The 66,055-nt window shown below is 39.3% G+C and overlaps 3 protein-coding genes across 5 annotated transcripts; 1 reads left to right on the top strand and 2 right to left on the bottom strand.

The window, feature by feature from the left end:
- Positions 1–6,923: 6,923 nt before the first annotated feature.
- On the bottom strand, positions 6,924–15,319 carry LOC307120286 (SLAM family member 9-like). Its single transcript, XM_079807251.1, has 6 exons — positions 15,220–15,319; positions 14,572–14,892; positions 14,146–14,436; positions 13,923–14,054; positions 9,549–9,616; positions 6,924–7,542 (listed from the first exon to the last, which is right to left on the bottom strand). The coding sequence occupies exons 1-6, from the start codon at positions 15,266–15,268 to the stop codon at positions 7,450–7,452; spliced, it is 954 nt and encodes a 317-aa protein (XP_079663377.1). The 5' UTR covers positions 15,269–15,319; the 3' UTR covers positions 6,924–7,449.
- A 1,002-nt stretch (positions 15,320–16,321) lies between these two features.
- On the top strand, positions 16,322–24,116 carry LOC307120309 (uncharacterized protein). Of its 3 annotated transcripts, none has more exons than XM_079807293.1 (6): positions 16,322–16,608; positions 17,890–18,288; positions 19,143–19,205; positions 20,019–20,124; positions 21,844–21,887; positions 22,439–24,116. In XM_079807293.1, the coding sequence occupies exons 1-5, from the start codon at positions 16,560–16,562 to the stop codon at positions 21,851–21,853; spliced, it is 627 nt and encodes a 208-aa protein (XP_079663419.1). In that variant the 5' UTR covers positions 16,322–16,559; the 3' UTR covers positions 21,854–21,887; positions 22,439–24,116. The 3 variants fall into 3 exon arrangements, with proteins under 3 accessions (XP_079663419.1, XP_079663417.1, XP_079663418.1); XM_079807291.1 differs by having other exon boundaries at positions 16,327–16,608; positions 20,019–20,120; positions 21,841–21,887; XM_079807292.1 differs by having other exon boundaries at positions 16,327–16,608; positions 21,848–21,887.
- An 8,860-nt stretch (positions 24,117–32,976) lies between these two features.
- Positions 32,977–65,064, bottom strand: LOC307120278 (T-lymphocyte surface antigen Ly-9-like). The gene is made up of 7 exons (XM_079807235.1): positions 64,494–65,064; positions 64,033–64,380; positions 62,818–63,099; positions 51,494–51,817; positions 42,116–42,448; positions 37,049–37,125; positions 32,977–34,841 (listed from the first exon to the last, which is right to left on the bottom strand). Exons 1-6 carry the CDS (start codon positions 64,540–64,542, stop codon positions 37,073–37,075), a joined length of 1,389 nt encoding a protein of 462 aa, XP_079663361.1. The 5' UTR covers positions 64,543–65,064; the 3' UTR covers positions 32,977–34,841; positions 37,049–37,072.
- Positions 65,065–66,055: the final 991 nt, after the last annotated feature.

Here is a 66,055-nt window from a genome sequence, read left to right as displayed (position 1 = left end):
TATTCCACAGAAAAAAAGTAATACAGGTTTGGAACAACATGAAGAATTATACCTTTAATGTCTTTATTAAGAAATTATTGATGACTTTTACTTGCAGCATGAATATGCAAGTTTTATTAAAATAAATGCAAACACTTAGAATGTGTCTGACAGTCAAAAATGTACTTACACAGCAAAAGATGCAGTGACCTGTGCCCGAGTGGCCTTTGGGTTTATTTAGCTGTGGTTGACACTCGGGATGTCAATTTACACAACTTTCCATGATCGATCGTCGTTTAAATTAACGATCAATTAATCGATTAATCGTTAGCCTTAAAGGAACTGTATGTAAGAAATGTATTTCAATTAATCATAAAATGGCCCTGATATGTCACTAGACATTAAGAAATCATGTTAATTTCAAATATTTATATCACTGACAACGGTTGTCCGGCCAAGATATTGTCATTTTAAAAGTGAAGTTGCAGCCCTCAACTGATGTTGATGTTGACATGTTGTGTTTTGGCCTGAAGCGCCACCCTCCACATGTCTACCAATCACGAAGTCAGTAGTGTTTCTGCATTCGGGTGGCCAGCTCTGCTCTAGTTACCACAGCTGCAGCTACAAACTTTTTGGATAAACAATGTCTAACTTTACGAAACCTAAACGACCTCGTTATGAATCAGAAAAACGTCGTGACAGTGTCCGAAATAAAACAAGGATTTTAGATGCCTTTGAAAGATAGAGACGGCTGAAAACGGAGAATAATTTGAAGACTGATGCCAACGTTTCTAATTTTCTCCTGGACAGCCAGGTAAGGGTTATCTATGTTTGGCTAACTTGTACTTAATGTAAATGGACATTTCAAATATTCATGACAGTCGAACAAAGATATGCATGTTCGTGCAAAGTAACGTTAGGTTAGCGCAGATGGAGGAGGTGGGTCATTGAATTGAAAAGGTAACGTTAAGGAATTGTTTGGTAAATAAAAACGGCGAGTCGTCATTGCTAACATTAGTAATGCATTATCAGAGCCCGTTTCTCTGTCATTATGCTGGGACGCTGAGGAAAACAACATTAGCACGCTTATTAGCACTGTGTAAACGTATTTGAGACAGTAGCCTAATGTTACCTCAGTAAAAATGATTCCTCATTCGTTCTTCGCTTATATAGTGGACAAAACATGCTGCAAGTTGACCTGTATGACCATTGCTAATGTTATTTAGCTTTGCTGTAATTTTACTATAGTATTTTTTCATGTGGGAATGTACTGTCACATACGAGCGTTCATATTTACGATTATATTTGGCTAATCGCCATTAGTAAATTTTTGCGATTCATAATTACTTCACAAAACATCGCTCTTGAAGCATAAACATAATTAACAGAAAGAAAAAAAACTGTGTACGACTCGTCACTTGCCATTGAAAGCTCCGTGTAGCAGCCTACATTCCTGCTGGATCCTGCAGCCTATCTGGCAACCTCGAGTCAGGGGGAGGGGGAGAGGGGATACACCGCTCTACAGTAATTTGAAAGTGATTGCAGTACCAGTTTTGGCCACAGTCCTACATACAGCTCCTTTAACACTGCAGTATGCATCTACAGCTGTGGCTTATAGCCGACCGCATGACAGGGTGTGCAAACACTGCCAAAACGCCATGTTCCTCACCAAATGAATGAGAAGGGTTTTTAATCTAAATAAAGGGCTATAGGATTGTAAAATGAATTGATGTGATTGATAATTTAATTAAATTACTTATTTAATCAAACACCTGCAGAGATTAGCTCCAGCCTGCCTGTAGTTTCTGCTGATCCTGAAGACCTTGATCAACCGGTTCAGGTCTGCTTAACTGGGGTTGGAGCTCAATTCTGCAGTCAGGACGAGGTGTCAATACATACTGAAAAGAGAGAGGACTAACAACATTTAATGGTATAAATCTAGTTTAAAACTTTTATTCATAAATATGTACAACAACATCGGAGAATGTACGACACCACTGTACTTATAAATACAGTGTTATTAAAGGGTTAGTTCACCCAAAAATTAAAATTCTGTCATTAATTACTCACCCTCATGTCGTTCGACACCCGTAAGACCTCCGTTCATCTTCGGAACACAAATGAAGATATTTTTGTTAAAAGCTGATGGCTGAGAAAGGCTTCAGATAGGCCTCCATTGGCATTCAGGACATTTACACTTCCAAGATCCATGAAAGGCACTTAAAACGTCGTTACAAAGTCCATCTCACCACAGTGGCTCTACAATCATTTTACGATGTGATGACAGTAGTTTTTGTGCGCAAAAAAAAATCAAAATAACACCTTTATCCAACTTGTTCTTGTCTTCCGTGTGTGCCTCCACGACGCATGCGCGAGAATATGACGTAGCGCCAGCGTTCGGGAATCCATGAAATGCACACTTAAGCCTGATTTTGAGAACTACGCCGAGACCTAAAGCACGATCAATGTAGAATCCAACAGCTTAGATACGGCGTGTCTTCCTCTGCTTGTAAACAAATCGCTTCTGGGTCATGTGTCCTAACGCCGGATCTGCGTCATATTCTCGCGCATGCGTCGTCGAGGCACACACGGAAGACAAGAACAAGTTGGATAAAGGTGTTATTTTTATTTTATTTTTGCGCACAAAAACTATTGTCATCACATCGTTATTAATCAGATAACCACTTAAATGAGAGAGTGTAGTTTAATATCAATTAATTTGTTACCATTTTGACCTGTTTCTCTAATTATAATAGGAAACTCACATAGTAATATGGAAACTTAAAACGCTTAACTTACCTGTTTAGAGTTTAGAGCAGAGTTTGGCAGTCCCAGTCGAATCCGGAATGACAGCTGAGCTCATTAGCGGTGCAGTTCCAGCAGTCTCATTGGTTAGAATTGATCACGTGATGACGCCAGCTAGTGTATTACGAATATGTAATTTTTTATTTTTATTTATTTTTTTGCCATTTCAGAAATGTTATATTATATAAAAATATAAAATTAATCAGTGATGTATTCATTATAATAAAAAATATAATCTAAATAATGTATATACAAATATAAATGTAAAAATCTAAAAAATAATGTTATAAATAACCACTGATGAATGCCAACGAATAATGAACAAATCAGTGAATGATCAACCATTTGCATTGTTTTATTGTGACAAATATGTTTGTTTAATTTATTCATTTAATTTAAATATTATTTAATAAATACGGTAAAAAAATGTAATCATGGACTTCATAGAAAGTTTTGCATTACAACATACAATTTATCGTATTATAATAATTTAATGTTATTTATGAATGTATTAATACTGTATATAAGTGCTGTGATTTATTGAAATCTAATGGTCTAATGGAGTTTAAACTACTGTAATATGGTCCCTCTGACTTTATCAGTCTGTCTGGGAACAGCTGCAATGGAGGGTTCCCTCATGGTGGCCCCACAGTGAAAAACTACTGTGGGCCCTGCATGAGGTAACCCACTGGGGGCCTGTGTGGGTTTTCTGTGGGCAAGCCCACAGTGGGTTGGCCACACTAAACCCTCATTGGGGCCCAAATGGGCAAATCCGCTGTGGGCCCCCCATGGGCTAACCCACTGGGGGCCGGTGGGGGTTTTCTGTGGGCACGCCCAACTGTGGACTTGCCCACAGTAATCCAACATGGGCCCCCAAAGGGTTTGCCCTTGCCCACACTGTCCCACAGAAAACCCACACTTACCCACAGTGAGCCCAGACACTGGGCTGGGTAGAGACTCTGCCGTAAGACATCTAGCCTTTCGTACCGGCTTCAAGAGAAACTGCGGGAGGTTGCCGCTTGGCCCATACTTGAATTTTTTTTCCTGAAACTTGAGAGAAACCAGAAGGAGTATTTTGCCACATAAATACTCCATCAAATGTCTGACTTATTTTTTTAAACTTTGGCCAAGTTTAGCATGAGAATCTAATGCTGGGTACACACCAAGAGATTTTTTTACATATAAGATTTTCAAAATGTGATAGACCACACACGAGGACAAATAATCCTAGATTGAACCGTTTTGCTCCTATAATGTGTGGTGTGCCATGATGTGACAAAGACAGCACACCACACACGAACAGATTTTCAACCAGAGTCCCGACTGTAAACACAGGAATTTTCGCAAAATCTCACGAGACTTCAGAATAAGTATGGCGGTGATTGGCACAAATGTCAATTTCGATCTTGATTCAATATCAATTCATATAGCCTACTGTACATATAAGGAAAGTTTGCCTTTTTAGCACTATTTTAAACTTTTCTTGGGTAAATTATATTTGCTTGGAATTATTAATATTCACTTGTGTGTGCTTATATAAGTATCATTAAAAATATTAGGATGTAAATTGTTAACGTTTTAAAATTTCACATTTAAAGAAATCTAGTGTTTGATCATAAATATGTATTTAAATGCAAAACCTAAAAATAAGTAAGCAGTTATGATCAGCAATACTTTGAGCAACCAGACTAGATACATGTATATGTGAGCGCTCCATCCGTGAACCACATACATGAGCGCGCACGCCGCCGGGAGATGAGAGCATGTCGGAACTCTGTTTTTCCACGCCTCTGGCTTTAACTTTTATGCCACATTAGCGCCAAAACGCTATATTTATTGTTTGAATTTCGTATTCAAGTTTAAAAGCTTAGACTTTCAAGTTTCATATCAAAAGCAGGGTTGAGAGAAAGAGAGAGAGACGCATGAGTGACAGAGAGATGGAGAGAGAGAGCACGGAAAGGAAATTAACGAATACGCTGCATGTTTTAAATAGCGTTAAAAAGTTAAAGAACAACGCGCAATATGTGGCGGCCGGTTGATTCTGTGGCGCACCGCCACTAATTAGTCTATGTGTGGGAAACACTGATGTTACAGAGTGAGCTAGAGGTGAGTAATGGTATATAAAAAAAATCACACTGCTGTTTTTTTATAATTGTTGTACTCAGGTGTCTCTTGGAAAATAGCTATATTATTCTCTTTGAAATTGCCTTATTAAATAAACTTTAAATAATAGTTTTTATAGTCTGAGTTATAGTCAGTTCATGACTATTTCATCTCTCAGCGTGCTTTCAGATTGAATATTATTTCGTTTCACATGAGTGTGCGCGCGTTTGTCCTCGGGGTTCCCCCCACACATCAGGATTTCTGATCGTAAATATTCAACATGTTCGCGATCGGGATGGCTCCGACGTTCTTTCGAGCAGGTTCGGACACTCTTAACACACTTCACACCACAGGAAAATCTGATAAGATAATCTTTAGAACCATCAAGATAATCGGGACATAGCTAGGATTGTCGAAAGGGGAGAAATCGGCCCAAAATCAGCCCGATTATCTTTTGGTGTGTACCCAGCATAAGTCTTTAACAGTGTAAAAAAAACAAAACAAAAAAAACAATATGCATGAAAGAGCAACAGATCCCCCCCCCCTAACATGACCAGTTAACCCCTTGTGTTAACTATTGTAACTACATGTGGGCAGAATCATCTCGCCCACCATACTGACAGCCATTCATTTAGCCTATAGAAGATATTGCAGTGACAGATTTTTTCTCCCAGGCTCTAGACTAACAGCTTTTTAATAGTGGGATCAATCAAATGGCATTATGACTCAGTATCATGCTACACACTCAAAGACAAAACTTGACTAAATGTTGAGTTACTACATTTTCCTTTTGGACAGCAGCACTGAAAATTGCCGAACTGCTAAATTTAACAAGTTACTTCAGAGACTGATGGAAACTAGAAATTATTAAATACTCTGACCATCAGTAGGATAACATAAACATTGCAACAGTAAACCATAGATTGCATTTATTCTTAAAATAACTCCCTGACATTGACAGGGGGGGAAAAACACAGGATATGAACTTTATAAAAAAGGTGTGATATCAAGCATAGATCTTCTTAGAAATAACGTCAGCTTCTCATACACTGGAGTTAGAAATAACCACTGAAACTAGCACTTGTTACCCCCTGACAATGTGACGTCATGGAGAGAGGCGTAAGCTCAATTATCGATTAAGTATTGATTGCACTTTAACATTTCACATTCTCACAGTAACACATCACTGTCTAAGAGAATCTTTTATCTGTCAGACTTTATTGATGACTTTTTTTATAGTCAAGCTTTTTTGTGTAGACTGTGAGCTTCATATGGGAATGGAAAAAGCCCATCAACCACAAGCTATTCACCTCAGACATACACTCGTCAGAGATCAACCACGGATACAGACTCAACAAGCTGTTTGCTTATGCACCCATCAGGTCGACCCAGTATTTCTACAGCTGTAAATAAATCAGAACACAGCTGGTCTGAATCTCAAAAGGAGCTGTTAGTGGAGCCAGAGCCTTAAAATGACCAAAGAAAGGTGAACTCCAGGGGTCATCTGACTGCTACTCAATCATTGTTTTAGCCAAATCCACATTACACTCTCATAAAAATAAAGATACAAAAGCTGTCAATGGGATGGTACCCATTAAAAAGGTTCTAATATGTACCATTTAGTTACTAATGTACAATTTTGGTACCAATATGTGCCTTTGAGGTACTAATAGGCACTCTTTAGGTACAAAGGTGTTGAAAGAGTACCGCCCCAGTGACAGCTTTTGTACCTTTTTTTCTGAGAGTGTAGGTGTGTTCGACTTTGGCTGGATTCAACCGGCAGGATTTGCTGCTTTCATTCGGGGAGGAATTGAAAACAGAGACTAGAAGTTTCCTCTAGAGACACTTTCCGCTTCCTCTAGAGGTGTTTTGCGTAGGCCACATTAGATGAAGTTGATTAGGTGCAAAAGCCTGCTTGTCCAATACATTTTCATGACAGTTTTTATTCGGTACTTTGTGTACTGTTTAATATAGCACTTGTATGTACAAGAAGAAAGTTCAACATATACTAATTGAATACCAATAAAGTGTCTTTTACCAGTTTTATTTTGATAAACATGACAAAATATCAACATTAAGATCAGGCTACATTAAAAGAGTTTTTACTGTTATAAAAAAATCAGCTGCGTCCGAAATCGCATACTTCCCTACTACTACTATATAGCAGGCGATACACAGTATGTGACAAAAGAAAGATGTCTGAATTCACAGTACTTATAAAAGAGTAAGCGAAAAGTACCAGTATATGTCACTTCCGTATTGGCTTCAAGAGAAACTGCGGGAGGTTTCCGCTTGGTGAACACAGATGGTCGACATGTGCGCTCTAGATAGTTCCATCTCTGTTCAGTGTCTGACTAACGTACATTCTAGGTGCAAAAGTTATATAGTGAAATATTTCAACGTCCTCAAAACGGATCCGTAAATTCCGCATACAGGTCTGTTTGTTGAGAGCTAGTAGGCGCTTTAGTCACGTGCTGCTGCTGGTGTGAACGAGGCTATAGGTGCTACATGTAGTGATTGTCAACAATCCCAAAACTCTAAAAAGTTTTAAAGAACTTCTTGTCAGCAGGAGTTGTAAAGGTTGTCGCAGGATGTTCCGTGTCTGGTACTCATGGCGATCGGTGCATACTCTACTTGCTCTTCCTCTTTAACATTCTGTAAAAAATACAATAATAATAAATACATTAAAAACTTACTCATGATATACACAATATTGCCAAAAGTTTTGGGGCGACTGCCTTTACATGTACATGAACTTTAATGACATCCCATTCTTAATCCGTAGGGTTTAATATGGAGCTGGCCCACCCTTTGCAGCTATAACAACTTAAACTCTACTGGGAAGGCTTTCCACAAGGTTTAGGAGTGTGTTTATGGGAATTTTTGACCATTGTTCTAGAAGCGCATTTGTGAGGTCAGGCATTGATGTTGGACGAGAAGGCCTGGCTCTCAGTCTCCGCTCTAATTCATCCCAAAGCTGTTCTATCGGGTTGAGGTCAGGACTCTGAGCAGGCCAGTCAAGTTCCTCCACACCAAACTCACTCATCCATGTCTTTATGGACCGACGCTATGTGCACTGGTGCGCAGTTAAGTTGGAACAGGAAGGGGCCGTCCCTAGCCTGGATGCCAGCCGTTTTCGACACTCATTTTCTTATTCTACTTCTTCCAGTGTACGTGCAGTTGAGTTGTGTTGACAACTAACGTTATGCGTCCCTCCGTTGCTTTGATTGGTTGTAGGTCTATCCAATTGAGGTCTTTCCTGGTTCGGTTGAAACACGCCTCATAATCATAGCCCTATGGAGCAGCATCAGACTCATATTCTGACTAGAATCTTGAGTATGACGATGTCAGGCTAGGCCATCCCCAAACTGTCTTGGTATGCTGAAGCATTAAGAGTTCCTTTCACTGGCACTAAGGGGCCAAGCCCAACCCCTGAAAAACAACCCCCACACCATAATCCCCCTCCACCAAACTTTACACTTGGCACAATGCAGTCAGGCAAGTGCCGTTCTCCTGGCAACCGTCAAACCCAGACTCGTCCATCGGATTGCCAGACAGAGAAGCGTGATTGGTCACTCCAGAGAACACGTCTCCACTGCTCTAGAGTCCAGTGGCGGCGTGCTTTACCCCACTGCATCCCACACTTTGCATTCCTCTTGGTGATGTAAGGCTTGGATGAGCTGCTCGGCCATGGAAACCCATCCCATGAAGCTCTACACACTGTTCTTGAGCTCATCTGAAGGCTACATGAAATTTGGAGGTCTGTAGCTATTGACTCTAAAGAAAGTTGACGACTTCTGTGCACTGTGACCCTCAGCATGTGCTGACCCCGCTCTGTGTTTTACGTGGCTTACCACTTAGTGGCTGAGTTACTGTTGTTCTCAATTGTTCCACTTTGTTATAATACCACAAACAGTTGAGCAACATTTCACGAACGGACTTATTGCAAAGGTGTCAACCTATCACGGTACCACGCTTGAGTTCACTGAGCCTCTGAGAGCGACCCATTCTTTCACAAATGTTTAAGTTTGTAGAAGTGTCTGCATGCCAAGTGCTTGATTTTATGGCCATGGAAGTGATTGAAACACCTGAATTTCAATTATTTGGAGGGGTGTCCCAATACTTTCGGCAATATAATGTATATGTGATTCAGTGTTCAGTTCAGATATGCTTTTTTTCTTGTAACAGTGATCAGGTTCAGCACTGGCCAATTGTAAATGGTCTCTACAATCTCGCTAATAATGCTTTTGGGAAATGCAGCCCAGGACAGTACGTACCACTGTCAGAAAAAAGTACTAACATTTAGAGATGTAACATCTTGTGTCTGGGGCATTAAAGGCTTAAAATGACAACTTTGTACCTTATCTACTCCTAAAAGGTACATACTATGAATATTCTCTTTTCTGAGAATGAAATCATTAAGATCAGCTGACACAGGAAATCAGCGGCTCATGCTGAACATGAAGGAAATCTGTAGTTGCTATAGTGTCTTGCGTATCATGGGATATCATATGTGTCAGTGATTATTGCATTGAATGATGATCTTATGGCTTTTATATATTTGATATGGTGCTATTGTTTTTTCTTTGTAGCATACATACATTTGACTGACTGCTAAATTGATACAGAGATGAACATAACTTATGAATAAATGATCTTACCATTATATGTGCGTTTCTTCTGGTGAATGTTGGCTCAGCGTAAGTGATCTCTTTTTCAAGAGTCTGATCTGTTTCAACAATAATAAAAGATGCATTAAAAAACAACAGCAATTTAATCTTAACTAGATCTGTTTTTTCACAACATATGTGTTATTATTAGGGCTTTCAAAGTTAAAGCATTAAAGGGGCTATATGTAAGGATTTTCATGTAGGCCTATTAAAGGGGTCATGAACTGGATTTTTTTTTAAAAATTATACGGTTGTCTGAGGTCAACGTATGACGTTCGCGTGGTTTTTACATTCAAAAACATCATAATGAATTAGTAATAGGCTATTTTCTGCCTTTGATTTGAGGCTCTCTGAAAAACGCTCGGTTTTGATGGGCGTGCCGCACTGAAGACTTGGAAGTAAACACCCACAGCTAGGATTGGATAAGATTTGCATATTTAATGAGCTTCAGCTCCCCTCAGTACATGTGGAAATTGTTTTGAAAGCGTCTGGAGAAACGTTCACAGGGCTAAAAAAAAATATCTTTATCAAGCAAACACAATGATTTATCTCTCATCCACCCACGATTGATTGGAATGCTATTTTTGTATTACTTGGTCGGCCCGATCAGTGAATATAACCGCGAACCGTACACACACACGCGCGCGCACACAAGAAAGGAATGTTATTTCACTATTTAAAGGGTCACTTCAGTGTAGGGCTGTGCAATTAATTGAATTTCGATTTCGATTTTGGCTCCCAACGATCACCAAAATAGTACAATCGAGAAAAAAAGATTATTTTGCCATGTTCAGTTTTGCAAGAACACTCTTAGTTTGTCTTGCGTTCTGAATGAAACGTGCATGCGCACGCGCACATCCGCCCCTCCCGAAGCCACAAACTCTCTCAGGTCGTGAGTCTCTTGAGTCTCGTGTGCATATCATCCGCTGGAATTTAAAAACTCGGCGCGAGTAAAGACGGCAGAAGGAGGGCAGTTACAGCAGCGTTTGGTGAGCAAAAAAGGCAAAACCAACTCCGTTGTCTGGGAACAGTTTGGCTTCGAGGAATCAGATGACGAGCAGAAACATGCTACGTGCAAGATTTGCTACATGGTAGTGGCTGCAACGCAAGGGAACACCACGAATTTGTTTAACCACTAGAGAATTAAACACAGAGAGACCTATGACAATCTAATAAAGAAACAAAAACTGACGAGAGCAGGGGTGCTGTGTAAACGTCCTTTTTTTCCTTCATATTTTTCAAATAATTCTCTCTCTGTAAACTTTGTTCAATGCATGCGCGTGCTGCCATATTTTCGAATGTGACCAGTCATTTTCGCCGTCATCACCCGGGTGTAGTGCCAGAAGACGCGAATGAGAAGTAGCGCGCGCTGTGAGAAAATGTGTCTCTGTGCACTCATCCGAGAGCGCGCACACGTCTCACAGCGCGCAAATATTGAGTTCTCTTTCAAGTCTTGCTCTTGAACGGACAAACTCACACAAAACGTATGTCAACGTCCATCTTGATGAGTATCCTAGCAGACATAGTCTGTATATGCCTTAAGTAAACTTTATACAGTCGAGAAAGACGACGCATATCCATGCATTAGGTCTTAAAGGGGCAGTAGCCTTTACTGCTGTCTGTTTAATGTCAAACAACAAAAGACAAGGACATCACTCACTGCACTTGATTGAATAGCTTTTGTAAGTTTAATAGGATTAATCTTTAATTTATGCACACAAATATGCAATGTTATTTTACATTTGATACATTCTGTACCTGAAAACTAATGTTAGACGTACCTGAAAAACCTGAAATGCATATCTAGCCGAACCATATTGTTGATCTTATTTATTTGTGGTTATCATTTTTACTTTTATACTTTGATTTGAATATATGTTATATTATTTATTTTAATAGTTCAAAAAGTACAACAAATGTTACAAATTTCAATTGAATTGTTGAAAGGTGTCTTTTTAATAAATGCAACACATTCCCGAAGTCATGTGAAATAATCGTGTTACATAATCGTGATTTCAATATTGACCAAAATAATCGTGATTATGATTTTTTCCATAATCGAGCAGCCCTACTTCAGTGATTTAGCATTAGGCTTTGTATCAGTAGAAACCTGGTAGTATATTCAAATTATGGTACTTTCCCCCCTCATATCCCCCTGAGACGAAAGAATTATGCATTTTATTTCTGGAAAAATTCCTCCGATGACGCAAAATGACGATATTTGCGTCATCGGAGGAATTTTTCCAGAAATAAAATGCATAATTCTCTCAAGATTTTTTGGCCAAAGGCTAAAGACTACAGCCACTAGATGGCGCTGTTCCGCATGTTATCAACCTACCCATTGGGGAGAGATCTCACGCACAGAATGTAAGACACAGACGGCTGCACAGACAATCATAATAACGGAGCGTGGTGCAGAGTAAAGTGAGTGTTTCAACTTTTCAATGAATTCCTGTGATAGTTTAGCTTCCTTATGCGATCAGAAAACGTGCCAGACTGGCGCTTAACGTTACCTCAGCTCTTCTCTCGTGATGAATGAAATCTGACACTGCTGCCTGTGCCGTGACTTTCGTTTGGCTCACTCACACTTTATTGAAAAGACACGTTCAGTTTTTATTGTAGTGTTTATTCTCAAACTGAACGAAATGATTGTATTACTATGAAGATCAAAACGACGGTGTACGGAGTGGTCTCGTAGGGCAGCGAAGCAAGTGCATTCTGGGAGTTGTTGTCTTTCATCCACATGAGACACAAATACATTTTCTGTATTTTCTCAGTCTAGAAGGCACCAAATTCAAAAATTATTTCATATTTCTACTGCATAAATGACCCAGTTTAAATACAAAGCTTAATGCTAAATCACTGAAGTTACCCTTTAAAGGTCCCGTTTTTCGTGTTTTTTTGAAGCTTTGATTGTGTTTACAGTGTGCAATATAACGTGTTCATGTTTCGCGTGTAAAAAAACACAGTATTTTTCACACAATTTACTTATCTGTATACTGCTGTTTTCACTGTCCTCAAAACGGCCTGAGAATTTCCTCGTTCTATGAAGTCCCTCCTTCAGAAACACGTAACGAGTTCTGATTGTGCCAGCGGTTCCCGTGTTGTGATTCGACAGCAGCTTAGCACACGTTGCCCGAGAAGGTCACGCCTCTTACCATAACGGGGCGATGAACGCGCTCAAACTACAGCCCCTGAAGGCCAAACAAAGGTGATTTGACTCCGGGATGAAAATAACAGCGTCTGATGGCGACAAACGCAACCGAACCGAACCGAACGCAACACTTCCTCTTCTCCACGAGGGAGCAACAAGACCACGCCCCCTTTTTGGCGTATTCTTGTGGGCGGAGGTTAGTCAACAAACTGTTCTACTGACGTAATTAAAGCAGGAAATACCAGGATGTTGTCCAAACTGGCCGTTCGCTGTAGGCTTTGAAAGGGAACTTCTGTTAAATAAAATATCTCGCTTGGCATTGAACTTTGAGCTTTATAATTTTACAGGTATTATTTATGCTCTAACAGCAACATTACACACTAACTATAGTTTGAAAAATGGGATCACGAAGAACAAGACCTTTAAGATTGCCCGTCACCAGGCCGGTGATACGTTTTGATAGCCCGTCTGAAAAGCACATAGCCCCGGGACGTTGGGCTTTGCGAGCACTGGCGTTACAAGTCCGAGTCTGATCACGAATGAACCAATAACACCTTCTCCAGCCTGTGACTGCGTGCTAAGGTGTGTAATCAATAGATATCAAACGATCTGTAACAATGAAATACTAACACATAAAAAACATGTTTTACTTACAAGTGTGTTGCACCGTTCCTGTCAGATCCAATATAGAAGGCACAGCATTGTGTTTTAATCTCAATATGTCTGCAAATCCAGTCTCGACCTGTATCTTGTTTACAATCGATTCTGCGGTGAAATGAAGCGAACAAACGCACAATGTCTTACGCACGTGAGCTGGAACCGGCATGTTTATGGCTCGACCCGTTTAGCTCCATGAGTCGGTGGGCGGGCTTGAGGCGGTGCTTCTGCATTCTACTACGTCAATGGTCGACATATTCTGAGATCTCTCGTTTTCTGGGCCTGGTGTCAATAAAAGCTTTTCTTTGACTAACAAGGAAGTTTTCAGCTCCGAAATGTACAGGATACTCTTATATCACGATTAACTTTTATATATCAAAGTCTCAAAGGGAAGTTTTTATTTTTTATTGTCAATGTGTGAACAGCTTGTAATGAAACTTAAACAGCGAGACCTTCCCTGACTTCCTGTCTGTCTTTGAAAGCTGTGTAAAGGCCTGGGGACTTTTTGACGACGCTGCCCAGTCTCATTTTATAGATAATTGCCAACCACTTACCTTCTTGATACGTTTTTCTACATTTCCGGCACATACAAAATATCCCGATTGCAGCAACAATCAGCAGAGATCCAGCAGCGGCAGCAGAGATCAGCTCTATCAGAGAGACTGGAGGATGAGGAGAAGACTGTGCTGTAATGATAAAGAAAGAAGTGAATGCATCAGTCTGATCTACAACAAAATACAATCAGGTAAATAAACACATATATTGTCGCTACCGTACCTGCACATGTGTGGCAGAGTTGAGTGATGTTGGGATGTCTGGTCTGGTTGCTGATGGGATTGTTGAGCACACAGCTGTAGGTGTTTTTATCCTGATATTCCACCTCCAGAGGTAGAGAGAGACTGATGCTGAGATCAGACACACTGATGCTGGACAATAAACTGCTTCCTTTGTACCAGGAGAGAGTCACATGACTCACATTCAACACTGAACACACCAGTGAACAATTTGATGATGATGATGAAGAACATTGTGAAGAGTTACTGCTGATGACAGGAATGGGCAGACGAGCTGAGAAAATTAGAATAAATCATATTAAATAAAAAAGGAAAGCATTCAATGATCTGAAAATGAAAGTATAAAATAATAAATGTGTATCTCAAGATTTATAGGATTTAGGATATACATATAGCCTATATACCTCACCATAGACAGTGAGATTGAAACTCTTTCTCACACTGTTGGCCTTTAGTTCATAATGTCCCTCATGTTCAGTTGTGATGTTTGTGATGGTCAGAGATCCAGTTTGATCGTCCAGCTTCAGTCTGTCTCTGAATCTCCCATCAGGAACATCATCATATACAGTCATGCTGTCGGACAGTACATCGATTTGAGCTATTAAAGTGTTTTCAGTTCCAAACTTCCACATAATCAGATCATCATCCATCATTTCAGTAACATTAGAGTTTAGAGTGACTGAATCTCCCTCCATCACTGACTTCAGTCCGTCTGTATCAGCAAACACACCTGAAGAACAGAGTTTGTCACAGATTAACGGTCCAAAATAACTTTATGTTGGTTTACTTTACTAGGATCAGTACAATGTAAAATAGAAATGAAGAACACACAAGACAGCAGCACAGACAGGAAAGAAGCTACATAAGAACAAATGAATGAACATAAAAGGGGAAAAAATCTTGAGGGAATCTGAATCTGTCCCTAAAGTTATTTTGTGATGATAGTCCTGAATCCAAGCCATAATTGATCAGTATTAGCAAATGTATCTCCATCGTATTACTCTGTATAAAAACTAAAAATCAGTATACAAACATATAAAACACATGTATTACTTACCAGCCAGTTTGCACAAACACAAGCAGATCAAAATTACAACATGAACCATTTTCTTTGAGCACTATAAGATGAGAACGCTTGATGTGTCTGAAAACAGACTGCATCGACACACAGAAGTGAGATCTAATCTAGTGTGTGTGTGTGTGTGTGTGTGTGTGTGTGTGTGTGTGTGTGTGTGTGTGTGTGTGTGTGTGTGTGTGTGCATCCTCCCCCAATAGAATCTGACCACTCTTCACTGAAAGTGCACTAAAGGTCTAACCACATATATTTCACAGTACATTCTCTGTGGCTTTTAATACTTACCCTTCTTACAGGTGGAAAACAATCTTCAGCATATGGAAATGTGCTGTACAATATGTATGTTATAAACATTTTTACTCTATAAAAATAGGGCAGAATATACTGTGTTAATGTGAAGTCATTTTCCTTATTGATTGGTTTTACCTGTATTTTGAATTATATACATTGCATTGTGTTGTGTTTAATGTTCAAAAAGAAAGGTCCATAAACGTAAGAGTTTATGAATGCATGAAGGGTAATCCTGCCTGCGACTTATTTGATTGTTTTGATTTTGTGTGGACTGTGGAGTGAGTCGGAATGCAAGGGTAGTATTGTATTCAGATTAGTACAGTTTTATAATAAATACCTAAAGCTACAGCAGTTTCACTATGAAAGTCTCATGCAAGCATTCAGTATTAATGTTCTGGAAAAACAATAGGCCTAGCCTTTTGTGAGTCTGAATAAATGTGTAGATTTTTTTTTTTTTTTTTTTTCAGAGAGACTTCGTTATTATGTCTTAAGATATATTTCAGAGAGACTTCGTTTTTATGTCTTAAGATATATTGTACAGAAAATTATGTTTCACAATGTTGCCATATTCGTGGTTTTCCCGCTGAATTGGGCTACTAACTGGGGTTGTTTTTGCCGCGAGTTGTTTTTCATATCCGTGGCATGAAGCGACCCCAATAATGTGATATTATCCACGGGAATGCGAATTGTAGCAGGGGACCCTACCCCCGCCCCGAGACGAGATTGGGCTAGTTTTGAGTAGCAATTGAGCGGGGTATTTTTTTGAAAACCCTGGCAACCTGCCCATAAATCCGGTTCAGACCGGAATTTGCTTTCACTTTCACTGACGGCATCTGCAAACAATATGCAGTAGGCCTATATTTGAATTTGATCTAAGATATAACAATTATTGTCATTTTATTTGGATATTTATTTATATTTATTATCATAAATTTATATTTACACTGAATATCCGGAAGAATTAGGCTACATAATTACAGCCACTGCAACGGAACAACACACGACCTACTCTTACAGACACCGCAGATGAAATGATGGGACGCTGTTTTGAACTCACTTTGTTTGTTTTACTCGTTGATGGTAAGATATTTAGACTATTTGATTTTGTATATGTCACGGTTTTAAATAATTTGGTAGCTAGCTATTTCCTTGTTTTTTGGGCGGCATTTATTTTATAGTTCTTCCTGTTCTGCACTATAGGAAATGGCGAACGGTGGCGCTGTGAAAACAAAAAATGTTTGTTACACTAAATCTCTCATTTAATTGTTAATCATCATTGGTTATGGCAGGGCGGCTGGCCAATAGGCGAAAAGGGCAATTTCCGTTCATGTTAGTGGAGACCCCAGTTCGAATCCCGCCCGGAGAAGGCGCAGTATGACCGGTTCAGGAGCTTTTAGCATGTCTGGGGAGTGTTTTATTTAGGAGTTTGCGAGGGACAGTGGTGTTTATGTACATATGGGCAGCATCAGACAGTCCAAGCACAGGCACAAACACTCTGATGATCTCGAGCCGCCTTCAGGTCGCCATATTCAGCACATTTAGAATGTTTCATATTGCATTTGTATTTTACTGAGTTTTTATATAAGTGCAATGTGACAACATGCCCTATAGGTGGGGTAAGTTAGCCTACATTCTAACATGAGCATGTGACAGATTAAAATGTTCTCTGATATAATCCAAAAATATTCAAGAGAAGCTAAAATATTTTGTCAATACAATACAATTATTCACTTTTTAAAATACAATAATAGCATTTTTTTACAACAAACACATCACTAAATAATTACTATACAGCATAATTAAAAACAATAATAATTAATCATTTCTCAACATTGACTCTCAGTCATTATTCACCTTTTTCTCATGGCTTCTCAATAGAATTCATAAAAGTATAGAATATAATATCATATTTCTAATAGGGGTTCATTCTAACGCAGTGTGACAACATGCCCCACCTGTTCAACTGGGATTTAAACCACGACTCGTGTCTTCTGCTGTTAGATCAGCATTAAAGAACATCTCAACTGTTAAATAACAGATATAAGACTACAATCATATCAGATTTGTCTTATTTTAAATTAACACAAAAACAGATGAAAATTTAAGTAAGAAATGTACTTTACAAGCTGTTTTGATATGTTCTATCCCATAATCCGAACCCTATGCCAATTCTAACCTTTTGCAGTTTTATATAGGCCTATTAATTAAATATTATTTATGTTTATTGATCTGTTTTCCTCATGGGGATGGTTAGCTGGTCTACACATTGTAGCTGATTTAGGTTTTATATTCGTATGTAGTGTACACACACACACACACACACACACACACACACACGTAACTGTTTATTTGTGTCTTCAGGCGTGTTTGGTGATGTGGTGACAGTGCCAGTGATGGAGGGAGATTCAGTCACTCTAAACACTGGTGTTACCAAACAACAACATGACAAGATACTGTGGTATTTTAACAACACTCGAATAGCTCTGATCAACGGACATCCCAATACGAGCTGTTTATATGATGGAGAAGGCGGGAGATTCAGAGACAGACTGAAGGTGGACTATGAGAGCGGATCTCTGACCATCACAGACATCAGATCTGAACACGCTGGACGTTATGAAGCAGAGCTCATCAGAAGCGAAAGTTCAGGCAAAAGGCAAAGCTTGAACAGAAACCGCAAGTGTGACAGCACAAAAATTACCCAAAAAATCAGCAGCACTCATGATGACACCATAAAAATATTCAGTGTGATCATCACTGGTGAGTCACTGTTCAATTTCAGTTTCAAGTTTATCTGTCATGTATACAAATGTCAGTGACAATTTTGTACATTTTAAAGGAACACGCCGACTTTTTGGGACTTTATCTTATTCACTGTATCCCCCAGAGTTAGAGAAGTCCACACACACCATTCTCATCTCTGTGTGTGCCATAACTCTGTCTGAGGCACCCACCGCTAGCCTAGCTTAGCACAAACACTGGAGGTAAATGGCTCCAGCTAGCGTACTGCTCAATAAGTCACAAAATAACAGCAACATTTTCCCATTTACATGTTGTGATGTGTATAGTCACATCGTGTACTAAGACCGACGGAAAATGAAAAGTTGCGATTTTCTAGATCGATATGGCTAGGAACTATTCTCTCATTCCTGCGTAGTAATAAAGGAACTTTGTGCCGTACCATGAGTGCAGCGGCGCATTGATATTACACAGCGCATGAAAATAGTCCCAAGCACACACTCTGTGCAAGCAGGTTGTCACGATGGTTATGTTGACGGAAGTTAGCCTATTTTCAGGCGCTGAGAGCAGTAGCTATCTGGAGCCGTTTACCTCCAGTCTTTGTGCTAAGCTATCTTTGCATGTTTGCTTTGTATATCAAAAAATAAAATGTGTTATTTACCATGAAAATTAGAAAATGAATAAATATTTTTTCTATACTAATAGGAATATAGTAGGGCTGTCAAACGATTAATTGTGATTAATCACATCCAAAAGTTTGTGTTTACAAAATCCTGTGATCATACATTCATGTGTCTTTGTAATCTTTAATCAAAAGAACATCCATTCTTGTGTTCTTTCGTATTTCTTCATTTTCAATGGTTTGTGTTTTCCAGCTTCTCTGTCTGATCAAGAAACCAAAGCAGAACCTCAAATGGAGAAGCGTGCTTCTAACTTGAGTATGTTTTCTCCTCTTCTTTATTTAAATGTATTAATAATAACATGTATTGCAGTTTATATGTGCTGTTCTTAAAGGGAACTTTACTTTATAGTTCACCTACTGTTGTAAAATTAAAGAAGGGTAAACATCCAAATGTTTTCAACAAGTTATTATTAGAAAAGGAGCACCACAAAAATATGGAAATATGTACCCTATGCACACACAATACATAATATTTCAACCCTCAATAAAGTTCTGCAACTTTCAGCATGCACCATAGTTAGTGCACAAAGTAAAATACTGAATAAGACAATTGGCATACAATGGTTATGAACTAGATAACCTGAAACTCCAGCGTTGAATGAAACTCAAGTACATGAATGGCAATGCAAAGTGAAAAATTAATGGAAAAAAATGCAATCCTGGTAGTTGCTCAGGTCCCAAAGTAAAAATATAGTCCACAAAAGGAAAAATAACCATCCACAAACAAGGTAGTCCAAAGTATGAAAAATACTGAAGGTCATAAAATAATCCTAAATGAGAAATGTCGATGTGTTACTAGATCATCCATGCATAGATTTGAAGCACAGACAGTTTTGTTATAAACACGGGAAGTTAATCTCTAATTCTCCTTTGGAAAAATTATTTGGTAATATACCCAAATTTCATAAACTGTTTAGGGGCTATTTCATATTAGAATAGAGGAATAAGCCTTTCATATCTCCAGTTTGGACATATATCGTCCATTATCGAGAATATATGCAATGGATATGATGTAAACATGCTGTCACATTCTCTCACTCTAATGTCTGTCTGTCTTCATCTGTTCCAGGTTCAGGTCTGTCTGCAGGAGCTGTAGCAGGAATAGTTGTTGCTGTTTTGCTGGTGTTTGCAGCTGCGGCTGCTGGTGTGATTTACTATGGCAAGTTAAATGGCAAGTATCACCTACAGATACTATAGTGAGAGGAAAACAACTTGTGTTTTATGCTAAATTATTACTTGGCCCTCTGGAATACTTGATTCTGATTGGTCAGTCGCGACATTCCGAGGTCAGATAGCAACATTCTATGGGCGAATTCCAAACAGCGTTTTTACGCCCTTGAAGGAGGCGCCATTTTTAAGGGCGTTCAATGTTTCACACAGATTAGAAACCAACTTGTGGTGGTGGGCGGGCAGGCAGGGGTGTTGGTTATTGGCACAAATACCGATTTCAGTAAAATGTTCTTGATTCAGTATCAATTCGTATGTATATAGCCTACTGTACATATAAGGAAAAATGTGTCTTTTTAGCACTATTTCTTGGGTTAAATTATATTAGCTTGCATTCATTAATATTCACTTGTGTTTGCTTATATAAGTATCATTTAAAATATTAGGATGCAAGTTATTAACTTTTTTAAATTTCACAGGTAAAGAAATCTAGTGTTTGGTCATGTCTAAATATTTATTCAAATGCAAAACCTAAAAATAAGTAAGCAGTTATGATCTGCAATACTTTTTTGAGCAACCGGATTAGATACGTGTATATTTATTAAAGAGCCATACAAGCACCTAGTAGGTAAACCATGGCTTTACAAATGAAAAAGATTACTTTTCCAGCCACAAAATGACTCTAATATGCCTCTTTGGAATTTTTTTGGAATTCTCTATTTTAACCTTGATTACTACACTCATTTTAATATAAATAATATTAATGGACCATAATTATTGCGCAAATAGTAGGCCTATTTAGTACCAAAAGATATCCTCAAAATATTCAATAAATATTATTAAACTAAAATATAGAACATTTATTTCATTGAAAAGTAGTGAAGGTGTATGGTCACATTTGACCACCAATGAGTATGAGTGTGAGCAATTAGTAAGGAATACCTGAGGGCTAAATACAAGAAAAACATGAACATTATTGTTCACAATGTTGCATCTCCATCACTCTCCATAATAAAATGATCCTGTAAATATGGTTGACGTAATAAAAAATTGCTGCAAATACCTGTATAGTAAAACTGGTGTGTATCAGCTTAAGCCATTCAAATGCATTGACCGAGCGCTGGGTTGTTTAGAAGCTCCGTGAATCACATGACCATGTGCGCCGCCGGGAGATGAGAGCATGTCGCAACTCTTGTTTTTCAACGCCTTTGGCTTTAACTGTTATGCCACATTAGCGTTTGAATTTCATATTCAATTTTAAAAGCTTAGACTTTCATATCAAAAGCAGGATTGGCAGTTTGGCGTGAGATTTAAAAAAGTTTAATGAATAACGACACGCAATGTGTGGCGGCCGGTGTTGATTCTGTGGCGCTCCGCCACGAATTAGTCTACGTGTGGGAAACACTGGCGTTCCAAACAAAAGTGAACAACTGAATCTCTTCACCAAAGGGCCCTACCACAAGTCTGAGAGCGAAGGGAACCTGTGATGGTCAAGGAAGTCATTTTATCGTTTATAGTCATGTGACCCAAGGTGGCGGGTCCTCGTGATTCAGTTTAAAGCTTAAGTATTACATTCATTTTTGTTATGCATTTCATATGACGTTTAAATAAGTTTTGTTGGTAAGAAATATGTTTAATAGTAGATTCATTTTGCCACTAGGGGAGAGCGGGGCACAACTTTTTGGTGTTCTCTAATTGTGTGTATATGTGATTGCTTCTTAAAGCAGGCAGAGGTAAAGACAAAGGAGATTATGAAGGACTGGCTAAAGAGGTAAGATACTTATCACCAGACCAAGCTCAATTTAAGATTGAACATTAGTCTGGGGAGTCTGCTCTGTATTTTCTTCTGCACAAGAGGCGTGATCAACGAGCATAGTTCAAATGACTCTGTATGCAATTGGATAGTCCTTCAACCAATCAGACCACAAGAGGCGTGATCAACGGGCAACGACCCATCACTTCTCTATCCTTCATTGTGTTAATCCCTCCAATAGCGTGCCAGGTGGATAAGCCAGTCTGTGATTGGTTCCCGCAAAAGTGTAACAGAAGCAGTAGAAATGAATGTACAGGTCTCCAGACTGAGCTGCAGGGCCAAATCAAATTGCCGGTAGATCAGGCTGGTAGTTTCTGAACTGAACTCTGACTTTACATCAGAGAACTGTGTTTGATTTCACCTGCACTGACAAATCAACCCATTTACCAGAATCTTAATTCACTAACAGATGACAGATGTGATGATCGTGTCTGATTGTTTAATCGTTATGTACTGTGGGCTTCTGTAACTCTAAACAGCACTGTCCATTTCTCTCTCTCTTGTTACAGGAAGAACATACACAGAACGTGTGATTTGAGAGGATCCCAACAGGATCAGTGTGCAGCTATTATTACCATCAAAGCATAGGGGTGAGCGGGGCACAACCTAACGCAGGGTTATTTGTAACACACATGGTTTAAAACTTTCCACACATGCCAGGATGATGAAATTTAGTGTATTTACTCGTCACTATAGCAACCCTATATATAGAAAAAATTGCTGCAAAATGAAGGAAGGAATTTGGTAGATATCACTGAACATTTATTTAAAAGTACATTTTTATCTCAGTTTTTTTGTATTTATTTAAAACTAGACAAATCTGATATTATTAGGGCCCACGATGATCTGAGGACCCTATTGTAATTGCTCTGCCTATTATTCTTCTTTTCCGAAATGTATCCCATTTTTGAGGGCCTAAACACGCGTCAGAAGTGGCGAAAACTTACGTCTGATATGGGTTTCAGAATTAGGCGTGGCAAAATGGCTCGATATCGCCACCTACAAAATTTTAATTAAGCAACGTTCACGCCATGTTTCACGTACAAGTATGAAATTCGGTAGACACATGTAACAGCCCAATACCTACAAAAAAGTCACTGGGAGCTAAATCTAAAAACCCAACAGGAAGTCAGATATTTAGAATTTTCTCTGCAAAATTGTTGCTGTGTTTTTACCATTTCCAGACGTTGTAATTTAACGAACTCCTCATAGAGATTTATTCAGATCAACATCATATTTGCACAGTCTAATCTAAAGGCAAGCGACGATTTTTATATACTTCAAGGAACACGCCGACTTTTTGGGACTTTAGTTTATTTACTGTATCCCCCAGAGTTAGATAAGTCCATACATACCATTCTCATCTCCGTGCATCCCATAACTCTGTCTGACGCACCCACCGCTAGCCTAGCTTAGCACAAAGACTGGAGGTAAATGGCTCCAGCTAGCCTACTGCTCAATAAGTGACAAAATAACACCAACATTTTCCTATTTACATGTACGTGTATCGTTACATCATGTACTAAGACCGACGCAAAATGAAACGTTTTCTAGTTTTCTAGACCAGTGGTTCTCAAATTGGGATATGTGTACCCCTGGGGGTACGTGAAGGCACTCCAGGGGGTACGTGAGATTTAAAAGTATAGCCTACATATATTTAAAAAGTAGCATCCATGCAAAAATCCTTTAAAAATTATTATTTAATAAATATTTCAGGAAAATATATAAGTATAAATTCATAAAATTAATTTTATATTCAGTAGGCTATTCAAATTCATTATCCTAAAAACCCAGAGTCTCCCCCATACCAGGATGGTTTGACCCAACCTGTCATATGCCGCCTGGCATCACCTGTCAATCACTTGGATCAACGATAGGGTGACCAGACGTCCCCGGGAAACGTGGACAGTCCCGTTTTTTTTTTTTTTTTGGAATATGCAAAGAAAACAATATTAATAAATCTATACATTCCTTTTTTTTGTTTTTTTTTATTAACAACTACTAAGGGTGGACACAAACATGAACAGTCACAACCCCATGAGCCCAAAACCCCACCCACCCCCAAGGAGGAGAATTAATCTTAAAATACATTTCCAGAAGAGGAAGAAAAAAATAAATCAATAAAATAAATAAATAATAATAAAACAGTTATACAAATTTGAATGAAACCGAAAAACAAACAAATAACTCCATTGAATAATTAAAAAAATATATATTACGAATCATCAAATATAAGTGGCGTACTTTTGACAAAAATTAAGTAGAGGACCCCAGTTTTTATAAAAAAAAATTTGTGGAACCTCTTAGTGCAAACGTAATTTTTTCAATATATAGAAAAGACAACAAATCTTCTAACCATGAAAGAGGAGGAGGAGGTTTAGAAGACTTCCAGTGTAACAGATTTCGTCTGCGAGCTATCAACGAAGCAAAGTTCTAAGAAAAGTTCTTATTCTAAGAAAGCATGGTGTGTCCTTTCATTTCTATGCAGATGACACTCAAAATCTATCTTCCTGTAAAGAAAAACAACTCCACTGCGATCACTTATCAGCTTTTAGATCGACACGGGTGACGAACTTGGGTATTATTTTTGACCAGCTTTTAAAATTTGACAGACATATCTCCTCTGTTGTTGGATCCAGTTTTTATCAGCTTCGTCTACTGTCAAAAATTTAAAACTTTCTCTCCCCAAAAACACTCGAAATGGCTGTTCATGCGTTTGTTACGTCGCGTTTAGATTATTGCAATTCCCTATATTGCGGTATATCTAAATCTCAAATTGCGCGATTTCAGCTTGTCCAAAATGCTGCTGCCAGACTGCTTTCAAAGTGTCGTAAACATGATCACATCACTCCGATTCTTAGATCCCTTCACTGGTTGCCGATTTGTCAGAGAATAGACTTCAAAATTCTACTCTTCGTGTATAAATCCCTACATAACAAAGCTCCTGTCTATTTATCTGAACTCCTTCACTCCTATACTCCACCCAGACGCCTCCGTTCTTGTGATCAGGCTTTGTTGGTCGTTCCACGCGCTAGACTAAAGTGTAGAGGTGAGCGTGCATTTGCGGTGGCAGAGCCACGACTTTGGAAAACCCTGCCTTTAGAGATTAGGCTGGCCCCTTCCTTGTCTATTTTCAAGTCCCTGCTAAAAGCTTTTTTATTTTCCTTAGTGTACTGATTATGGTGATATGTTAAACTTTTCTATTGGTGGTTTTTATATTTTTATGGGGTTTATTTATTTTTATTTTTCTGTATGTGTGATATTCTTGCTCTTCTGTAAAGCACTTTGGTCAGCCTGGGGGCTGTTGGAAATGTGCTATACAAATAAAATTGAACTTGAACTTGAACAAAGGCAAGAACATTAGCATACTTTTTGCATTCTTACTCGAAATCGATGGGACACCAAAAATGGCAATTAAAGGGCATGGTTCAAGGGAAATATTCAAAACTTTAGAAAAAGTATCAAAAAAGGAATACCAAAAATCTTCCAGCTTTGAACAAGAATAAAACATATGGGTATGATCAGCAGCAACCAGAGAACATCTATTGCTCATGGCATCCACACCTGAAAAAAAGCTTACTTAATTTGAGGTTTGTAAAATGAATTCTGTGAAAAATCTTCAATTGAATCAAACTCAATCTGGCACAGGATGATGAAGAGTTAACACTGCCAGCAGCTAATTCCCACCAGTCCAAAGTACATCCGAGTTCTTCCTCCCATTGATGTTTAAAACGAGTGGATGATGGCAAAACATAAGGAAGAATTAAATTATATAAAAAAGATATAGACCTCTGTTTCTGTATTAAGCACTTCTCATATAAAGAAGGTTCAGACAAATCTGGAAAAGAAGGACAATGGGAATTAACAAAGTTGCGCACTTGAAAGAAACGAAACAAGTTCGACTGTGGTATACAGAATTTTTTTGCAAGATCAGAAAAACTTGTGAAAACTCCATCAATAAATAAATCTGAAAAATATACAAGGCCTTTGTTTTTCCACGAAACAAAAGCAAAGTCTAAGGTTGACGGAATAAATAAATGATTGTTGCAAATAGGGCCATAAAGAGAGGCAGCAGCAAGTTTAAAATGATGCTTGAATTGCCTCCAGATCCTAAGAGAAGCGCATACTGCTGGATTTGTAGTAAACTTTGAGGGGCGACTGGATAAAGGAGCACATACCAAGGCAGTGAGTGAGGATGAAGAACAGGACTGTGCTTCTAACCTACACCAATCTAAATGGGGAGAATTATACCAGCAGTGAATTTTGATAATATTTGCTGCCCAGTAATAAAAAAATTGGGCAGTGCAAGACCCCCATCTTTTTTATGTCTTTGAAATATGCCTTGCTTAACCTAGGAGGTCTGCCCTGCCATATATAAGTAGAAATAGCACCATCTAACAGTTTAAAGAAAGACTTGGGTAAAAAAAAACAGGGAGGGACTGAAAAAGAAACAAAAACCTAGGTAAAATATTCATTTTAATTGATTGAACTCTACCAAATAAGTCCCCGAAAATGTCTCCGTTTTACAGCTCGTTCCAAACAACCCGCCGATATATTGGAAAAAAAGCGCCCAACTAACATCATACAGCAGCTGCTGGTTTTAGGAGCAATCCTGTAGTGATTATTTTCACCAGCCGATGGCGCTGTGAGCTACGCTGACTCTACTTGGTAGCGCACAGCTACTTCATGAAGAACGTACCGAGTCAAGAGCAGACAGAGCGCCTGTCTACTTAATTTAAAGTAATATTGTTTGTATGTGCTTTATAACAGAGCCTCAACATGGTGCGGGATTGTTTTGTCCCCAAAAGTTACGCAGTCACAAAGCAGTGATTACCACACATCTGAACTATAACTTAAATATATATACTTTTTTTTATTATTATTACACTTGCAACCAATACATGTGCAGAATACATATACTTTCTGCTTTAAATAAGCCTAAAATGCAAAATAACAAGACCAATTAAGGATAGTAAGAATTATTTTCAAGCATAAACATAAAACTTTTGATTTATATAGTATAAACTTATACAATTATAAAATGTTGCAATATTTGTTGAATAGTTTTATTTAACATATTTATGTTTTATTTTTGTAATGTGTTTTTGTTAAGTCATGTTACAATATTGTTTTGAACTGCTGTTTTTTAGTTTTAAATCTTTAAATCTTTTTTATGTATTAAATCTAGGGCTGCACAATATATCGAAATTATCGAAATATCGCAAATGTACATATCGCAATATGCATATCGCAAGAACACGCAATATCTGAATGATTTGGCTACTTCAACATTGTGAAAAGTGTACGTTTTAGGTCGACACATATAGCAAAGAATAGACTGGGCACACGACTGTTACTTATGTGACTTGATTGACGTTAAAAAGAGTAATTAAACGCAATAACTTGTGAAAAACAACTTCTTGCTCAAGCTCGAAAGGATTCGTTTGGCCAAGATTGATGCCTCTAAAAAATTTGAGAAAATCTGGGGCCCCTTCCTTAGGTAGAGTTGAAATTTGCCTGAGAAGTAATGTAATATTGATAGCTTTACTGTTTTATTTCTTCACTCCATCTTTAACGTTTTGTTTACGTTTGAATACTTTGTGTTTTTGTTGAAGGTGTATATTTTCATTGTACCTGGTGGTTGTTGGGGTGGGTGGTTGGTCTCTTATTTTGTTTAGTTTTTGTGCATAATATTTTTTAATACAATTTGTAAGATTTTTATATGTTTTATGTTTATATAAAAACTGTTATAAATAAAAATATAAAAACAACTCCTTGCAGTCTCGCGCTGTCTGCTGTCTGACACACACCGAAACGTGCGCACAAGCCGTTCTTTTTTCTTTTTTGTCGTGTTACACACTCTTCGTCTTGATGAGTATTCATGTAAACATAGTCAGTTATGCTTTAAATGAAAGATATCAGTTGGGGAAAGAAATAGATTTTACACACTTAAAGCAATATTGTATCGCATATCGAATATCGCATTTTTTAACAAGGATATTGCATATCGCATTTTTCTTCAATATTGCACAGCCCTAATTAAATCCAGACCAAAAATCCTAATAATCAAACTAAATCATAATAATTATTAATGTTAATAATAATATAGGGACTCCATATAATATAGGGACTCAATTTTATTGTCCCTGTTTTTTAATTAAAATATAATAACACATGAGATTTTAGGGATATTTTGACCACTCAAATAATATGAAATATGGTCACTGTTTTCACTACATTAGTTTGAATCACTACATTTTAGTGAATAGAAATATTTGCAATAAATTTAGTCATGGATTATTATCATTTAAAATCAATTTGTTTCAAATGTTTGAATTTTATGTGTTTATCTGTTCCAAAGTTTAATAAATCAGACACTGATGGCACAGTGCTCTGTTTTAAGTCTTTTTTTTGTTCAACCATAAATGCCTTGCGCTGGTTAGGGGGTACTTGGCTGAAAAAAATATTTCACAAGGGGTACATCACTGAAAAAAGGTTGAGAACCACTGTTAGACCGATATGGCTATAGGAACTATTCTCTCATTCCTGCGTAATAATCAAGGAACTTTGCTGCCGTGCCATTAGTGCAGCGGCGCAGTGATATTAGGGACTTTAAGCAACAGCTGCGAATGGAACGGCAACGGTGTTCTGACGTTGTATTGCGCATGCGCAACTTTAACTGCTACTCGCCGTAGCCGAGAATGTAAAAATCACTAAGCAACCATAAACAAGACAGCGCACATCAGCTCTTATCTCAATGCTGCCTGAGGTGTTGTTGCCAACAGCAGACATCTTTGTACAAACGGAAAAAAACTTTCAAATTAGCTTAAGTTTAAAACATATCAACACAGATTAAATAAAAGACTAGTGGTACAATCATATACTGATGCAATTACAATGTCATATACCATAAAACATAACATTTACTTACCTAATCTTCCACGTTGTAACGACAACGGCAAATCAGCTGTTCTCCCGTAGTAGACGGTTACAGTAGAACGTCACGAAGTGGCAGTTTAAGTCGCGCATGCGCAATACAACATCAGAACACCGTTGCCGTTCCATTCGCAGCTGTTGCTTAAAGTCCCTATTACACAGATATGGTACAGCACCAAACTAACTCAAAAATGTGTTTATTTTTAATGATTAAAAAAGTCGAGAAAAAAGTATACACTGTATTAATGAAACAAATCCACATAATTGTACTTGACGTGTTTGAAATTAATGTGGGGAAAAAATAAATACTCTGAACCCCAAGTGGATTTACACAAACTGACAAAGTCAAAAAGCGTTAGGTTGTGCCCCGCTCTCCCCTATATAACATACTTATTAATGTGAAATGTAACTTGCAACTTGATGATACAGCACTTGTCTAGGGTCTAAAGAAGGAATGCTACATTTATTTATCCTAATAATGTTAACATGTATTTTTTTCAATGAGCTCATTGTATATTGTCATACGCTATTTGTTAATTGCCAGAGGAAAGGTGGCACCCCGACTGAGCCTGGTTTCTCCCAAGGTTTATTTTTCTCCATTATGCTGTCGCCTTTTGCTTGGCTTGCTCAGTTGGGGACACTACATTTTCAACTAAATATCCAAATAAATCTAATTGGTAAACTAAATTAACCATATAAACTAAATTACTGACAGGCCACACTGTCACTGTATGATAATTGAAATGAGCTGATGACATCACCGTTTTCTCCGGAACGGCTATACGGCTGAATATTCTGTTGCATTATTTTCCTGTGTAACACTGTGAAGCTGCTTTGAAACAAACTGCATTGTAAAAGGCACAATATAAATAAACTTGACTTGACTTGACTTGATTGTTTCTGCCTTGAATTAATACATTGTTAGCTAACTGTGTGATTTGTATATGTACTTTTCTGAAGTCCATAACTTGCATGGACACAGTCACCACTGATACCAAATCACTCTAAATTGTTATGTACACTTTCAAGCTTTGTCCAAATAATTGTAATGTCTATAATATTTGGAAGTCAGTTCTGGAAGTTAAAATCCCATTCATTTTCTCCATTGAGTAACTTGTCATTTTGAATGATTCTGTATGAATCTACCTCAGCTCTATCAGTAACACAATGTGTTTATTGACCAATCCCACATGAACAACTACACTATCCATATTCCTGAAGAATAATTCATCACATCTGAAAAGTTTATTGTTTAAAATGTTACTTTTTTTAAAGGGGGTGTACTCACTTACGCCGAGCACTGTGTGGCCTTTTACCCTTGTTTTGTTTTTTTCTCTTTTGTTTGTTTCGAATTGAAGTTTGTAATGTTGTGATTCATCTGGAGCACTTGATTTTCACACTGCATGACTATCTAGGGTAGCATTCAGTCGCTGCTGTGTTCACACTGTACAAGAGGAGGAATGCAGACAACTCTGTCTCGTCTGCAAACTACGTTTCACAACCAAACATACGCGAGATGTGACAAGGAAACAAAGCGAGATCATGTATGCGCCTCGCTTTGTTAATAGCATTGACTGTTGGGTAGAAGTCTGTGACACAGGCTTTGTTCTCTGCTTTCCGTTGGACTCTGGCTCGAATTTGTGAGACAAAATTGATGCCATGTCCGTTCACACACTGTATAGTAATTGTGATAGGCGTTCCGTTTCCGTAATGCGCTGCACGCAGTATACCAAACGCAACTGACTGGGTCATCTGACCGTCACGCAAAGGAGGGATTTAGAAAAATGAATCGTTGAGCGAATCCTTTGGGAGTCGTTGAGCAAATAAAGTAAAACATAAATGCATATTATAAGACAATAAACGCTTTTTGACCTTGCATGCATTTTAACCTGTTGTTGGGGACTACCAAAACAAAAATAGGAACCTTTCAAATGCCATAACAGGGGCGTTTTAAGTTGTATTATTTTGGAACTGAAAAGGTTTTCGGGTGTGTGAGTGTTTTTGGGGTTACCGTTGTACAATTTAGGACCATAGAGAAGAGTTAAAAAGAAAAAAGACCAACAGTCAGGCGTGCAATTAATTCCAAGAAAAATGTACTGAAGAATAGTTTGCAGTTTCATCAGCAGAAGCCAGCTTCAAGTCTCACAAGGAGTTTGTAGGCCGCGCTCCCCCTGTACCCACCCTCATACGTACAACCCCAAATCAGAAAAAGTTGGGACAGTATGGACAACGCAAAAAAAAAAAAAAAGAAGTGATTTCTAAATTTACTTTGACTTGTATTTCATTGTAGACAATATGAACACAAAATATTTCATGTTTTGTCTGGTCAACTTCATGTCATTTGTAAATATGCATCCTTTCCTGTCATTCAGACCTGCAACACATTTAAAAAAAAGTTGGGACAGTAAAGCATTTACCACTTTGTAATGTTGCCATTCCTTTTCAGAACACTTAAAAGACGTTTAGGGACTGAAGACACCAAGTGATGAAGTGTTTCAGGTGTAATTTTGTCCCATTCTTCCAGCAAACAAGTCTTAAGGTGGGCAACAGTACGGGGTCTTCGTTGTCGCATTTTGAGCTTCAAAATTCTCTATTGGAGACAGGTCGGGACTGCAGGCAGGCCAGTCAAGTACCCGTACCCTCTTCCTCCGCAGCCAGGACTTTGTAATGTGTGCAGAATGTGGTTTTGCATTGTCTTGTTGAAATATGCATGGACGTCCCTGGAAAAGATGTCTTCTTGAAGGCAGCATATTATGCTCCAAAATCTCTATGTACTTTTCAGCATTAATGGTGCCTTCACAGAAGTGCAAGTTACCTTTGCCAAGGGCACTGACACAACCCCATACCATGACAGACCCTGGCTTTTGGACTTGTTGCTGGTAACAGTCTGGATGATCCTTTTCTTCTTTGGTCCGGAGCACACAGCGTCCATTCCTCCCAAAAAATACCTGAAATACTGATTCATCTGACCACAGTACACGTTTCCACTGTGTGATGGTCCATCCCAGATGCCTCCGAGCCCAGAGAAGTCGACGGCGCTTCTGGACACTGTTAACATAGGGCTTCCTTTTGGCATAGTACAGTTTTAACTGGCATTTGTGGATGTAACTACATATTGTGGTACTTGACAAAGGTTTGCCAAAGTAGTCCTGAGCCCATGTGGTGATATCGCTTATAGATGAATGACGATTCTTGATGCAGTGCCGCCTGAGAGATCGGAGATCACGGTTGTTCAGCTTAGGCTTGCGCCCTTGTCCTTTACGCACTGAAATTCCTCCAGATTCCTTGAATCTTTTAATTATGTTATGCACTGTTGAATGTGAAATATCCAAATCTCTTCCTATCTTTCTTTGAGGAACATTGTTTTTAAACATTTCAATAATTTTCTCACGTATTTGTTGGCAAACTGGCGATCCTCGGCCCATCTTTGCTCCTAAAGGATTAGACCTTTATTGGGTGCTGCTTTTGTACCAAATCATAATTACAATCACCTGTTGACATCACCTGTTTCAAATCACATCATTATTTGAAATGTGTTGCAGGTACAGGAAAGGATGCATATTTACAAATTACATGAAGTTGACCAGACAAAACATGAAATATTTTGTGTTCATATTGTCTGCAATGAAAAACAAGTCAAAGTAAATTTAGAAATCACTTCTTTTTTTTTTTGTATTTGCGTTTTCCATACTGTCCCAACTTTTTCTGATTTGGGGTTGTACAATATCTCAACAATTATACTCTTTTCAAGGTCTAGCTACGTCATTACTGCATGTTGAATGATTTTGATTGGCTAAGAGAAAATAGACAGTTCTGGTAAATTTCCACACATTGTCAGTTAATAAGATTCACGTCTCCATAGATCATTTGTTTGACGCTTTCACCCCAGAATTAGGCACGCAGTGACCTTCCAGGTCTGGAGCAGGCGCCAGCTTGCCTGAAAAACATGTCCACCCATCTCTTAGGATGCCTGTAATCCACCTCCAATACTGATCCGTTACAAAGAATACTGGCACGCATACACAGATACAAAGACTGTCCAAGGTTGGAGTTGGTGGAGTGTCAACTGAAAACATAGTTCTCCAAAACATACAGTAACCTCCTCCAGAAGTACAGGCAATATTCATCTTTATTTTTTAGTGTTTCAGTAAAAGGAAATAATATAAAATATAATTCAGTCAAAGGGAATGAAACCAAAAACTTTAGAGAACAATCAAACTAGAAGAAATCATTTAATATGTAGGAGGATAGATCTTGATTAAGGCTTTGATTATAAATTGAATTGTATATTGAAGCGGCAGTGGATTTCAGGATCCACCCCTTCACCGTTGTGTTGAAGAGTATATCCTGTGGTTAGGTTGAAGATTGGCCGAAGAATGTTATGTTAGATTAAAAATGAAGTCTCTATAGTATATATAGTCTCTTTGCTAAATACTTTAGTGCATGCAGGTGTGCTTGTGCTATTGTTAACTAGCTTGAAAATATGAAATGTATAATGTTAATAATTATGAAATATAAGAAATACATTACATTATATATTTCTCTATATTTGTGTGTTTATACTGCATGAGTAAATATATCTGTAATATAACATGCAGAACCATATCTGATCACACATACACTATATTGCCAAAAGTATTGGGACACTCCTCCAAATCAATGAATTCAGGTGTTCAATCACTTCCATGTCCACTTGTGTGTAAAATCAACCACTAGGCATGCAGACGCTTCTACAAACATTTGTGAAAGAACGGGTCACTCTCAGGAGCTCAGTGAACTCAAGTGTGGTACTGTGATTGGTTGTCACCTGTGCAATAAGTCCATTCGTGACATTTCCTCACTACTAAATATTCCACGCTCAACTGTATTATAACAAAGTGGAAGCAATTGGGAACAACAGCAACTCAGCCATGAAGTGGTAAGCCACGTAAAACACAGAGTGGGGTCAGCGCATGCTGAGGGTCACAGTGCACAGAAGTCTCCAACTTTCTTTAGAGTCAATAGCTACAGACCTCCAAACTTCATGTGGCCTTCAGATGAGCTCAAGGACAGTGTGTAGAGCTTCATGGAATGGGTTTCCATGGCCGAGCAGCTCATCCAAGCCTTACATCACCAAGTGCAATGCAAAGTGTGGGATGCAGTGGGGTAAAGCACGCCGCCACTGGACTCTAGAGCAGTGAGACGTGTTCTCTGGAGTGACCAATCACGCTTTTCTGTCTGGCAATTCGATGGACGAGTCTGGGTTTGGCGGTTGCCAGGAGAACGGGACTTGCCTGACTGCATTGTGCCAAGTGTAAAGTTTGGTGGAGGGGGGATTATGGTGTAGGGTTGTTTTTCAGGGGTTGGGCTTTGTGAAAGGAACTCTTAATGCTTCAGCATAACAAGACATTTTGGACCATTTCATGCTCCCAAGTTTGTGGGAACAGTTTGGGGACGGCCACTTCCTGTTACAGCATGACTGCGCACCAGTGCACAAAGCGTCGGCCCATAAAGACATGGGTGAGCGAGTTTGGTGTGGAGGAACTTGACTGGCCTGCACAGAGCCCTGACCTCAACCCGATAGAACACCTTTGGGATGAATTCAAGTGGAGACTGAGAGCCAGGCCTTCTCATCCAACATCAGTGCCTGACCTCACAAATGCACTTCTAGAAGAAAATTCCCATTAACTCACTCCTAAACCTTGTGGAAAGCCTTCCCAGAAGAGTTGAAGCTGTTAGAGCTGTAACGGTTGGGCCAGCTCCATATTAAACCCTACGGATTAAGAATTGGATTTCATTCAAGTTCATGTGCATTTAATGGCAGGCGTCCCAAAACGTTTGGTAATATAGTGTACATCTATATATTATAAAGTGTATTACTGAATATAAAATGATAAAGGTTGTGGCGGGATGTTCCCGGTCCGGTACTCAGGAAAAAACATGTTATCTTCTCATGGCGATTGGTGCACACTCTGCTTGATCTTCCTCTTTAAAATTCTGTAAAAAATACAATAAAACACACATGAACTGCCTGGTCAAGCAAATGTTTGTGCTTTGTTTCTGTTTGATAGAATTGTAAATATATCTATTAAAATACTGATATTCTGGTCTATAACTCCTCCCCGAACCTCCCGCTGCCCTGTATCTTGCTCTCTCTCATTGGCTGTCGGTCATCGGCTAATGAGATATTTCACACAGCAGGAGTTTGAATCTCCGACAGGTCCAGATATTTAGCCTGCCAAATATCTCACGGGCGTCAGCAACTCATCGGCGAGTCTCTCTGATCGCGTCTTTGATAATTCACACTGCGTGATTGTCACTCACGTGCACGGGCACCGATTTGCCTATGATCTCGGGCATATGTCGGCGATTTCACAAAACCTGTCGGCGAGTCAAAAATCGGGGCTAAAATCAGACAGTCTGAACTAGGCATTAAAAGGACAACTTTGTACTTTATCTACTCCTAAATGGAGAATAACACAAATCTTTTAGTGGTAAATATCCATTCAAGTCTTTACTGTCCTAGTCACAAGTTGTTGTGCCTCTAAAGGTACATTTCATTAAGTTGTTCTGGAAATTTTGAACAGTGATATCATCAGCTGACACAGGAAATACTGCATCAGGGGTTCATGCTGAGCACAATGGAAATAGGCCCACCAGCTGATATCCTGTAAATGGACCTGTTGATCTGTTATTCTGTAGTTGCTATAGTGTCTTGAGTATCGAGGGATATGAGTCAGTGTTTCTTGCAACACTGACTTGGCAACACTGGGGCTTTTATACACTCACATAAAGGATTATTAGGAACACATACTAATACTGTGTTTGACCCCCTTTCGCCTTCAGAACTGCCTTAATTCTATGTGGCATTGATTCAACAAGGTGCTGAAAGCATTCTTTAGAAATGTTGGCCCATATTGATAGGATAGCATCTTGCAGTTGATGGAGATTTGTGGGATGCACATCCAGGGCACGAAGCTCCCGTTCCACCACATCCCAAAGATGCTCTATTGGGTTGAGATCTGGTGACTGTGGGGGCCATTTTAGTCCAGTGAACTCATTCATGTTCAAGAAACCAATTTGAAATGATTGGAGCTTTGTGACGGTGCATTATCCTGCTGGAAGTAGCCATCAGAGGATGGGTACATGGTGGTTATAAAGGGATGGACATGGTCAGAAACAATGCTCAGGTAGGCCGTGGCATTTAAATGATGCCCAATTGGCACTAAGGGGCCTAAAGTGTGCCAAGAAAACATCCCCCACACCATTACACCACCACCACCAGCCTGCACAGTGGTAACAAGGCATGATGGATCCATGTTCTCATTCTGTTTACGCCAAATTCTGACTCTACCGTCTGAATGTCTCAACAGAAATCGAGACTCATCAGACCAGGCAACATTTTTCCAGTCTTCAACTGTCCAATTTTGGTGAGCTCGTGCAAATTGTAGCCTCTTTTTCCTATTTGTAGTGGAGATGAGTGGTACCCGGTGGGGTCTTCTGCTGTTGTAGCCCATCCGCCTCAAGGTTGTGTGTGTTGTGGCTTCACAAATGCTTTGCTGCATACCTCGGTTGTAACGAGTGGTTATTTCAGTCAAAGTTGCTCTTCTATCAGCTTGAATAAGTCGGCCCATTCTCCTCTGACCTCTAGCATCAACAAGGCATTTTCGCCCACAGGACTGCCGCATACTGGATGTGTTTCCCTTTCCACACCATTCTTTGTAAACCCTAGAAATGGTTGTGCGTGAAAATCCCAGTAACTGAGCAGATTGTGAAATACTCAGACCGGCCCGTCTGGCACCAACAACCATGCCACGCTCAAAATTGCTTAAATCACCTTTCTTTCCCATTCTGACATTCAGTTTGGAGTTCAGGAGATTGTCTTGACCAGGACCACACCCCTAAATGCATTGAAGCAACTGCCATGTGATTGGTTGATTAGATAAATGCATTAATGAGAAATTGAACAGGTGTTCCTAATAATCCTTTAGGTCAGTGTATTATTTTATTTTAAATGATCATGACTTTCAGAAAAGAGACAAAAATGACAGAAATCTCTTTTGATTATGATATGTAGTGTTAGACATTTTTATATATAATTATAAATATAATAATTTGTTCAAAGAAAATACTTATTACAATTGCATTGGACATTGTTAGTAGAAAAATTAAACTAGAGAGACTGTGAGAAGTAATGAACTCACCGTAGACAGTAAGATTGAATGTGTTTAATTGAATTCTCCCTCTGTCACTGACTTCACTGCATCAGCCCTGAACACACCTGAGGAACAAACAGACATATTTACTCAATAAAACACTTTCTGAGAGTTTTAATCATTTTGAATCTATTTAAAACGTGTTATGGCAAAATAACTATCGTTTCTGGACTTCTGTCAAAGTATATTCAATGAAAGGGACAGAAGCATGAACTCAAATCTGTTTAAGTATATTAGTCTGATACAACTGCAAATTATTTGAGACACAATTAATGATGGAAATAATAAATAACCAGACAAATGGTAATATAAAGAGAACTGAAGACAGACTCCATGACGACAAATAGAGGAAAATAAACATTTTCTTAAGCAGTGTCACAACAGAATGGTGAATGTAAACGTTTGAAGGTTTTGTAACAAAGCAAATGCTCTGATTGGTCAGATGACCCAGTCTGTTGTGATTGGTCTACTCTACTCTGATTGGTCAGATGGCCCAGTCTGTTGTGATTGGTCTACTCTGCTCTGATTGGTCAGATGGCCCACTCTGTTGTGATTGGTCAAATAAAGGTTTTTCTGTGATTGTATTGACTAGATCCTAAGGTCAATAAGGGGAATACACACAAGAAAAGCCACTGAGTCTCAAGTGCTAGTGAAAGAAGTTTGTCTTCAGCTGCTTCATTAAAGTTGTGATGATTTTATTTTTTATGTTTACATAAAAAGATGGCATTGTAAGTTTACATTATATGCATTTATGAATTAGACACTAATTAGACACCTATTCTATATAAGGAAAGGAATGTTTTCCACTGCATATATGGATGTACTAAAAGACCGTTGTTTTTATGGGAAGTGGATTGTGCCACGCTTGAGCATGATGTTTGTCTATTCTAGCAAAAACCAACATGTTTCTCCCTTGTAAGGGAATCATAGGTTCTTCCTTAGAGGTATATAATGTCCAGTTTTAGTGTACTGCACCGAAGATAGCAGAAGACAGCAGGATAGGCAGACAGAGAGAGAGGGAGGATTGAGGGTGGAGCAAGGGAACCGAGGAATGGAGAGACACATACCACTGACATGAGACTATAACTTTTCAATGTCTCTACTATGTCTGACATATAAACATCATAAAAGAGTTCTCCTGGCACAACACCTGCCGAGATCTGCTTGGTTACCTCTTTTGTGTGGAGATTATTTGCAAATTATTTGAGACACAATTAATGATGGAAATAATAAATAACCAGAAAAATGGTAATATAAAGAGAACTGAAGATAGACTCCATGAGGACAAATAGATGAAAATAAACATTTTCTTAAGCAGTGTCAAAACAGAATGGTGAAGGTAAACGTTTGAAGGTTTCGTAAGAAAGCAAATGCTCTGATTGGTCAGATGGTTCAGTCTGTTGCGATTGGTCTACTCTGCTCTGATTGGTCAGATGGTTCAGTCTGTTGCGATTGGTCTACTCTGCTCTGATTGGTCAGATGGTTCAGTCTGTTGCGATTGGTTACTCTGCTTTTTTTCCAGGGTTTTTCCTGGCTCAAAATGAGGCGGAGGTGGTAAAATCCTGCTTGGCCCAGCCGACTCGCGGCTCGCTATTTTTTCCAATTAATTGTCAGTTTTAGGGCTGTCATACATTTTTTGTGTGCTTCAATCATTAAATAATTATGAATTTAATCCCTTTTAAGTTTTCACTTTGCAGTGTAAGATTACAGTTAACACCTTTAAATATTTATTCAATTCAGTAAATAACTGAAACAATCACAACAAACTGGCAAAATAAAAGGGTTATAAATGTATCATTCATATATTTCGATCACTATAGAATATCTACATCTGTGTTTGTGAAACTAATGGTCACTCTTTTATTTGTTAAACACAATCCAGAATCCAATAAGTACACACTACTTCATTATAGAGAAAACAATAAATGAATAAAAATATATAATCATAAGGTATGACAAAAATATATATAAAAAATTGCGAATACAAAAAGTAATAGGGCTTGAACGTCGTGACGTCATTACTTGGCGTGGCGGCCATGTTGATGGCCTCCTTTACTGCTACTCGGACTACTACGCACTGTTTATAGACGTACTCCCTCTCAGTCGCGTGTCTTAGTTTGATTAATTTGGCGTCGAAATTGGATTAACTTTCCACCGTTTCCTGCTTGGAGGCGCAACCACGGAGACCAAGAATCCGAGGTAACAGAGTCGTCGGCTTTCACAAAAGGACGCTGTCAGCTGGATGCAAGAGATGTGGAGAGCACAAGAAAAAATGCCCACCTCCGAATTCACGTGGAAAGGGACAAGTACACTATTTTGTCAGATAAAGTACCGATTCACAAGGTGTTGCCATGCAAGGATGAAGACATGACATGTGAACTGCACATTGCAAATGGATCCAAACCGTTAATAGTTCCGATTTTGTCCATATACCGGTCCCTGGCTTCCCTATTTAACGTATCCCGGTAAATTCCACATCCTTTTCGGGAATTTAACGTAGTTTTTCTTTCTCCCAACTCTGCTTCTCCTCGTTCGATTTGCTGTATGTTTACATTGGCGAGGCCATCAACATGGCCGCCACGTCCCAGAATGCAATGCGACGCCCAAGCCCTATTCTGGAAAAAAATATTTGGGCTAATTTTATAAAATCTAAACGTGTTAATAAAAAGGTACAGGTTCTTATAAAATACATTTATGAAAAACTATTTATATTATTAGATTTATATTTATATATGAATGTAGATAATTATATCCCAGCTAACACACGACGTAACAGTTACGTAATTTATTCGGACTTTTTGGTAATTTTATGACTTACCAACTGACAACGTAGTCTCAACGTCGTTTGTCTGTAATTTCCTTACCATAAAATTACCTTCTCACAAACTTGTCAGTACGATCTCTGGACGTTACAAGATTACCAACAACGTTCCAGATACGTACTCCACACGTAATATTTTGGTAATTTTATGACTCAATGACAACGTAACTACAACGTTGCATGCCTGTAATATCATTACCATCAAATTACCAACACACAACGTAGCCAGTGCGATCTCCTAACGTTATTAGATAACCAAGGACGTCCCAGATACGTTCTAAATTCGTAATATATTGGTAATTCCATGACTTACTGGCAACATAAACGCAACGTTACCTGCTCGTAATTTCATTACCATCATTTGCAGGGTCTTTATGTTCTGATTTACTATGTTCTTATTATCAGAATTTGTCATATAATTTGTGAAATTAAATGTCAGACACAAGATTGAAATTCCCTTTAAGTTAAATGTTTCTTTTCAACAATTAAGAATATGAACAATCTTTTTAAATACAGTGACGTGACCAGCACGTGCCTCCACAACTGAAGAGTGCGCGCGCACACATTAGGCAATATTATTATCAATATTATTATCAACAATTGTAATTTTTTTCTGGGGTGTTAAACTTTTTATTACATAATATTTCATAGAAAACTTTGGAATAATGACAGACATGGCCTGTCTACATCTAACAGATACTGAATGAGAACGTGCTTGCCTGGTGGCTGTTGAGAGTTGCCATGGTAACCGTAAACACAAACAGAAACAGCTGGAGAGGACAGCGTCGACATTTCTCTCTGTTTTATCGCAAGTTATCTAAAAAATAAATTAAAAAACTTTCGATTCACTGTACGTTTGTGTTGTTTACATTATATGCACTTATGAATGCATTAAAGAGCATTAGAATCTGCAGGAGCCTAGCCTATTGTAAGAGTCGGTTTTGGTGCTAAGACAAAAGCTGAGATACATACCTCAGCAATTGAACAATAAAAGTCACTAATCTTGAGGAAAAGATCTCACAGAAACTGTGACAACACCCTGACAAACATTCCTCCCCCCCTCCCCATTTTGCCCTCTCCTTGTCCTGGTTTCAAGTCACCAAATGCAGATATATCAGTGATGATGTTATTTGTAAATGTATTGTTTTATCCTTTTCATGTTTGATGTCTTTTTAAAGGTCTCAGTGCGAATGGTAAAATGGTCTCAGTTTCACTGCAGTCACTGGTAGTATTAGAAAGATTGGAAAACTAATGAGAATTCAGTTCTCCTTTGAGTAGTCTCTTCAAAGATATCTGATCCACTCCCCCAAAACCAGGTGGGGGTGTTGCAAATATTTACATCCCTTTTGTTCTAGTTGGAGTATTTAAGGCTGGATGTTCTAACTCTCTGGGGAATATTCTGTAATCAGACCCCCCGTGCAAACTGCATGTAGATGTGCCAGACATGATGACTCTTTTAAATTATTTTCATATTGCTTTGCAATTGTGTTTTATGTTTTTACGCTGATCAGTTGTGTACCATGGATTCTTGTTTACGATATTTACTTTTCCTGTCTGGCCAAAATAAATGTTAACCTTGATTTCTCTTGTATGGTTCCGAAATCGTTATTCTAGTATGGATCGATGTAGAGTCCTTTATTACCGCAAAATCTAGGGTTATGATAGATCACACCGATGACGCCACGACTGAAGCATGGAGCGCAGCGTGCGCGATATTCCGATTTCTGACTATCGCTGGGTTAGCAAGTTGTAGTCCGTAGATATTACTAAAATTACACTTTTTGTTGAGTGAGCATGGGCAACCACTTAAAGGTAAAATATTCACCCTACATCCTCTGACTAATCACAGAAGTAACCGTTTTGTGCCCGTGAGCGCGCGATATCCGGACGCGTCATGTCTCTAAGCGATTTAGGGTCTCTCGATGAACGAATATAAAAACTAGGAAGATATAAAGAAAATCAACGATCTAAATTAAATCGCAACTAAGCGTAAAATCAGCTGATAAACTCTAAATGTAGCACACTTTATGGAGTCACTTAGAATTGGAGTCAGATAAAATTATTAATGGAGTCAGATTTAAAATGAGATATCAATAAATTAAAAGAACTTCACCGAAAGGCTGAAAAGGCTTACACGCAGAATTCCTTTTGACCACGTCATTAGTTTTCGGTTTTTGGGCTAATGGATGGAGATTTACACTATATAATAGAGTGAGCTGTAATTCTCTACTCACCAGTGACAGTAACAGTGAATCTGTGTTTAGTCTCTGAGCTGCTGGTGCTGATGGTCACTTCATAGAGTCCAGAGTCTGTGTTTCTGGTGTTTGTGATGGTCAGAGATCCAGTCTTCTTGTCCAGCTTCAGTCTGTCTCTGAATCTCCCATCAAGAGCATCATCACGTATAGAGATCTTACTGAAATCTCCATTTGTTTTAGCTAAAAGATTCCTGTTAGCACCAAATGTCCACATTATCTCATCATCTGCCTGTAGTTCAGTAACACCAGACTGTAGAGTGACAGATTCTCCCTCCATCACTGACACTGACTTCAGTTCATCACCAAACACACCTGAAGAACAAACAGAAACAGTTTCTCACTCACACATATTAAAGTTACATGTAATAAAGCTTTAACTGATGTTTGACATAGTTTTGAAATGATTATAAACTTTGGAAAAGTAGAGAGACAGAAACTGCAAAAAATAGAAACTTATGAAAATAGAGTTATGCAAGTAAATAGAACAGTGCTAATTTCCATTCCCTTATTTATTGAAGTTCATTAGAGCTCCACACAAATAATATTTTACTGCATACATATAAACACCTTGTACCTTAAAATGGGATAAACGGACTGAAAGTGCAGCTGTTCTGTGGTATCCTATAGTTTAACAGGACGATTAGATAAAGACAAATAATTAATGAATAATGTTGATTAAGCAAATGCACTAAATCTGTACGTGTTGTGAAATCTCTCCAGACCACATCTCAAATACACGTTATATCTGGAATAAGAGCAAGAGCACGTCTTCTGATTTAAATGGTGTAATATTAATCTGTACTAACATACCAGAACCAAAAAAACAAATTTTTGCAACTTACCAACCAGAACACAAAAGCACAGCCAGAAAAAACTGTTTAAAGGGCACCTATTATGCAAAATCCACTTTTACATGATGTTTGAACATAAATGTGTGTTGACAGTGTGTGTAAACAACCACCCTACAATGATAAAAATCCACCCCGTATTTCTTTTTAATCCCCAAAAATCATAAGCAGTGTTTCAGAACAAGCTGTTCTCAGATCCTCTGCAGTGTGACATCACACTGCAAAGTCCCGCCCGCAAGGTTTGACTGACACTGCCATTTTAACACAGGAGTGATGTATATGCTACGCTCTCTTCTAAAGACGGGGCGGGGATATGCAGCTCATTTACATTTAAAGCAGCACACACCAAAACAGCGCTTTTTATAGACAGGCCTCAAAATGACATTTTCAACACGTTATAATAAATTATCTGTGGGGTATTTTGTGCTGAAACTTCACAGACACATTTTGGGGACACCCAAGACCAATATGACATCTTGTAAAAAGGGGCATAATAGGTGCCCTTTAAAACATTCTTCCTACAGCTCTGGTGTTTAAAACGGATGTTGAAAAAGATTATCAGAGAGTGTTGTGGAGTAAAGTCATGTAGAATAAATCTACATCTACTTCTGTTTTTGTGTTTCCGCTGAGCATGTGTGTAATGTGTCAAGGCTGTAGTCCAGTTTCGCAACAGTGTTATTTTTTTATAACAGAGTCTTTGTTTTATTCACGCTGTATTGATATCAGACAGCAAACACATGTTACTGAATTAAATAAATAACTAAATGTTGATGACTGATGACATTTTATGATCATATTTCTACCTCTCCCCAATGACTTGTCTCTGTTGCTGGTTTTCACCTTGCCTTTTTTAGGGTGTTCTGTCCGTTCTCATCCCTGGATGGTTTATTCTTACTGGAGCATTATTGTATTCAGATTTAGAATTTTTTTGTCTGCAGTTTTTGATTGACGGTTTATGTAATTATGTGTGATTTATGTGTGTTACGCTCTTACTCCCAACTCGTCACATATTGACGCTTGGTCAGGACCCCTCTGCATCACTTTTTAACGCACAGGGTACTCCATTTCAGTTGTTTGCCCGATGCGTCAGATCAAGATGCATTTAATTCTTTGCATTCGTAAAAGTAGACATGATTTTATGAGTATTTAGGCTACTTTTATATTTTGGAGCAACTAACCCCACTCCTACCCTAAACCTGCCCACTTCTCAACAATATAATGCTGCGTTCACACCAAACGCGAATTGAGCGTCAAAATCGCGTCTAATTTCACGCGCGAACATTTTGAATGCATTCGCGCGTCCGCGGCGACGCGCATAGAAATCGAGCGCTGGAAGCGAAATTGACGCGTGTTCAAGGCACTCCAGGAGAAACATGTCATAAAACACCACTCTACTTCTTTTCATTTTCATTAAACATATATATTAATCATTAATAGCCACACAAATGTGGTCCAGGCAACTCCTACATTATCTTCACTGCATGTATATTTAAATACACTTCACCATGTCAGTTTACCATGTGACCGCAGCGAGCAGGCTCCTGATTGGTTAACGCGGCGCGAATTGACGCCAAAGTTCAAATTTTTAAACTCGGGCGTCAGACGCGAATTCGCTTCAAATGCTTGAATGCACAAAAGCATAATTCGCGTGTAACACGCGTATCGTGCAAGACGCTCAATTTGCGTCATTCGTGCGAATGAGGCGGATTCGCGTCCTTTGCGCCGTGCGAAACGCGCCTTCCGCGCCGCGGGACCTCCAGACGCGCGTCAACGCGCCTTTCCATTGACTTAACATTGAAATCACTCGCGTCAGACACTCTATTCGCGTTTGGTGTGAACGCAGCATTAAACACAACATATACCAGGCCAATAAAATGCAGTCACAGGTATTTATTGCGAAAACCGACCAAAAACAGTATAAAAGTATTAACTCATGTTGCATTCCAAGTCTTCTGAAGTCATACGATATCTTCATGTAAAGAACAGAGTTGATATTAATGTTATAATCGCTGAATGTACGCAGTCATATCTCAATCAAAAGATACACCCGACTCTTGAGCATGACGCGCAATTGGTCACAAGACACACAAGAGCCAATGACATTTTACAATCAAAGCTGATGTAACGTTTCTTCAGGCGGCTATTTTTGAATGTGTGCATGATCTTCGGCGGATGGAGACGCTGATCCCTTTTGGGGATTTTCTTCACACAAATCAATCGTTTGGCCCCGAACACTTGGAATATTTGTACTACTTTTTGAATAAATTGTGGTATCCTGTGTTTTATATCATATGGGTAGGTTTAGGGATGGAATTGGGTTACATGTTCAAATGTGTCTAAATAGCGTAAATAAAAAATAAAATAAATGTAAATAAAAGTAATATTATGCTGGTTGATTAAATTGAGAATCACACTCCAACATGTCACAATGGCAAAATTATAATCCAATATATAATTTCATCATGAAATCAATGGAGTACCCTGCACGTCAAAAAAAAAGTGTGTTTAGTCTGTATGCTAATAAACCTTGATGTGAATCAACCAATGAAAATCTTGGTCGACTGAAGTCCTGAAATTTTCGACTAAAAATCGACTAAAAACGACATTAGGAAAAAAAAATTTAAATGAATTAGCTGCGCACTGTGCGCAGTGTTTGGTACCCTTGTTGTCTGACTAAATGAATTATAAAGAAACATAAAAAACTAGTAGGCTATTTGCAGTATATTAAATGGTTTTTGACCTGATTATTTTGCACTGAAATGAGTCTGACACACGAGTCTGTCGGCTCTGACAGCGTTGCATCACGTGCACCTGCGCAATATCATAGCCTATGATTTCCGAAAATATAGTACTATGTTGTCAACTACTGATATCATCACAAGAACTTTTGAGGATTAAGCAACATAATTTAGACAATTGTTTTTGTCGTATGTATTATAATAACTGACAGACACTATCATTTCAGCCGCTCTGTGCAGCTCGAACATAGGATCAGCTCTATAATAACTTCATAAAGCGACGAGAATAGTTTTTGTGCGCAAAAAAAAACCTAAATAACGACATATAGTGATGACCGATTTCCAAATAATGCATCATGAAGCTTCGAAGTGTTATGAATCAGCGAGTCGATTCATGATTCGGATCGCGTGTCAAACCGCCAAACTGCTGAAATACGTGACTTTGGCGATTCAAACCGCTGAATCGACTCACTGATTCATAACTCTTCGAAGCTTCATGATGCCTTGTTTTGAAATCGGTCATCATGATATAAGTCGTTATTTAGGGTTTTTTTGCGCACAAAAACTATTCTCGTCACTTTATAAAGTTATTGTAGAACCACTGTAGTGAGATGGACTTTGTAACGACGTCTTTAGTACCTTTTATGGGTCTTGAGAGTGTAAAGTGCATTGAGCCAATGGAGGCCTTTCTGAGCGATCGGATTTCAACTAAAATATCTTCATTTGTGTTCCGAAGATGAACGGAGGTCTTACGGGTGTCGAACGACATGAGGGTAAGTAATTAATGACAGAATTTTCATTTTTGGGTGAACTAACCCTTTAAACACAAAAGGCACGTCCACTTTAATAAAAAAGGAATATTTATTAAACAAGCCAGATTAAGAGCAGAAAAAACACTCTCACAATTAAATAAATAATATACAGCAAAGTAGCCTATATACTTCAATCTGTCTCTCTTCTCCAGTGGGTTGGGCTAATCCAAAAGAAGTTAAAACAAGGGGGGTGTTCTCAGAGCCGGATTAAATAAATGGACTACACTAGGCAGGCTGCATTTTTTGGGCCCCCCTCCATCGATGTTATTTATGAATTGAAATCTGAAACTAACCAAAGTTACTAATAAAAGTGAATTCACATTTTACATAGCCTAGTCTTTGGTTACAAATTGTTATATATTAAACAGTCCATCAGACTATTTTTTGATATTCATTATTTATACGTCATTACATGGCTCTATTAAATGCTATTAAATTATCCTCATCCATTGGGGGTGTCATTGTTAAGGCAGTAGTACCAGTAAATAACCAATAGGTATCAGTAAACTATGTAAACAGAGCAAATAAGTTTATCTTATTTGCGCTGTTTACATTTAATCAACACATTTAATTAAGATTTTCTGCAAAATGCAATAGCTTACAACATTTATAAATGTTGTAATTAAGAACAAGAAGGCAAACATGACCCCTTCACATTCATCAAGACCATTTAGAAACTGTCTAACAATAAATAATAATAAATATAAGGATGGAGGATTTAAACTATGGAAAACTAAAGGTATTCAGACTATTAAAGACTTGTATATGGATGGTATACTTCTTACATTTCAAGAATTGTGATAAACACCAGATTCCCTCAAAACATTTAAAAAAAAAATATTCACAGCTTAAAAGTTTTATGTCTTCCAGGTCTACAGATATTATGTACATTCCCAAACTGTTATTAATTAAGGAAATAATTGAAAAAAGAGGTGAAAAGGGCCAATTGTCAAAATATTATAATTTAATAATGTCTAACTATAAAGAGTCTGCTGTAGACAAATTAAACGCATGGAGGAAAGCCATTCAAGAATAAATAGAGGAATTTGAATGGACTGAAGCATGTTTAAAGGCGCAAAAACAAATCATAAACACGCGGCTTAAATTATTACAGTATAAATGGTTGACAAGGGTTTATATAACACCTGAAAACTCAATCATATGTCTAGCAATATTCCTGATATATGTACAAAATGCCAAAATTATAAAGGAACTCTAATTCACTGTCTATGGGAATGTTCTGATATACAGAAGTTCTGGAAGGATGTCATAAACTGTTTGTCAGAACGGTTTAATCTTAAAATACCACATTGTGCCAAACTTTGTGTACTGGGAATATATCCTACAGGTTTCTCACAAACAAAGAAACACACTAGACTATTGGACTTTGGATTGTTACATGCCAGAAGAGCCATTGCTGAACTGGAAGAGCATGGAAGCACCTTCTATAAAACAATGGATAAAATAACTTTCAGAGTGCATTGGACTGGAAAGGCTGACTTATATCTCCAAGAGTAAAATAAAGGACTTTGTACAATTATGGGAGCCATACATGATTATTATATCATATGTAAAGTAGGGCCATGCCATTATTCTTTTATTGATTTATTTCTTTTTTTACATTTGTTTTTATCTTTTATTATCATTTTGAATTAGATTTTCTTGTAACGTATGCTGCTTTCACGTGCTCTCGGAATTATCGTAAATACGAGTTTCCTAGGTAAACATTGCACATGAACGCCCTCACATTTTGAATCTTGAATGCAATGCGCTCGTAATCACGACTTCATAAGTCGGAATCATCAAATTTCCGATAGCACCTGAAGGCAGCATTAATGCTGCGTTCCGCACGAAACGCGCCTTCTGCGCCGCAGGACCTCCAGACGCGCGTAAACGCGCCTTTCCATTGACTTAACATTGAAATCACTCGCGCCAGACGCTCTATTCGCGTTTGGTGTGAACGCAGCATACAACTTGACACGGAAATGTTGTTTTACTTATTTTCCGCCGCATCTTCCACCGCGTCTTCGGGCCGTGTCTCCGGGCATGGCTCGGCATTTGGCTCTGCTGACTCGAGCAGGTTCACAGCTGCCCGACAGAAACTTCTATAAAGCCCCCCGCTGTCTCTTCTTTTGTTCCTCTTCATTTTTTTCTTTTTACGTTTTGCCGCACCGAAAGCATCTTGAATGTTAGCCTACTCAAAACACCTGCCTGCTAGCTTTGTTGTCCCGCTCTGACCTGATTATAATAAATACAGTCATGGGCTGGCGTTAATGTGACGTAATGTAACAGTCTATGGTTAAGATAAACATCGTCACTATTTTTAGTTAATTAATAAATATTGAAATAAATTGTAGATAGGACATTTGTACATTTTAATTATTTTTTTTTGTCCCTCTGTCTGGGCCCCATCCCGCCAATCGGGCCCTAGGCACGTGCCTAGTTTGCCTTTGCGTTAATCCGGCTCTGGGTGTTCTGAAGACAGACGGTTACCTGTGAAACAGGGTTGCTCTGAAAACACCCCCATTAGCAATTAGTGCTTTCCACCTGACAGGGCCGTGCAGAGAGATCGTCAGGGGCAGGGGCTCAAATGTAAAAAAGGGGCAATATGTAAATATATATATATATATGTAAATATATATATATATAATATATAATAATATTTATACATAACATATATATATATATATATATATATATATATATATATATATATATATATATATATATATATATATATGTTTATATATCCTTATGCTCATCAAGCCTACATTTATTTAATCAAAAATACAGAAAAAAAACAGTAGCCTAATATTGTGAAATATTATTACATTGTGTTCTTTTTAACTTTTTATTAATCAAAGAATCTTGAAAAGAGTATCACAGTTTCCACCATTGACATTAAATCCTCATATTAGAATGATTTCTGAATGATCATGTGACACTGAAGAGTGGAGTAATGATGCTGATTTTGACCATTATTTTAATATATTTCGCAATATTGCAGTTTTTTATCAAATAAATGCAGGCTTGATGAACATAAGAGACTTATTTCATAATGCTGCATAATATTAAAAAATTGTATAATAAAGTCCTTTCACGTAACCATTTCGCCAGTCTACACTTCACATAGCCTAATAGGCCTGTAGGTGCCGGTGGCACTTGGGTTTTGTTAACTTTGATAGTTTCATGAAATAGTAAATTATGTATCAATATAGGCTACATAAATACAAGTGAAATTAACACTACTTACCATTAATGCGACTTTTGATGCTGTGGTTTTGTGCAGGGATTTGTTTGTTGTCTGTTAAAATCCATTTTGTCAGTGATGCAATTTATAAAATGAGCCAAACCGCAGGAAATTGTTCCACAAACGTTAGTTTGTCTGTCCATGTAATTTTCAACCGATTTATGAATAAGAACAGAAAATTACCGCTTCTCGTCGCCCAATGGAATTTGAACTTGCTTTGCCAGATCACGATTGGTTGGTGTAAAGCCTATACATGAAAAACGGGCATTGGTGAATTGTGTAATACTTTAAAATATATAGCTAATATATAGCTTTGTAATTAAATCAACACATTAGCTCTGATTATGGATGAAAAAAAAAAATTGGTTTACTTTTTTCCCGTAAGGCCACACACTCTCTGAAAGGACCATATTTGGCTCGAGAGCCGTTTCCGAACAGTGGAAAATCAGCTGTCAATCAAAACGCACGCGACCCATAGCAACGCGTTACGGCAACGCCTCAACAGAAATTGTCCGACTTTTGAGCCGTCCGTTACTATTGTATGCATTTTCATGTTATAATAATCACATTTATTTAGTTTTATTGACCACGATATTATCATTGATATTTGTCTGAGAGGGGCACTTTTGATTCATTTTGAAAAAGGGCAGGGGCTCGAGCACCCAAAGCCCCCCCCTCTGCACGTGCCTGCCACCTGATGACATCAGCTTTGCTTTGTCATGTACCTATAAATGAAGGTCAGAAACAGCTCCAAGTGGGCAGGGCAAATCAAAGTAGGAGGGACTAAAGCTCCAACACACCTCCAGAGGCCTCTGATTGGTTCATTCATCCCAGTGATAGAAGACAGCAAATAGTTACAGCAACTTGGGGTGCGTTCCCACTTGTAGTTTGGTTTGCTTGGTTCGCTTGGTCCGGACCAAAAAAACCTAACATTAAGTCCTGGTCCGATTAGCATTCAGATTGGCATTTTTATCACCGAACCAAAAGATACCAAACCTAAAGGCATAGGGATAAGTTCACAATCTAATTGGTAAGCTTTTATGACGTATTGCCTATTTTGAGACGAAATTCATATATATAATCTGTTCAATGGTCTCGGTCCACTTGTTTGGTGCACACCAGGGTTCAGAAGGCAGATATCACACTTATTCAAATGAGCCGCACTAACAGAGTGTCAGTGTTAGGGTGTGCAGTTTCAAAGAGGCTAGCAATAGCAAGCTAGCTTTGAAAGTATAAGATCCCGCCCTCCCTTCAGAGCGTCTCCAAAACCACACCTCCTCCAAAACACATGAACCCGAGACAGCCAGTGCAGAGTCTGCAAAGCGTCACCAGAGACGGCGTTAATGGAGGGCGGAACCAAAGACTTCAGATAAACAAAGACAGTGCACTCGTATTACTATGAATGGGAGAAGTTACAATGCGCAGAATTGTGGAATAAGCCCCGCCTTCTAAAGTAAAAGAGCCAATCACTCAGTTTGCAAATATATAAAGCTTTTGTGTGGAGATGGTTCATCATATTTGCATCTGGCCATTGCTTGAATGACATATTCATTTGGATTGAGCTTTATGAGTTCTGAAATATTATGACAGGTGTGACAGGGACTAATTATTCAAAACACTACAAAAGTTAGCGGCTTGTCTCATGGTCAGTATCAAAAATATGCCAAATCTATAATATATAATAGAGTGAGCTGTAGTTCTCTACTCACCAGTGACAGTAACAGTGAATCTGTGTTTAGTCTCTGATCTGCTGGTGCTGATCTCAACTTCATAAACTCCACTGTGTTCAGCTCTGATGTTTGTGATGGTCAGAGATCCAGTCTTCTTGTCCAGCTTAAGTCTGTCTCTGAATCTCCCATCAAGATTATCAGGGAACATATTGGTCACTCCATTGGTTTTAGCTATAAGAGGTCCGTTAGTTCCAAACCTCCACATTATCTCATCATCTGTCTGTAGTTCAGTAACACCAGACTGTAGAGTGACAGATTCTCCCTCCATCACTGACACGGACTTCAGTTCATCACCAAACACACCTGAAGAACAAACAGACACAGTTTCTCAATCACACATACTAAAGTTACATTTTGCTTCTTTTGGGTTAGGGTTATGGTTTGGAGTAGTTTTGAGAAGGTAGAAAGATAGAAATGAATAAAGATGGAAACAGTTATCTGAATTCACACATCTTGTACATTGCACATTTGATAATTTAGTCAGTGTTCGGAGTTACACAAGTAAATACAACAGTGGGAGTCCAGACGGGCTACCAATACATGTCATCATAAATAGTGAAATAACATTTCTTTCTTGAAGTGCGTTGTTAACTCTCTTGACTTGATATTTGAAGGAAAAATACAATCACAGAAGTTTTGATCATGCTGTCTGCAACGTTGGCGTGCGTGTATATCCACAGATCGGGCGGGCCAAGTAATAAAAAATAACATTCATATTAATTGCGGGTGGATGAGAGATAAATCATTGTATTTGTTTTGATAAAGACATTTTGCGAGTCCTCGCTGTGGGACGAATCATTCCGGTTGCCGTTTCTCTACACTCTTTCAAAACATTGCCTCACGTTTACTCATGGGGAAGCCGAAGCTCATTTAATATGCAAAGCTTATCCAATCATAGCAGTGGGCATTCACTTCCAAGTCTTCAGCGCGGCACGCCCTTCAAAACTGAGCGTTCCAGGAGAGAGCCTCAAAACCAGGGTCGAAAATAGCCTATTACGTATTCATTATGATGTTTCTGAATGTAAAAACCATGCAAACGTCATAAGTTGACCTCAGACAACAAAAAAATAAAAAAGTCAGTTCATGACCCCTTTAAAACAATGTAAAAACATACATTGTCATAACTCTCTCATCATATCATTTTACAGTGTATAATTAAAACATAGCAGAGGGAAAATGTGCAAACCAAAAAAACAAATTCAGAAACTGTAACTGGCAAAGAAATATAAAATGGATGCAAATTAAATAAAATACACCCAACATACACCATATAGTCACTTTAGAGAAAAGCGTCTGAAAACCCTGTCGTCTTCCTCCTTATTCTACGAACTTTGTAATAGGGCTGTGCAATTAATTGAATTTCGATTTTGGCTCCCAACGATCACCAAAATAGTACAATCGAGAAAAAACTATTATTTTGCCATGTTCAGTTTTGCAAGAACACTCTTATTTTGTCTTGCGTTCTGAATGAAACGCGCACGCGCACATCCGCCCCTCCCGAAGCCACAAACTCTCTCAGGTCGTGAGTCTCGTGACTCGTGTGCATATCATCCGCTGGAATTTAAAAACTCGGCGCGAGTAAAGCTGGCAGAAGGAGGGCAGTTACAGCAGCGTTTGGTGAGCAAAAAAGGCAAAACCAATTCCGTTGTCTGGGAACAGTTTGGCTTCGAGGAATCAGACGACGAGCAGAAACATGCTACGTGCAAGATTTGCTACATGGTAGTGGCTGCAACGCAAGTGTAGCAACAATGAGTTTTGGGGAATAATTAACTCAAATGGTCTAAATATTCATGAGTCTATGAATATTATTTGCTTGTTGTACAGACAAAATTGACGTATAACGGAACCTTTAATCATTTAAAAGTAACCTTTATCCAAATTGATTTCTTCATCAATTATCAATCTTACAAACCTTAAGAAACATTGATCTGTTTGATCAGGACAAATAATATCTCTTATGTTTGTACCATTTGTATCACTGAAGGAGTAATACAAGAAAATCAAGCTTAAATGGGTAGCTTAGATCTTACGCTTCAGTGACTTCGAGATTTGTGAGCAAAACAATACGGATTCAATGTAATGCAATTATTGGGTTTTAATAAAACAACTACAGTTTACAAAGCTACGATTCATACGGGGAAATATGCATATATATGTAGGAGAAAAACAGTATGGTACAAACAAGGAAACATGAAACTTAACGAATAATAAAAAGGGAAGAAGAATTAACGAGAGAGAGAGAGAGAGAGAGAGAGAGAGAGAGACAGACAGAGAGAGAGAGACAGACAGAGAGAGAGAGACAGCTTCAGTCTTTTCGTAAGAGCCCACAAGAAATTCATATAAATTCATAATTCCGACAACCTTTTTCAAGCAGTTTGATTGTGAAATAGAATACTTGCATTACTACGGCTTCTCGTGTAAGTGTCTGAGTTCGAATCGTCGGGGAAGTTCGCTAAGGATTTGTGAGTCCCAGGTGAGTTTCTTTGAAGTTTAGGAAAGTCGCTCCAGAAGTCTGCCGGTTTCTCTCTCCGTGGAGGCCTTCTCTCAGGGTTGGGAAGACCAGGGCTGGTCTTCCCTTCCATGGCGAAATGCCAAGAGGTCCGTTCCTTGTGGTGGCGAGAATGCAAAGAGCTGATGGTCGGTTCCAGTTTTTATAGAGGGGAAGGCCGACGCCTTCAACGCTCTTGCGGCTACATGATGTGGTTTGGATCTAATCAGCGTAACACACAGGCCCTTTGTTTAAGCATGATTTGATTAGACAAGTCACGAGGGCTGTGAGGTGTTCAGACTTTGGTCTATCCTGCCACATGACTGATTGAATCATTACTGTTACAGTCCCCCTTTTTGTCAGATGATGACCTATGGTCATTATCGGACAACCCCCATCACAATGGTCGGATGGCAGGTGAATCGGGACGGCTGGATAGCAGGTGTTCGTTGTGGCTGAGGAGCCAGCTCGATGAGGTTCGCATCTGCTTCTGGCGTGTTACCCTCCCTCCAGGGTTTCCATCGGAGACCTCCAGACACAGCTGTCGTAAGTTTGGCTGAAGCGGGTTCTCATCTCGTTGAACTTCCTGTACAGGAGAAAGGCTATGCCTAGGGTTAGGGTATTGCTGATGATCATGGAGATACATAGCGCAGTGTCAGAGGCTTGCATATCCGCAATGTCGTTGTTGGACATCTGCGGAGTTAGCGATAGCGGCTGCGAGGCGGGCATTGTAGCCGGGGCCGGTCGCTTGCTGCGGGTTAGCACTGCAACTTTGGGGCTGGATGTGGGGTTTGGGGGTACCCACATGTCGCCGTGTAGTGCGCCCGACTTGGCGAGGGCGTCGGTTTGGTCATTTAAGTCTTTGTCGAGACCTGGTAGCTTCGAGTGTGCTTTTACCTTCTTCCAGTACACTGTCAGGTCATGTGTTCTTGTGATGTTGTCACATTCCTGGAACAGGTGTTGGTGTTTGACTGGCTTGTTGTTAGCGGTCTTGAAACCATTCTGTTTCCAGCTTGGAAGGTGGCACACGAAACTGAGTCTGGCATAGTTAGAGTCTGAGCGGATGAGCAGTTCTCTGATGTCATGTGCTGATGCAATCTGTAGGGCTATGAGAATAGCTGCTATCTCTGCATATTGCGATGACTGAGGACCCAACTTGAAGTGTTGTGGTGGGCACGGCTGATCATTCACCCACAGCACTCCTGCATCTGCCTTGAGGATGCCGTCGTGGTTGTAGGAGCACCCCTCGACGTAGGCCGTGGGCATGCCCTGGCACACATTCGGTTCAAAGTGTCTTTGACAGGTCAGTTGTTGTTGGGGTTCTTGTGCATCCGACCAGACAAAAGGGCAGTCTTTCTTCAGCAGGGCTGTTAGAGGTCTGGCCATGTCTGAGTAGTTTTCAATTAACTGTCGGGAGTAATTGCGCACCCCTAGAAAACTGCGCAGCTCAGAGGTGTTAGTAGGAGGCTTGATGTTTTGAATGGCATGAATACAGTTTGACTGAGGTTCAATGCCTTGGGATCCGATTAGCAGGCCCACGTAGTTGACCTTGGCCCGGCACCACTGTCCTTTGTGAAGGGCGATCTTGGCACCGGCTGCGGATAGTTGGTTCAAAACATAGTCTCTTTCTTTCAGGTGGTCGGCCACCGTTGTGCTCTTCATGAGAACGTCGTCTACATAGATCAGGTTGGTCTTGAGAGGTGTAGCAGGTTCATCAGTCTCACCGACAGGCTGGTGGGAGACTGTGTATACTGCGAGGTGACTGTCCTCAGTCAGCTCCGTTCGGCACACCTGGTCTTTGGTCATCGGCATGACAGACGTGATGGCAATGAATTTGAAGGGTGCAGTGAACAGCGTGTTATCTGTACTCCCTTCGGGTATCAGTGCAGGTGGAATGGGCCCAATGATGGGTAGTTCAAGTTCAAAATCATGAAAGTCATGGCTCACTAGCCATCCCAGCCGGTAGGCCTTGGGAATGTTGATGTCAGTTGCTGTGCAGTTGTTGAAGAGGATGTAGACTACACGAGATGACACTTCAGTGAGGGGTGTGGCTTCAAGTGTGAGTCCGAGTTCCACACATTCAGGTGAGGGTTTGAAGAAACCCTGCGTGTGATTTAAGGTTTGGCCACATTGCATGTTGAGCCGAACAGCGACCCCTTTGGTGTATGCTGGTATCACCGTTCCCTGTTCCGGGATGGTCTGTCCTGACATGAGGTTGCCATGACTGATGGAAACAGGTGGCTGTAAAGTCAGTGGGGTTTCAAGTCGACCTTGCCTGAGGTCCACAGCAGCAATTAGTCCCTGGTCTGATTCTGGATCAGAGTGTTCGTGAATTAAAACTCGTCGTAGCTGCCAGTAGTCTGCTTTGACAGTCTCTGGTTGACGGTCTAGAAAGCTGCGTACGTCCCGGTTAGAAGTGATTCTGAGTAGGAACAATCTGTCCCAAGTGTTCGCGTTAGCGACAGTCTGCAGGTGAAAGTCTATGTCTTGCAAGTAGGCGTCAACGTCGTTTCCTCCTGCAGGGTCTGGGCTGAACGTAGGGATATTTCTGGCCAGCTTGTCAAGGTCTTTATGAGCTACGTGGCTGCTGGCCCTGACTTCCTGGAAGTGCTTCCCTTTCTCCGCTGCTGGCGGGGTTTCGTGGAGGCTAGCAGGTGACAGTCTTAGCAGTGGGTTGTCACCCCCCTTTCTAACTCTTGGTTCTTGGCTAAAAGGTGCGGACCATCTGGTCGGGGGAAACTTTGTGTGGTGCGTTCCCCCTTCCCGGTCACTTTGCAGTTTATATGAATGTTTCAGTTCTCTGTGAACAAGGTCAAGTTCATCTTTGAGCTCATGTCTTTGCTGGACCAGCTCATTGATCTCGGCTCGGGCAGCCTGCAAGTGGTTTTCGGAGGCTTTGGCTTTAGCATCTCTGTCTTTGAGTGCAGTGTTGGCTCTCTCTAGGAGAGCTTCGCCTCGCCGGAGCTGTTCGTTGAGTTCTTCCCTGGTGTCTTTCTCTGACTGCTCTCTGCGGTCTGTGTCCAGACGCAGATCTTTCAGGGCCTTTTGAAGTATTTTTACTTCTTTCTCTCGTTCTGTGTCCGTTTCACCCTTTTTCTTGGTCTCTAGAAGTAGCTGGTCTAGATGACGCTGGGTGAGGTCCTGGTTTCTCCGGGCCTCCTCGGCTTGGAGCTTTAATGTTGCCGCTTCCTGTTCCAGGTCGGTGTGGCTCTTTTCTCTTAGCCGTGCCTGGGCGACAAGGTTGTGGGCGAGGCTCCCGAGGATCTTGGCCAGTTCTTTGTGAGAGTAACTCTGCGTCGGGTCGTGTGCCGTCAGCTTGTCTAGCTCTGTGTCCAGTTCCTCCTGGCTCAGCTGTTGCAGTTCACTGGCGTCCTCAGACAGAACGGTGCTCGTCATCGCTTCCAGCCATACCGCTAGGCGATCCCAAGGGACAGCGGGACTGGATGAACGGGGCATACTGGTTCACTGTGGGCGAGAGAAACACAGCACACACACACAGAGGCCAATGCAAGTTTGTTCTAAGGTTAACGAGCTCTTGTACGGACTATGCCGTCGACAAGAATTTTGGCTAACTGATGTAAACAGTTTGACAGTTAGGCAATTAGGCGGGCCAATTTTTGGGTCGGCCTGAAATAGAGACTTTGACAGGTGGTAGCCCTGTGGGTCACCTGGTGACGCCGGCTGCTTGGTTGTCACTCTATTACTTAGCTTTCCTTGGGGTCTCTTGATGAACTGAGAGAAACAAGATTACAACAGTCCAGACAGTGAAGGTAGGAAAGAAACAAACACAAAAATGAATTGGTCTGCAATAAAAAGGAAAATAAGCGCGAACGCTGGGAGTGTTAGAGAAACACTAAAGGGGCTAAGCCTGCTACCTTTCGTGAGAGTTTCTGGGGCCTACAGCATGTGTGGCTATCGGGTTAGGAAACCTAGGAAGAGGGTGCGGCTTAGAGAGGAAAGGTGGGCCAAACGTTTAGGCTATACTCGGGGGAGTATCTAATATTCGGCTTATAATGTGGGTTTTATCACATTTAGTTTATCCGGGGCGAGTTGAGGTCGCTCAGGTGGAAAACCAGCGGCACAGTTAGCCTTCCGGGCGTTCCCAAACACCCAACTGCCGTGTCCTCGGTCCTTTGTTACTCTGTATCGCATTACGCCCACTCAAACAGTTTAGACTTTAAACACAACCTGACAGCACCCCCCCGTCAACCGCCAGCCAGCACAGCAAAGTTGGCACGTTCCCTAGAACCCTCTTTTTCAAGAGTGGCTCCCTATTAAGCCATGGTTTAGATACAGGTGCCAGACATTGCCTTGTGTGTGTCAGCTGAACTGGTTGACTGGCTTTGGAGTGTCAAATTGCTGATGTCGCCACTGCGGGCCGCAACGGCGGACAGAGGTAAAAGAAACCGAGATTCACACACAGCCGATGCCGGTCACGTCGGTTGGACAACCTTGCTCGTGGAGACCACGTTGAGACGATTCTCAATTCACCACCGATGCTTGTGAGCCCTACAATAAATACACAAAGAGGGTAAACAGGTGAAATCAAAAGTGAATTAAGACTCGCTTGTTTACCGGATCAAGTGATTTATGGTTGCAGGTGAAAAGGAAGTGGGAAAAGAGAGAGAGAGAGCTGTAAGCTGACTTAGCAGGGTATGGCCACACGGTGGCGTCCTTCCTTCCAAGTGGACTGTCAGTAACTTTAAGAACCTAATTTCAATTTAAGCTAGAGGAAATTCATTTTTCCTTTTAAACTCAAATTCAAATAAGTGTGTTTAATCAGCGAGAACGGAGACCTGGTTGCTGCCTAATGCTAGTAAAATTGCATAAATGAAAACCTTTCTATAAGTAATCAATAAACAATTCACATGCTCTTCTTAGGAAGGAAATTAAGTTTGTTAAAACAAAATTTATAGCGGAGAGTAGAACTATCCGAAAATGCCCATGAGATGGCGCAGTCGAGTCCACCCAGACTAGAGTTAGTTAGGAGGAACGCTCACCAGATGGCGCTGTTGCGCCCGCTCGGGATAAAGTTTTGGTGAAGTGTAATTCGAGAGCTGTTAGGTCGCGCCCTCTGGTGTCTAGCACGCAGAGTTGCACCTGCTCATGAGACTTGAAGACCAAAAATCAAATAATGGCCGCACACAGGATTAACACAAATCACAATTACTTTTTTAGACCACGTCGGATCTTTCCGTGCTATATTGGCACAAACAAATTGGCAGGATTCATTCGCTGCACAATAAAATGTGGATACAGGAATAAACATCTGCTTACGTCACATTTAAAAGAACTCCAATAGACATTTATCAAACTGGCTGACGGTCAGTCAGCATTTATGAGTCAAATGTTTTAGGTCTCCGATTTGGGTAGCTAATCCAATGTTAAACCAGGAGTTATCGTTTATCTTAACGATTTAATATTATATTAGGCCTATTATTGAAAAGAGGAAACTCGCTCTAATTCAATCTTCCGCTTGAAAGAAGATTTCTTCGTTCAAGTCAAGCGGGATAAAACAATATTACGCATGTACGGACTGTACAGAGATTTCTTTATCTCTGCAGGACATCTAATATTGCTAAATTAGCATCTGTTAATATGCTTAAGCTGAGCTCGGCATTGTGCCTAGTCAGTAAGTGAGTTCGCTTTGAGCGATTTGTCTCACAGTTCGAACAAACGAACGAAAACGCGTGTGCATAATATTAATACCCAAAAATACACATGAATATGAATATTAATATTGCTCACAAAAACAAAGTTTGAAACTGCCACAATAATTCTCCACCACTGTAGCAACAATGAGTTTTGGGGAATAATTAACTCAAATGGTCTAAATATTCATGAGTCTATGAATATTATTTGCTTGTTGTACAGACAAAATTGACGTATAACGGAACCTTTAATCATTTAAAAGTAACCTTTATCCAAATTGATTTCTTCATCAATTATCAATCTTACAAACCTTAAGAAACATTGATCTGTTTGATCAGGACAAATAATATCTCTTATGTTTGTACCATTTGTATCACTGAAGGAGTAATACAAGAAAATCAAGCTTAAATGGGTAGCTTAGATCTTACGCTTCAGTGACTTCGAGATTTGTGAGCAAAACAATACGGATTCAATGTAATGCAATTATTGGGTTTTAATAAAACAACTACAGTTTACAAAGCTACGATTCATACGGGGAAATATGCATATATATGTAGGAGAAAAACAGTATGGTACAAACAAGGAAACATGAAACTTAACGAATAATAAAAAGGGAAGAAGAATTAACGAGAGAGAGAGAGAGAGAGAGAGAGACAGACAGAGAGAGAGAGACAGACAGAGAGAGAGAGACAGCTTCAGTCTTTTCGTAAGAGCCCACAAGAAATTCATATAAATTCATAATTCCGACAACCTTTTTCAAGCAGTTTGATTGTGAAATAGAATACTTGCATTACTACGGCTTCTCGTGTAAGTGTCTGAGTTCGAATCGTCGGGGAAGTTCGCTAAGGATTTGTGAGTCCCAGGTGAGTTTCTTTGAAGTTTAGGAAAGTCGCTCCAGAAGTCTGCCGGTTTCTCTCTCCGTGGAGGCCTTCTCTCAGGGTTGGGAAGACCAGGGCTGGTCTTCCCTTCCATGGCGAAATGCCAAGAGGTCCGTTCCTTGTGGTGGCGAGAATGCAAAGAGCTGATGGTCGGTTCCAGTTTTTATAGAGGGGAAGGCCGACGCCTTCAACGCTCTTGCGGCTACATGATGTGGTTTGGATCTAATCAGCGTAACACACAGGCCCTTTGTTTAAGCATGATTTGATTAGACAAGTCACGAGGGCTGTGAGGTGTTCAGACTTTGGTCTATCCTGCCACATGACTGATTGAATCATTACTGTTACACAAGGGAACATCACGAATTTGTTTAACCACTTGAAAATTAAACACAGAGTGACCTATGACAATCTAATAAAGAAACAAAAACTGACGAGAGCAGGAGTGCCGTGTAAACGTCCTTTTTTTCCTTCATATTTTTCAAATAATTCTCTCTTTGTAAACTTTGTTCAATGCATGCGAGTGCTGCCGTATGTTTGAATATGACCAGTCATTTTCGCCGTTATCACCCGGGTTTAGTGCCAGAAGACGCGAATGAGAAGTTGCGCGCACTGTGAGAAAATGTGTCTCTGTGCACTCATCCGAGAGCGCGCACATGTCTCACAGCGCGCCAATATTGAGTTCACTTTCAAGTCTTGAACGGACAAACTCACACAAAAGGTATGTCAACGTCCATCTTGATGAGTATCCTAGCAGACATAGTCTGTATATGCCTTAAGTAAACTTTATACAGTCGAGAAAGACGACGCATATCCGAGCATGAGGTCTTAAAGGGGCAGTAGCCTTTACTGCTGTCTGTTTAGTCAAACAACAAAAGACAAGGACATCACTCACTGCTCTTGATTGAATAGCTTTTGTAAGTTTAATAGGATTAATCTTTAATTTATGCATCAAATATGCAATGTTATTTTACATTTGATACATTCTGTACCTGAAAACTAATGTTAGACGTACCTGAAAAACCTGAAAAGCATATCTAGCCGAACCATATTGTTGATCTTATTTATTTGTGGTTATTATTTTTACTTGAATACTTTTATACTTTGATTTGAATATATGTTATATTATTTATTTTAATAGTTCAAAAAGTACAACAAATGTTACAATTTCAATTGAATTGTTGAAAGGTGTCTTTTTAATAAATGCAACACATTCCCAAAGTCATGTGAAATAATCGTGTTACATAATCGTGATTTCAATTTTGACCAAAATAATCGTGATTATGATTTTTTCCATAATCGAGCAGCCCTACTTTGTAACGTGGAACCCTCTCGAATACTTTTACTACGTTTTTTTTACCATCACAGCCGTCGAGATGAACGAATCGTCAAAGTGTTGATTATAGCATTATTTTTAGATCTTTTCCCATCACATGAAAAGCTGCAGTGATGAGCATTGAGTACACAGACAGTCTGTTGATCGCGTGAATGCAGTGATCTCGTCATTACACCGCGTTTTCTCTCACAAAATGCTTTCACACAACTAACAGCAAATACGACATCGACATGAACACAGTAAGAGCTTTGTGCAGCATAACAGCGTCATTCATTATAACGGCAGTTTGGACAAGTGTGCAGATACACTCGTGACGTGTGATTGACAGCTCCGTACATTATCTAGAGAGTGTTCTTTGATCGCTAATCTAGCGTCTAATCACAATTTATATAACAGATTTGTTTCATGCTCCTAACAGAACTGATGTGAAGTTGATCGTTTAGTCCCTGGCTTGATTCACTGATGCATTACGCTCAGGGCATCAAGATGGCCAGCGGCGGGACTGACAGTATTAAATGATTTAGAAAGAAAGTCTGAGTGAACTTGAATGATTAGCTACACATCAGAAATCACTGATCACAGATCAGGCATTAATGAACACTGTTACTCACTGTTTGTGGCGGTGCTGTCGAATCCATATGGTTTGTAAAGCCTGTGCTGACGTCGCGACTAAAATAAACTGAATCCATTTTCTCCAAATTCTCTGGGCGGGCAAAGCAGAGGAAGGGGAGGTGACCGTTCCCCGTATGACGGCATACAGGGAAGATTCCAGATCAGCTCGTCTGAGCTCTCATTTTCTCAAAGGCAGAGCAGGACACCCAGAACTCGGTTTACAACTATCAACATTTCTAGCCACTTGGGGACCATAGACAGGCTAGGGGAACTTAGATCCAGCAGCATCAGCAGAGATCAGCTCAGTGAATAAACACATATATCAGCCGTGCTGTCTTACCTGCACATGTGTGACAGTGTTGAGTGATGTTGGGATGTCTGGTCTGGTGGCTGAAGGGATCGTTGAGCACACAGCTGTAGGTGTTTTTATCCTGATATTCCACCTCCAGAGGTAGAGAGAGACTGATGCTGAGATCAGACACACTGATGCTGGACACTAAACTGCTTCCTTTGTACCAGGAGAGAGTCACATGACTCACATCCACCACTGAACACACCAGTGAACATGATGATGAAGAACATTGTGAAGAATTTCTGCTGATGACAGGAACAGGCAGATGAGCTGGAAAAAAAATGAATAGATCAGAAAGTGTTTATCAGTCAGTGAGTATCTCGTATAACAATGATCTTCATCCCTCTAAATCTATAAAAGATTATTGTTTGCACATATGGACAAATATCAGAGAGGAAAATGATGCTAAATTGAAATGATTTTTCATTTTAATAATCAAATATTCAAAATGCTATGATGGGCAATTGCATATGTTGTGTGAAAAGCAGTAGTGTTTGTTTTGCTAATGCTTCTCAAAATAAATCTTGGGTTAAACTGGAGACAAAAGGACAAAATGAAATGCATAATTTGGTCAGATGAAGATATCAGAACAACTCTCCAAAATACATAAGAATAACGAACCCTTGATTCTTGTTCACAATGCTACAGTAATATAACAACAGCTACAAAGAAAGCCACAATTAGTCCAGGATCTGTTGTCTGTCCATCCTGACGGATGACCGATATGAGCCGAATCCTGGAACACAGACAGCTGCACGCTGACCAATGAGAGGACGGTTCACTCGCACGTGACTCGTCTGAACACATTTAGGTCCATAGTGTTGCCTTGTGAAAGCGAACAGAACCAAGCAGAAATATTGTAGGAGATGCCTCAGTGTGCAGATATATAAGCTTTTGTGTGGAGATGGTTCATCATATTTGCATCTGACCATTGCTTGCATGACATATTCATTTGGATTGAGCTTTATGAGTTCTGAAATATTATGACAGGTGTGACAGGGACTATTTATGTATCATGACATTACAAAAGTTGGAGGCTTTTCTTATGGTCAGTTTTATATGGATTCATATTTTAAAAGGAATTACAGTATCATAGAGAAATGTTAAACAAATGTTTTTTTTTAAATCAATTATTTAATAATTATGACAATAAATATGCTAAGTCTAATATAGTAATATATAATACAGTGATTCTGTACTCACCATAGACAGTAACAGCGAATCTGTGTGTGGTCGGGCTGCTGCTTATTCTGCTGATGTCGACTTCATAAACCCCAGAGTCTGTGTTTCTGGTGTTTGTGATGGTCAGAGATCCTGTCTGACGGTCCACCTTCAGTCTGTCTCTGAATCTCCCATTAAGAGCATCATCAAGTATAAAGATCTTACTGAACCTGCTGCTGATTTTAGCTATGGGCGACCCATCAGTTCCAAACTTCCACGTTATCTTATTAATGTCCTGTATTTCAGTAACATGAGTGTCTAGAGAGACTGAATCTCCCTCCATCACTGTCACTGACACTGACTTCACTGCGTCTGTATCACCAAACACACCTGAAGAACAAACAGAAACAGTTTCTCAGTCAATAATGTTAATGATGGAACTGAAGTTCATTAGAGCTCCACACAAATAACATGCAACAGTAAAAAACATGTCTATAACTTACCAACCAGACGGCAACAGCACAAACAGCAAAAAACAAAGATGTGAAGCATTTTCTTCAGCAGTTCAGAAATAGTTTCACTCGTCTGAAAACCTTTGAGTGTCTGCAGTAAAGAAGTGAAGAGAAGAGGATGTGGACTATTCACTAACTTCCTCCAGACTGTAGTGATGTCAGTTGTTGTGCCGAAATTCGACTGCCTGCCCGAATCAGTTTGTCCTCCGCGTGCGCGCGCATGACGTCATTTGTTGACATCGGTGCAGCCAATTAATTTAATATTTTTTTGTCTTTTTTTAAATTGTATTTATTGTATGTAGTTATTGCGTCCTTGTGCTGATAAACATTGTTTGTTAAACGTCTTGAGAACATACTGAATTGTTTTGCATTTTTTTTTAAATCCAATAAAAAAATAAAAAAAATAAATAAATAAAGTTCCGCACTGTTTGCTATTGGTCCGTGTACGTTTTGATCATTTCATTTCCTGTTTGGAATCGGCTTGTTATTCGTTTTTTAGTTTTTTTAAAAAAACGAAAAATTAGATTTTGGCTCGATATTTCATTTTTCGTTTGTGGTTTACAAAACGGTTTATGGGTTCGATATTTCATTTGCACACGAGGGCGGCACTGAAACGCCCCTTTCATCTGATTGGTCAAATCGCTCCGCCTTCAGTACAAGCTTTTCTGTCTGTCAGGCAGAATAAGAGCCAGTGCGAGTGCGGCACTGACAAATGTACTTTAATAAAATAATGTCACTACTCACCGTCAACTACGCACAATATTTGAAGCAGAAATATGTTGCGACTCGCAAGCAACCCCATTAATGTGAGCCACAGTATATGACAGATTATTTTAGCATGATGATGTAGCCTATTTCCCATTGATAAATACAGTGCAAATATTTCCGTCTGTTTGGATAAAAAGTGGAAATAAAAATCAGTTGAACTGCACCATGATAATATGTCCGTAACCGTTACCACACTCGTTTTTTATTTATTTAAAGGCAGGTAGGCGTGTGTGACACGTGTTTATAGTTTTGAAAATTGAATAGAAATAAAGTTTAGGCCTATATTTATGAATGTAAGCATGTGTAGTCTACTCCGCTCACATGAGAAGAAAGAGACCGAAAAGAGAGCAGCTAGAATCAGTAAACATACATTAATACTGAAAAATATTTATATAGCCTAGCCTATATTTATATAACTATAGGTTTTTTCTTTTACATACTGAATTGGTCGAATTTTTTCTTTTTCTTTTTCTTTATTATGTTGGTTTAAGAAAGCGAGCATATATTTAAAGATGATTATTATTATGAGAAATTGACTCCGCCTAGAACTTTAATGCTTCACCAAACTCAGCTCAGACCTTCCGACTCGCTTATATTTTTTTCTAAATGGGCAGACTTACTTTCCCCAAAAATCCCATTGATTTGCGTTATCTGGGCACTGAGGACCGTAATACTTAATGCTGTCCACTAGAGGGGGCGACAGGATAATAAGGCTGCGTCTCAGTCAGCTCTCCTGGTCAGTAGTCAGGGCACTGATCAGGGAATCAGTCAGCCCATTGACTTCT

Source organism: Gobio gobio (assembly GCF_949357685.1).
Source record: "Gobio gobio genome assembly, chromosome: 24".
Lineage (NCBI taxonomy): Eukaryota > Metazoa > Chordata > Actinopteri > Cypriniformes > Gobionidae > Gobio > Gobio gobio.
Note: the sequence above shows the minus strand (reverse complement) of the source record. Positions and strands in the feature narration are given on the sequence as shown.

What these genes read in the sequence shown, in the direction of transcription:
- LOC307120286 (XM_079807251.1), bottom strand. Translation starts at nt 15,268, where the DNA reads ATGGTTCATGTTGTAATTTTGATCTGCTTGTGTTTGTGCAAACTGGCT. An exon ending in GTGTTTGTGCAAACTGGCTG is followed by an intron (nt 14,893 to 15,219) that starts GTAAGTAATACA and finishes TCTGTTCTTCAG; the next exon opens with GTGTGTTTGCTGATACAGAC. An exon ending in TTTCAATCTCACTGTCTATG is followed by an intron (nt 14,437 to 14,571) that starts GTGAGGTATATA and finishes TAATTTTCTCAG; the next exon opens with CTCGTCTGCCCATTCCTGTC.
- LOC307120309 (XM_079807291.1), top strand. Translation starts at nt 16,560, where the DNA reads ATGATGGGACGCTGTTTTGAACTCACTTTGTTTGTTTTACTCGTTGAT. An exon ending in GAAGCGTGCTTCTAACTTGA is followed by an intron (nt 19,206 to 20,018) that starts GTATGTTTTCTC and finishes CATCTGTTCCAG; the next exon opens with GTTCAGGTCTGTCTGCAGGA. An exon ending in ATGAAGGACTGGCTAAAGAG is followed by an intron (nt 21,888 to 22,438) that starts GTAAGATACTTA and finishes CTCTTGTTACAG; the next exon opens with GAAGAACATACACAGAACGT.
- LOC307120278 (XM_079807235.1), bottom strand. Translation starts at nt 64,542, where the DNA reads ATGCTTCACATCTTTGTTTTTTGCTGTTTGTGCTGTTGCCGTCTGGTT. An exon ending in ACACTGTCACACATGTGCAG is followed by an intron (nt 51,818 to 62,817) that starts GTAAGACAGCAC and finishes TTTGTTCTTCAG; the next exon opens with GTGTGTTTGGTGATGAACTG. An exon ending in ATTCACTGTTACTGTCACTG is followed by an intron (nt 37,126 to 42,115) that starts GTGAGTAGAGAA and finishes TTTGTTCCTCAG; the next exon opens with GTGTGTTCAGGGCTGATGCA.